The following is a 72,089-nucleotide window of genomic DNA, read 5'->3' on the forward strand; positions in this document are numbered from 1 at the left end:
CAAGTCCATTACATATATTCAAGAATACTTCAAACAATTCAACTAATATTCCAAACAACCCAACCAACATACCACTTCACCCAAAGCTTCCAAATTCAACAAGAACACTAACTACATTTCTTTTCTTCCAATTTCATAAATTCCGCCAACACTCTACATTAACAACTTCATCCATACAAACATAAGAATTCATGCTAGTGTCACATTAGCTTCCATAACAATACCACAACGATTACAACTTCATTTCAAGCCATTAAATCCTCACTTTTATTATGGAATTCACAACAACAACAATCAAGTTACTAAATAAAAACAATTCATCTTTTCTACACAAACCATCTCATTCGGCCACCACTTGCAACACACTAAATTCATGGTTTTCATTCATTTCTTCACTCTACCACATATACAAACCATCCACAACATATAAAAGGGGATGAAATCTTACCTTTTTCCTTAACTCCACAACTTGAATTGAGTTGCTCCTTGTAAGAATGAGTAGTTTTCTTGCTTCAACAACTATCCCATGTTAAAGAGGACCTTCAACTTGGTTGGAATACTAGAAGAAATAATTTTTTTGATCAACTTTCCATGGAGCTAATTTTTCATGGCCATGGCCGAATACCACTATATTTCTCTCTTCTTGAAACTTCTTCAAGTTTCTTGAAATAAAGAAGAATGAATAATACAACCATGGGTCATCTTTTATTTATATCCATTAAGCACCCATGTTGGGCTTTGGCCCAACTACTTGGACGGCCATATGGCCTTTTTTATTCAAGCCCACTACCTTTTTTTTTTTTTTTTTTTTTGTAATTCATGAATTTTTTTCTCCAAATTCCAAATTTGCCCTTCGCCTTCCTCGATTTTTTCATGAGCCATCTTGCGAATTTTCCTTTTTACCCCTAGCCTTTCTTAATATTTCCACATCAAATATTTTCATAAACCACTCATTCACTAAAATAATTTTGGAAAATAATCTTGACTTTAATTTCTCGCAATCATCTTGAATTATCCGAATGTACGAAATGCGGGATATAACACTTTAAGCCTGTTATCCGGTTTGAACCAGACCGGACCGGTAACCGGTTAACAAACCGGCCGGTTTCCAGTTTAAAAACAGGAATCGGCCACCGGTTAAAAAATTGAAACCGGACCGGTCCGATTCGAAACTGTCAAAAACCTCTTTTATTTTTCATTTTTTGTATAGTATATATATTATAGTATTTATTAGTATATTGTAGGTATATTTACATATGTTATATAAGTTTATAAGTAAAGTTTATATATTTACTGACTAACAACAATACAGCATACACACACACCTAAGTATATTGATATATATAAGTATATTCTTAGTATATTTTAGGTATATGTAGTATAACTTAAGCATATAACTTAATATATATATATATATATATATGTTTAAGTTATATGTATACTTATAACTTAAGTTATTTATAGCTTAATTTTTTTCTAAGTTTATAAATTCGTATTTTATAAATTAAGTATATTTATATTATAAGTATATTCTTAGTATATTTTAGTTATTTTTCAAGTATATATAACTTTCTAGTTTTTAATTTAAGTAGATGTATATTATAAGTATATTCTTAGTATATTTTAGGTATATTCCTAACTTAATATAAGTAAAAATATGAACACAAGTAAATAGAAGAAAGCTCAATGAGTCATATATTTTATTCATTCTTGGATAACATTTATTTGCAATGTTATAGTTTTTTTTAACTTGCAAATAATACATGAGTTGCAAAGAAATAGTAGAATAATAAAATCACCAATTGTCAATCATTTGGTTAATTTCCCCCATATCATATTCGGCCATAGAGATACCTTCAAAGTCTTCCATTTTGTCCGCTCCACTTGCTATCAAATCTTTAATCTCTTCCTTTTCGCCTTCCACCGCTTTTAAGTTTTGGTTGCGTCGCTCCAATCTAATCCAATCACGAATGCACACTAGTACTTGCAAGCTAAATCCGGATAATGAGTGTCTACGGTCTCCAATTGTTGTCTTCCTTAGCTAAATGCACTCTCCGAAGCCACGGTTGATATTTGAACCGTAAGGAAATCTCGAGCCATTCTTGAAAGTATCGGATGACTTGCCTTGTAGTTCTTCCACCATGCTAAGACGTCCAAATCATCTAATTCCTTGATATCCACATTTGGCCGCATCAAATAAAAGTGATATTCATCAAAGTTTGCATTACAAGAAGGAGTTGGATGTGAATGTAAAACTTTTAAATGTGACAAACCCGACAAGCCCTTTTTGCTACTTTGAGTAGTAGGGCGTGGAGCAATAGGTGTAGGATTTTCTTCCAAATTAGAATAATGACTAAAAACTTTTCTAAACTCGGCATCAATAGCGAGCTCGGTTTCAGCTAAAGATGGTTCAACTCCCTCTTCAATTTCTAAAAATGTATAAATTTGAGTAACCAATGCTCTAGTATAAAACATTTTTTAACGAGGATTTAAAAGAAAACCCAATATAAATAAAGTTGGGATGGGAAAAAAATACTTCTTAAATTTTGTTGTGATAATAAAAATAGCCGCTTAATAACCGGATTTATTTTTATACTCTTGTAAAACTCTGGCTATTTCCGCTAAGTAGGCTAAAATTCTGATTACCGTGGGATAGAATTGTCTAGAAAAAGCAAGAGTTGTTGTATGTAACCAACACATTCCTTAACATCTTCCCAATCCGTAAAATTTAACCAATCATCATTATTAATATTATATTTGTTGTGAACTTGTTGTATGGGAATCTTATACTCATATGCTTGTTGTAGCATAATGTAAGTGTAGTTCCACCTAGTCTCAATTTCTACTTGAATTTTCCTTGGTCTAAGGTTATTTTCCACACAAGAATTCTTAAAATCTCTCAGTCTTCCCCTATTAGCATTACAAAAAAGAAACGCAACCGCATCTCTAACTTTTTGAACAGAATCTTCAAAACACAAAAGACCATCTTTAACAATTAAGTTTAAAATGTGACAACTACATCTCACATGAAAAATATTTTTTAGCGGATGGTTTAATTCTCTTTAAAAAAAAAAAGACCAATCGCCTTTGTATTATTAGAAGCATTATCTAAAGCAATACAAAGTGTTTTTCTATAAATGTTAAAAAATCTCATAATATTAGACATTGAATCCGCTAAAATTTTTCCATCGTGACGACCTTTCCCTTCATCATATAAAAAAGCTATAATTATTTTTTGCATAACCCAATTATCATAAACCCAATGACATGTAATAGCAAAAAAATCTAACTGGTTAACACTAAGACCCAAATCAGCGGTAAGAGAAACATTACAATTTAAAGAATTAAATACATGACGCAAATAAAATATTTATTTTTTATCCAAATCTATAACATCCGCTCTACAAGTACTTCTAGGAATACCCTCAAATAACGGATTATAACAACATTAAATGTAAGTAACAAACCCCAAACCCGAGGGAAAGGAAAATGGTAAACAATCATAAGCTACCATTTTAGCTATTTCTACACGCTCTTTTTTCTTGTCATACTTAAAATTTTTACCGATTCGTGGGTCTATCGTCATTTGAATAACCCCCACATTTGAACAAGTTTGCTCTCCCCAAACATCCATATTTTTCTTTCTCATATGACTATTTAGTGTACCCGTTCCACTATCCTTACTAGTTCCTTGCCTAAAAGCAAATACTTGTCTACATATGTTACGTTTAGCTGTTTGGCTTTCCTTATCCTTAGTCATAAAATTTCAAATTTTAGCGGTTGGCTTACGAGTTCTAGGCGGTTTGTCTTGTGTATGTGATTGTGCAGGACCTGTATCTCCTATGGGATTTTCGGAGGTTTGTGTTTCATCATCATCATCATCAATTTTATTAAAAGTGTCGGTATAATGTTGTTGCATTGCCTCATGATCTAAAAGTGGATTATTTTCACTAACATCAATACCTAAATTAGGTGTTTCTTCCACAAATGTTTCCTCATTAAACCCACCCTTAACAATACCACTACTACCGGCACCACGTCTAAATCTCTTCGCCATTATTAAATAGAATTAATTTAAATCACACTCAAATAAATCACAAGAAAATAAATTGCAACAAATCAAATTGCTAGAATTAAATTGCGAAAAATAAAGATAGAGTTGGAACAAAGGTATCAAATTACCGGACTAATTTCCAACAAAGTGAAGGCGGCTAGAATTGCAAATCCACCAAAGCTACTTCGGATTGTTGCAAAATCACCAACTCCACCAACAATATTATAATTACAAAATTAATAATTGAAACTATAATAAGACTTTATAATATTTAATTGAGAGAAATTTAAAGTTGCTAATTGTTGCAAAGTAACTATAATTGAGAGATTGAGAGAAAGAGAAAAGTGAATTGGTGTGGATTAAAATGAAAATTGAGAGGGGTTTATATATGGGTGGGGGATGGGTTAAATTGTTAAAAAAAAAAAGTTTGGGGGGGCCAAAATGGGGGTTTGGAACCGTTTGGCAACGACCAATTTTGCAAATGGACCGTTGGCCAACGGTCCAGCCCACAGCCCAACGGCTACATTTTTTTTTTAATTCGACCTTTTTAACCGGTCCGGTTCGGGTTTAACTGGTTCCGGTCCCAAAAAAATCGAAACCGGACCGGTATATATTAAACGGTTGGCCCGAACCGGTAAACCGGTTCCGGTTTTACCGGTCCGGTTACCGGTTTGAACCGGTTAACCCGAACCGATTGACGGACTTATCTAACTTCCATATTCCCAAGTAAATATCGAGTGATTCTTAAATTCTTTTAGATGTCTTTTTCTTTTTCCTTTTTTCGTCATTTTTCCCCGCTTTTTTTTCTTTCTTCCTTTTCCCCCTTTTCTTTTTATTTTTTCAAATTCCATTCATTTTTTCTCTAAATCTTTTTCTTTCTCCATAATCCGTTTTCATTCAATATTTTTTGTTTTATTAAAAAATCTTTTTTAAATGAAAAAGATAAATGATATAATACATCTTTTTTTTATATAATTTTTTTGCTTTGAATACAATAAAAAAATAACTGACAACGTATACCTTTTTCTCCCTTTTCCCTCTATATTAGTTATCGGATGGGTAACTTATATAGTGTGCTTTATTATTTTATTTTTTTTAATATGTGTATTAATATAAATTTTTCTGTCATATAGTATACCAAATTAGTATAAGAAAATATTATATCCATATAATAAAATGACATCTTAGTGCTTAATATTATTGCAAAATATTTTATGGTAGTGTATCATAGTGGTGTCTAAATATATCAAATGGATATATTATTATTTTATGTGTATATGTAACGATCTGTTAGGTCATTTTGGTTGTTTTTCCCGTTTTACCTCAATTGAACCTTTCCCTAGCTTCTTTATGGCATTTTTGACTTATGTGCATGGGTGATGCGATTCCCTAGGCATTTTGGTGAGTTTTGAGTAGGAAAAGGAGTTTTTGGGAATCCTTAAGGAATGGATTGACCAAGGTCAACGTCGGAGGTAAATGAGTCTTTTTGGAAGTTTCATCGATTTCATTAGGTTCAGAATGTCGTTTATGATTTGGTTGAGTAGTTGGTTCAGTTCCCGAGGGACTTAGGGGTATTTTGGACCTTTAGTAGGAAATCTAATTTTATGGAAATTGGAGTTGATCTCGATCAACGTCGGATCAAGGAGACCCCGTATGATTGTTTTGAATGCGATATAAAGTTTGTCGCATGTTTTTGGACTGGCGTGCATATTTGATTTGTGTCCGGGAGGTCTCGAATGAGTTTCGAGTGTTCGATCGAAGTTTGGGTGTTGGCAGTTTTTTTTTTATTTTCTGGTGTCTCGCTTCTGTGAGATTTGGCTCGCACCTGCGAAGCCTCACCTGCCCAAGGTGGGTCGTAAGTACGGTGTTTTGGCTGAGTGGGCTAAGCTCACTCCTGCGAATGGTGGCCCGCATCCGCGAGGCCGATTCGATGGGAATAGGGATGCACCTGCGACTTTGGGCCAAGTAAGTGGACCTCGCATCTGCAAGGTTTGGGCCGCAGAAGGGGGCCTATAGATGCGAGGATTTGACCGCTGATGCGGAAATCGCTAGGCGGAACCTAATAGAATTTCCCATTTCTAATTTAGACCATTCATTCACATATTTGGAGCTTGAGACCTCGGATTAAGGAGATTTTTGAGTGAATTTGCAGGATTCATCAAGTGGGTAAGTTTCTCATCCTCCTATTATCATTATATCATCGATTATTAAGGAATTCCATGCTAGAAATCATGATTTAGGATTGAGATATTGGGGTTTATGAACCCTAAGTTAAAAAGGAATAATTTCTTCAATCAATCATCGATTTGATGTCAGATTTGTTCATCTTTGATATATTTTTTCTTTAAGCAAACCAGCATGAAAGTTGGGAGTTTTATTGATGAGGTTCTATACAGCAAAACCAAAAGAGAAAAAAACCAAAAAAACAAAAGAAAGTAAAACAGTCTAAACATGCCAAAAGTGCCTTAACATTGATAAAGCAGTGCTATATGTAGTAATTGTAGCTGTGCTGAATAACTTCCAAGATTTGGATTGATCCCACTTCAAGACACCTCAAAGCTCTCACCAGGTGATATGAGATCAATTACCAACATAAATGTTCTTCCATCTTAAACTATTAAGGCTCAGTCTTCATTACATGATATATTCTGCTTCTGTTATAGATGTCCTGATCAGCTAACTTAACTATATTGATGTCTTACCCATTGAACATGACTTCAATTGAGGTTCTTCTAATAAATTGTAACATCCCGTAAATCTAAGTTAGTTGTGCATGTGTAAAAACCAGTATTAAGATGATATTTTAGCTATATGAATCCATTCGGGATGAATTGGGGTGATAAACAGTTGTTTTGGAGTCAAACCAAAAAGTAAAATTCTTAAGGACTTCTAAATTTGTCTAAGTCTGGAGGACTTCTTACTATTTCTCATTTTCGGATAGATTCGTTGAGAATCTGAGAAAACTCAAAACATGAAAGTTGTAGGTCTTTGAATTATCTTTCTAATGGTAGTTTGCTCAGCTCAAACAGAGATATGTACAAAATGTTATGACTGTTTTAGTCACGTCGCAAGGGTGTCGCGATCAGAATTTTGTTCTGACCAGATCTTTGCCTTGTGCGGCAGCACTGCATCACATGGGTGTTGCAGATGTTCTCATCCATGATGCAAGGTGCCATGGCCCGTTATTTTTCTAGTTTCGAATTTTATAAGTTTCCCACTTCATTATATTCATTCCCACTTTCTTTTGGGTGACTTTTTGAGAGGAAACAACCCTAAAACTTTCCCAAAACATCTAAGGTAAGTTATTGATCAATTCCCATTATTACTTCATCAATCTAACATCAAATTAGCCCTAGTTCATCCTTCAAATCATAGATTCTTGAAAATTGAAGAAAGAGAAGTTGAAGGAGACTTTGGGAAACTTCTTAAAGATATGTTACTATGATTCTCATCGAGACTTTTGAGAGGTATGGGACTAGTGTAAGGTATTAGAAACAATAATAATCTTCATGGGGGATTCAAGAACACGTGTTAGGCATGAAAAAGCCCTAGTTTTTTTTATAAGGGTAGGAACTCTTAGAAAATGACTAAAGTTCTAAACTTTTTTATTAATAACCATTGTAGAAAAATTGTTGAACTTGGAAGAATCCGTTTTCTAGCTTTTAGCGGGAATTGAGATATGTCTACTTTTCAAAAACCTTGTTTTTGAAATATGTTATCTTGTTTGAAACGTGTAGATGATTATTCGTGACTTGAAATCTTTCTTTGGAATATGAACATGATTGAAACTCTTGTTTGGTGGAAGTTCTTTTGGAATTAAAGATTATTTATTTTAGACAAGGTCATGCGTGTGTTGGGTCAAGCCCGCATTGAACCTTATACGAACTGTGCTATTTTGTGAAACTCATTTTTCCCATTATTAATTCGATGAATGAACTCATTTTTCTAAAGGTTGGACCTTAAACTTGTTTTGCTATTGAATGGATTTCTTGAACTTGAAATTGAATAAGAGATTTGAATAAGATTTCTAAATCGGTTATGACTTGAAATACCTCTATTGTGAGAAAATGACTTGAGAAGTGAATTCGGCTATAAGCCATGATTGATGATTTGGTTATTATGCCATGACTTGTATTTTTTTATGTTTGGGCCTGTCTTGGTAAGCTATGCTAGACCATAGGACGATTAGCCGTTATGGATCCTAACGTATCGATACGAGTATTGATGTGTCAGTCCAGAGGACGATTGACCTCCGAGGCAGATAGACCGGTGCATCTATTGTTGTGTTAGTCTAAAGGATGATTAGCCTCTGTGGTTTCCTAGCCCGGAGTATCGATTGATTGATTTTCCTATGAGTGACTTGTTTTGGTATCTTGGTTGCCTGTGAGTGGCTTGTGATAATCTTGAGTTGTAAGTGACATACTTGTCATGGTAAAACGTAACGAGTTAAACTTGATGTATTCTTCATTATTGGATTCTCTATGATTTCTTCGAGTTAAGGGCTTAGTCCATTTTTGAATTTTTGAATTATTTCATTTAATATTGTTTTATTAATTATTATCGTTTTATGACTACTTTGATTTTGTTAACTAGTGTCCCTTAGATACTCACTGAGTACCCAGTACTCAGGCATACCATACCCAGTACTCAAGCATACGATGGTTGTTTTTTAAGGTATGTTAGGTAACGAAGAAGAGCAGGTACATACAGATCTAGCGGATTAGGAGTACTTGCTTCTTTTCGGATTGTTGGTGAGCCTACACACTTGTTCGTGGGTTTTCGTTGAGTCATTTATTACTTCTTAGTAGTTTCCGAGTTGCGTCCCGATGAGTTAGACATTTATGCATGATCTTAGAAGCTCCTAGATAGTTATAAGATTGTGGGTAGTGTGTTGGAGTCTCGTATGACTCGTTGAGGCATTTGGCCACGTTTTTATGACTAAGTATTCGATTAGACTTCCGCTGTGTTATTTCATAAGTGTGATAATGATTTCATTTAGAAATTTATAACTTGTTGAAATAATTGATGAAAGATTATTAAAAAGGGACTTGTTGTAATTATTAATTTATAAGGTACTTCTGGTGTCGTTCATAGTATCGGATGCCTGTTACGTTCAGGGTGGGTTTTGGGATGTGACAAGAATGAACCTAAGGTTTATACCACACATTAGATAGAACCTCATTAGAAGAAATATCAACAGTTAAACATCCTCATGATTCATCTTTGATATTTAGAGTCCTTGGACCATGGGTAAACTAATTTTCGGGTGAATGTCCCGTTTTACCCTTCGGGGCTTGAAATCCTATTTTGGATGACTTTTTGTGTCCGACACTTTTATATAGAAATATGGACATCTACAGACTCGTGTTCTAACGTCGAATATGTATTTTAATAGATTGGGATCTTTCTGGAGGCTCTACAAAAGGACAAGGTTTTGTTGTGACCGTCAGACTTCAATTCAGGCAAGTTGAAGATTTTCTTGACCTTATTAAAGCATTGTAGTTAGTTTAAAATGAACTAAATAATAGGGAGTAATGTAGTAATTAAGGGGGTCCTGATATTTGTGAGGTGACGAGCACTTGTATCGGGTACCAGTGCCATAATATGGTTATTTATGCAATTTTCATTGTGTAATCTGATCTGAATGCAATGCTTTGGGCATTACCTGATAGCATAGATCGATTTGTTTATGTGATTGGGATATGAGGTCCCTTATTTATTTCTTCTATGCTTATTACATGTCTCATTTGCGATTATGTGTTCTCATCACTCCTAAATACTCGTTTAAAAGTGGAAAAGAGCTAAAGATTGCGTCTTTATTGCTTATTGTTGTGCATATCATATTCATGCTTTATATAGTATCTCATGTGCATTTGAGGATACATGTGTAAGGTCCGAGGGAAAACGGTTCTGGATAGAGTGATATTGACGAGATGAGCCAGATTGGCTAAGTGACAGGTATTGTGAGCCTAGGCTGAGTATCATGATTTGGAAGCCTAAAGAGGCTAGGAATCCGAAACGAAATGATTTCGAGTGGTATATGGACCTCGCGAGTCCCCTATGGGTCACGATTCATAGTATTTGATCGTATGTGTACCGGTATATGGAAAGGCCTTGCATTGCATACCATACCATCTCATGAATTTCTTGTTTGAATGACTTGCTTAATCTGTTGGTTGAGTTGTACCCACTTGCTTATTTGGCTACTTAGACGGATTTGAGGATTTAGAGGCTTCTTATTTAGGCTTGTGACCTGTGATTATTGTGATTATCATTATTATGGACTAACAACGATTAAGTGCGGAAGTAGTAATCAAAGACCAACCCTCGTCTCCGTTTTAGTTAGGGTCGATTGACGATGTTGCTGGGTACACGTTGATTCCCGTACTCACTCTACACTTGTTGCACCTTTTTGTGTGCAGATTCTATTCCCAGCACGAGTGGATCTCGAGACTATGCTGGTTGTTGAGGAGGCTATCTGGAGAGTTTCGGGTGAGCTGCATGATGATCCGTAGCACCGGATTTTCCCTTTATCCTTTACTTTCTGTCTTTTCCTTTCCTAGACAGTTTTTTGGGTTGCATCCCAGACTTGTACTTCCTTTTAGTCAGTTCTTGTACTAGTGACACCAAATTTTGGGGTTGTAACACTTACTTTATGTCCTTATAATTATCAAATTTTTTAAGACTTTAAATAAGACTTGTATGATTACTTTTGTGCATTGATTTTTTCATTGAATTGTTCTAAATGGGTTGTGGATGGCTCACCGACTTGGTGGGAGTTGGTGCCTTTACGGCTCAGTAAATTGGGTCGTAACAGTATTCGTACATATATTTCTGGTGTAATGAAGAGAACCTTCAGAAAACTTCATCAGATACCTCCTTTAAAAAAAAAATCAAAAGAAAACATGAAAACTGAGTTGAAAATTTTGGTAAAAAGACCAGCTGTAAATATCAAAATTTTTAAAAATGACGTAGTTGTAAAAGTATTCCGTTATGTTATACAGTATACTATTGCATTATGCTATTGCAGTATACTAGTGTTATAAATTGTATACTGTTGAATTAGACATTGTATATTAAATTGATATATAGTATATCAAAATGGTATATAGTATTCCGTTCATCTTCTTCGCTAATTTTCAGTCTCAAATTCGAACTCATATTGGTCACTAGTTCAAAAACGGAGGATTCCGATTTTCATGCTCAATTCAGGCTAATAATAGGTGGAATCAGCTTAACAAATTTGTTTTCCGACTTATAACCCAAGGGATTCCAAATAACAGTTTCCAAATATGGGCCTTGACATCTCCAAATTCAAAGTTATTTCAATAGTGAATGGCCATCTTTTTCAAGCTCCAAATCAACAAATTACTCTCATTTTCAGCTTGAAAACAGTAGTACCCAAAAATTTGTAGAGAAGCTCAATGTTTTCATGTAATGAATAGCACAACGAGTTCGATCTCAAATACTTTAAAGAAGTTCAACATTTTATATTCGCAACATGCAATTCCATGTGAGTTCTCAAATAGTTATACTCCGTCATTTTTTTTAAAATGTGTAAATGAGATTCATTATCTGTAGCATCGATAATTCAAGGATTAAGAAGATGGATAAATCGGGTTTTTAGTTTTAGTTGGCTAACTATACATTGTAACACGTTTCAAATAAGTAAAAATCCGATAATTATCTTGATCTCTTGAGATAAATGTTGTAATTTCCCTCGTATCTACATTCCATTTTCTTTTTAGTCTATATCGGACTATCGGCAGGCCCAATTTCATAATAGAAAAGAACACAAGCTAAAAGGCAACGTTCCCAAGTTCCACTGTTGGACTGTTCTTCAAAATATAGATTCATATTATTTGTAGAGAAATTTTTTATTAAGGATAAAATAAGAGCCGTTTTGCATCAACATTTAAGGAATTATTCGGTTATAAAAAGGGACGACATAGCCTGTTCCTCCTTTCTTTTATTTATTAGTGTCATTTGGCCCGTGCTAAGCCCGGGCCCAAACTGACGTTAAAATTTTAGTTTGTAGATATTTTTTAAATTTTTTTTCTGTTTTTGTTACTTTGTTTTTGTAACAACAATTTGATACTTCGAAATTAACTTCTAAAATATTAAAGTATAAAAACGTACCTAAAAATTAAAGGAAATTATTTTTCTTAGTTTATATATTAGATTTTAAAAAAACATTTGAAAGCTCTTCTAATTTCCATTTTACTTCAATTTTTTGAGATTAAATTCCCTGATTATCCAAATTGAGTTTTCATATGTTGAATTAATTTCATTTGTTTCTTTGAACTGAATCCATATTGGCTAACTTATTTTTTACCAAAGATATTACAGTATTCAATGTATGTCAATATATTTGATGCGCAAATATCGTAGCATGATGAAATCAATAAAGCTAACTTACAAATAAATATAAAAAATTTAAAGCCTTGATATTAAAAGAATTTTTTGTAGATTCTTTCAAAGTAAATCAGAAAAAATACTGAAAAGTCAATAGAATTAATTGTTCTGACTTTAAGCTTTCTTTTACCTTCCAAAAGATGCATGTTAAAAAATAACATTTTTTTACTTTTTCTTAATTTAATAAACCATTTTATGAAATATATATTGTGATAACTTTTTCATGTTAAACCTAACTATTATATCCTAAACTATGTAAAATATTGATTATCCGATATTTTGCAAAATATTTTAATATTTAAGAAAAAAGTAAAAAATATAATTTTTGCAATTGTCTAGTATTATTAATATTTGAAAATCAAATTGTATTTTCTTTAACTACATTATTTTTTCAAACATTTTCAGAATATATAAAACTAATATTTATAGTTACTCTTTTAATATAGTAAATAAATTTTATTTTAATAGTGTGTGCACATAAAATTTATTAATTAACTACCGTACTTCGAAATTCGTTTTTTCGATTGAGACGGAGGGACAATAATTTACATTTTTGATACATTTTTGGAGTATTTGACAATGCTATAAGTTATTTATATTTATTTTCTTAATTTAAAACTTAATCCAAACTTAAGTGAAATTCTTATAAATTACTTATGTTCGCCAGCATATATAACATAAGATTGTAGGAGAAAATTAAAAAGAAATTACTACATGGACGAACAAAAAATTAAAATAGCAAATGATAAATGGTAAATAATATTAATAAATAATAAATATTATTATAAGAATAATATTTTAGTTCAATAATTAAGCCAATATTAAGATAAAATTGAATGACATGATAACTCTTTATGTATCTATAATAAATTCTTAAGGAAAAACATAATTTGAAACAAGTTTAATAATATTTCTATATAAAAGATTCAAATATGTATGAATATTCTTTGATGGGCCTCTATAACCTTTTTCATAATCATCATCATTTTTAGGGGCATGAAAAAAAATTCTTAAAGTTTTCAAAATTTATCAAAATGTATGAAGATTCACAAAGCCATTAAAATTTTAATTAGAGGTAAAAAGAGTTTAAAAGAAAATCACTTGAAGACTATAAAAAATGGGTATTCTCCCTTATATATAGTAGTAAACGTAAAGTAATGAAAAGTAGACAATAGAATTAAAAAATAAATTTGACCCTAAAAGATAAATTTAGGACCTAGAAGTATTTAATTGAAAAGTTTAACATTAAATTGGAAACATTTGCAAGGACTACAAATACCCCTTGATTGTCCTTTATATAGTAGTAACTAGATGATGAAAGCTCGTGCTAGCACAGGCCCAACACAAAAAATAGTATCAAACTTTTCTTTTTAGTCTGTCTTAAAAAGAATGATATATTTTTATGTTTAGAAATCATTTAACTTGAAACTTTCCTTTTTACCTTTAATGAAATGATTTAAATCCATATAAATATCTATGACACTTTTTAGACCACAAGTTTCAAAGATCTTTCCTTTCCTTTTTAAACTTCTTGCCTAATCAAACTATGTCACATAAATTAGGACAGAGAGAGTACCTTTTAGTAATATAATTATGGAATTTTTATTATAGCAAGTATTATAATTCAATTAATTGAAAATATCAATAAATTATTTTACTTAGTCCGCTTCTCCCATATATGACTTTCCTGGTTTGGTTCTCCAATTGAAAGATTTGAAATACACCTTCTCCTACCGAGTTTCATACCATCATCTCTTTCTACTCAACAACGCTTTCATGTGTTAGCATCTGTTGACTGTTGTAGTCTTAAATTTTTAAGTATAGACCAACTTCATCATTTTGAGAAAATATGTATATACGTTTCTTAACCGTTTATATTTCGTCTTCTTGATGTTATTCCTTATTATTTGGGTGAGACGTTAAATCTTTTGGTTTTATGACTTGTTTAACGTTTTTTGTGTTCAATTTAAATTGTTATTACTTTTTTCATGAATATCTCTTCTTTAAATTTTCTCTAAGCGTACCTTTGCCATTTTCTGAATTTATTATCATTATTTAAATGTTATTTTTTTTTTTACAATTATCTCCTACTTCTTCACGTAGAAAATTTATTATATTTCCGTTCAAAATCCTTTTCTTCCAATAATTTGTGTTAAATCCAACGTGTGGATTTCTTTATAAGGGAAAAAGAAAAGATATATGAAGAATATAAATAGAGGTGTGGAAGAAAGGAGCAAGATCCTAACTTGCTGGAATTATCGCACGCGCATGATGTACTGTAGTAACGTGGAATGGGGGACTTGACTAGTAACTAACTCACATGATTTTGGACCTCACATTTAGGTATCCTTCTCAAACTTACTTACCATTACACTAGCAAGAATTATTATTATTATTAAAATAAAATATCTTAATAAAGTGTAGTTTCTATTTTGGACAAAGTTCTCTGGTTCTCTTTTCTTTTTGGATGAAAATTAAATATCCATTTTAAGTAGAAAGTAGGAACAGCTAAGCCTTCTTTTCTCAAGTTTATCCTAACTCATGTTACAACTTACAAGTGAAAAATGTGTGGCTTTTTTCCATGGAAAATATTCTCAATGTTGTGGTGGCAAATTAGGCCAATGTCTTGTCACTCCCTCTTTTTGACATGTTGATTCTGCCAGCATGTTCTTCTCAATTTGGCTCTCAATATTTTGATCTTCACATTCTAACATCCACATCCCATGCCAGGACCAACACCTTTGGTCTCATTTCAGATGTCCCCTTCTCTTCTGGTCAATCAGCTTTAATTTTGCCTAATATTTGAAGCAAGTTGCACTGGAATAACAGGTCGTTTGATAGAGTGTATAAGAATAGTACTAATAATATTCGGTACAATTAGAAAAAAAGGAAAACTGATTAATTTTCTGTTTTTCTTACTAAGGAGCACATACTCTCTTTTTTCTTGTGTCATTTATTCGATATTGATTTAGATTTCCGTTAACGGGCTACCTTTTTCCTACTTTATTTTATTCCATAACAAGCGAAAAATCTGATGTTCGTCATATTTCATAGAGAAGGCAACTGATAGGGTTGGCAGAGAATTTTCTTTATAGTCTTTTCTTCTCCCATTTGAGACAATGGTCCCATCTCCATACACTGTTCAACCTTTCTCACGTGGACTACTTATTGATTAATTAAGGAACGCTTGTTGTCCATTAAATTTAGAGATAATGTCTAAAATTCAAATCTAAATTCACATTTTGTAAGTTTTATACTTAAACTTTATCGTGTTTTTGTTACACCTCTTATTATAACTTTCGAGGATTAAAATTCTCGAACCCAATAATTGTTAATGTGTGTATTGGGGAATTCATGCCTCTGAGTAGAAGCCACCGAACGAGCACGTGAGGATCCGAGTAGATCGTCATAGCTGTCTTCCTTCCACCAACTTGCGTCATGTCTATCAAACTTGGTTTGCGTTCCACAGGATAAGGGAACGATGGCACCGAAGAAACGTCACATCACTTGTATTTTAAGGTTGAAAGGTCTAGTTTTGGCTTGTATAAAGATAACTTCGGAGGGGCGAAAGAGAGATCTCATCTTTGAGACTTGTAATCTTAGCAATCTTTACTCTCAAGCTTGCAAAACCTACTAAGTTCTTGAATCTAAATTTGAATCTTCGCTTACATTATTCTGCATTGTTTATATCCATATTCTCATTGTTTTTAAACCTTCGATACTGAATCTTCACGTTCTTGGGAGTTTAGGATCAGATACAACTGACTTGCCTTTAAATCCTACAAAAACTACATATTTAACTGAGAATCCTAAAAGCCGATTTTTAGTGGTAAACAGTTTGCGCTATCTGTGGAGATAGGCAGTGGTGTTGTCTCGATTCGTAGCTCGAAACTCCCGCCGAAGGCCGTCCTAATTAAGTTTCTTCTCAACGAAATCCTAGCGATGGTGGTCCCAAGTAGCAACACGCCTAATTAAGTACGATCTTCCCAACAATGTGATAGACCCGCTTGGCTCTCAGCCACTAGGAGACGTACCCAAGGTCGCTAATATATTGGATGAGTAGGTTTCTGAAAAGGGGAGTGACCAAGAGCTGGGAAGGGAGGACGAACAAGAAGAGGCGGTGCACTCCCTACTAAGAACACACATTAGGCACGCTAGCAGGGAGCGTGTCTCCAGTGACTCGACAGGAAGCGGGAAAGTTTACTACGCAGAGCGTTACCTCAGGAAAAGAGCAGCGCTCAGCTTATGGGGTCTCTTCCCATATTGTGTATATGTTTCGTATCGAAAATACTAAATTTATGGAATCATAAAATTAGGTTCCACCCGCCTTTGAGCATATCCTTTTCAGTTAATGCTTCACCCGTGGCCTCACTTTACCATTTTGTAGTCTTTAGTCACCTAGAAGACTACTACACTTTTAGTCGATTTAAATCTATTTCTCTATCTCACATATCTCGCAAAATTTTACTTCGCACGCATTTTTATATTGAAATCTTAGTTATAATAGATGTAGTAAACTCATCATCTTTAACTCTTAATTATACACTAACTTTGCAATAGAGGTTATTCAACCAAGCTAGTGGGGTGATGCAAGTTCCATACATTCTATTCCGTATTACTTCCTAATCTAATCAAATAAGATAAGAAAATTCTTCATACATCTTTTTTCACTTTGAAAGCACCCTAGTGTCATTTCATATTGTATGTAACATGGGAAATTGAAGAACGAGTCTAAAAGTGATCATGGTTACATTACATCAAAGTACCTTCTAGTCTCCATGAAACATTTTCGCCAAGTGCACATGCATTTCTAGGGGTGCAAACATAAGGAGAAAGTACACAAACATTTGTGAGACTAATATCTAATCAACTAAAAGCAGATAATATAAATTGTAGAAGTGCCACGATTATTTTTTTTTTTTTTAAAGAACTTCAAAAGCAAGCTAGATTGAATGCCAGGTGGAAAGTCATAATGTCACTGCCTTTGGCGACTTTACTTAACTTGCACTCGAACTACAATTTTATTCTTATTTTTCTATTTCTAATAAAAAAGCTTATTAGATCTAGATGGACTATTGTAAGCGAGTTTTAAAAGGCGGAAGGCATGAAGAGGAACATTTTACTTAGAACAGGGCAAGGCTTAAGCCCCATAAATTTTTAATTTTTTAATTTATGTTTAACAAAATAGCATAATAACACAAAAAATGTAGAAAGTACATTAAAAGTTTGAAAAAAAAAACTGATAGTAACCAAAATATCTAGCATATTATTACGAGTATAACAATGCAATAGTATTAAAGTTAGCAACATATATAAAACAATTATATTGTCTTAACTTTCAAGAAATTAAAAGTAACAATTTCTTAAAGAATATTACCCAACTACATATGTTACCTTCCTAAAAAGGGATAATCAATCAAAAATATCAATACTATAGTTTAAAACATCACATTTTCATGATAAATAAAAAATTGCTTTCAAATTGCAGAATCATAAAAGTCTAATAATTTTGAGAGACAGAACTAAGACATGAAGACCAATAGAAAATGAAAAGATAACTTTTGGTTGTCCAACTATTTTCAGAAGGATATTCAAATAATATTATCCTCACAATGTTCTCAATCACTAAGAATGCAATATTAAGAATGCAATACTATGCCTTGGTATTTATTCTCAATCTTCATATTTCTATAGATGAATTAAACTTTTATTATTCATTTGTTAATAAATTTGAGGGTCAACAATACTAATTAGGAAATTTGACACATGATTTTGGTGAAAATCATTAAGCGAGCCCGGAGCATTGAAAATTAGGCGTTTAAAATCAGACACTTGAAGCGTAAACATCACAAAGCTAAACCCCGCGAATCTGTGTGATTTACTGTGCCTGGACCAGGGATGAGTTCTAAAAGAGCCTCTTAATACATTTTTTTGCACGGATTGCCCTTCTTTTGGGGTGGTCTTTAAATTTTGCCCCTCATATTTGAGGTCTTTAAATTATGCCCCTCATATTGCTGGTCTTTAATTTTTGCCCTTCGCATTATAACACTGAGCGTTTACGCGGAAATCATAAGGTTGTGAGTTCGAATCTCCGCTCAAGCATAAATTAAAAAAGAAAACTGGAAGGCAAGATTTGGGTCGCGTGTATGCCGGACCCGGCATAAACTTATGAAGGAATTATCAAAGTTATGCCGGACCCGGCATACTCATGCCTTATGGGCAGACTTGGCATAAGTATGCCGAATCCGACATAACTTTGATAATTTCTTTATAAGTTTATGCCGGATCCGGCATAACAACCTAATAAGCTTCGGTATTTTTTTTCCCACTGTTCACGTTTGATAAAGCTGGATATCGTGAGGTGATGTGAGATAGTTCAAACATTTAGTTCAGTTCAATCTTTTCTTAGTCGAATTGTGCTTCACTACTTGGTTATATCTCTCTTGTTGTTGCTGTAGCATATGGCCTAGATTTTGCTATATTTTTGAGGATTGATTTAAAAACTGGTCGAAATAGTTGAATAGGAGCAGGTGGATCCGGCATTAAGAGTTAGTCGGTTCAAAGGAGGTGTGTTCTAATGCATACAAACACACACACATATCTACGTGAAGATTCTGTAGTTCTATGCATTATATTGATATCAATTCATGGATGTTCGTGAGGAGTGGAATAGGAAACAATTTTTAGAACCGTTAAAAGTTTCTATTGACTCATATTTACTTCATTCTGCAGCTTTTTGTTCATGGTGAAATATTAAATCAACCAATATTCTCTTGCAAAAACATTTCTGGATATGTAAATCCTCATCCAGTGGGGGCATACTTTTAATGGGCAAACTTTTATGCCGAACCAGACATAAACTTGTGAAGGAATTACCAAAGTTATGCCGGACCAGGCATACTTATGCCAAGTCTGCCCATAAGGCATAAGTATGCCGGGACCGGCATAAGTTTGGTAATTCCTTAACAAGTTTATGCCGTTGGGGGCATACTTTTAATGGGCAAACTTTTATGCCGGATCCGGCATAAACTTGTGAAGGAATCACCAAAGTTATGCCGGACCCGACATACTTATGCCAAGTCTGCCCATAAGGCATAAGTATGCCGGGTCCAGCATAACTTTGGTAATTCCTTCACAAGTGTATGCCGGTGGGGGCATAGCGAATTTAAACTTTGCCTTGCGAATTTTTTTTAAAATTTTTGACTGTGTGGGGATTCGAACCTGGAATCCATGGGGTTTAGCCGAAGGGCAAAACTTAAAGATTTCAAATATGAGGGGCAAAATTTAAAGACCACCCCAAAAGAAGGGCAATTCTGCGAATTGCCCCTCTTAATATAGAGTTTGTGAGTAGGACTAACAAGATGTCTTTAAAAAAATAACCACCCAATTCAACCCTCAAATATGAGTTGCGTAACCAACTTTTTCAAAATGGATAAAATGTGGATATTATTCCCAAAATGTGGATATTCAAATGGATTATGAATCTCCATATCATCAATACCATTTGTCTGCCTGTTATTTTTCATGAGTTCTAGCTTTATCGGAGTTTAAAGTTTTTTTTTTTTTTTTACTTTTTTTTTCCTAAGAGCCTAAGCATATTTTAGCTTTTAACTTGTGTTCTCAAGTTAAATATTCATATTAACTGTCAGTTAACCCAATTTTTTTTTTATCCGTGTTAAATATGAGCGGATCGAATATTTATCCATTTTTTTAATCCGTCCGATATCCGACCCACCCGCCACTCCTATTTGTAAGCAACATAGAGAAACACGAGGAAGCATTTCGGATTCAGTCCTCGGAGGTGAATGCAACTTCACATACCCCTTGCCATCTTTTGGATTTCGAAATTTGTAAAGATTCCACATTCCTGGTATTTTTTGGCGTAAAGTCTGAGTTGCCACTCTGTCTTAAAACTCTTGATATATTATTGAAAGAACAAACCAACAACTTGATACCACACCAGACATACTGATATTTAGGCTTCCGTTTACATCACAGAAGGATAAAATCTGATTGGAACACCAAGTGGGGAATTCACAGTTCAAATTAATCTCGTAAAAGTAGTCCAATTACAATTTTAGGATAATATAAAATAATTTTGCCACTAACAGCGTAAAAGTTTCAACAATTTAGTCAAACCTTTTGATTAGGTAACATGATGTAGTCCATTTGCTTGAACGTGTTTACAAGACGCTCGGATATTCCTTTAATGTGCAAGAATCTGGTGTAGGGAAAGAGTTGAACAATGGTCAATTTATTTATCTATTTAAGCTTGACGCTAACAATATGCCTTTCAGGATTGGGAGGACTTCATGATGTGAAGAGAGACCAAATGATGTGGGCAATCTAATATCAGGAGACTCTTTCCACTAACAGATTTTCCTATTCTAAAGATGCTTGCTGTAAATAACAAAAATTGCGGTTTGAACGTTGATAAGAGAGATTTTGACTAATTCAGCTGTAGATTAGTGCTATATCTAGTGTGAAAAATCATGATTATGACACTAAGATCCACAAAATCTCTTTTGGCTGTTAATTTTGACTTTAATTATGTACAGTTCATTTACAAACTATAGGTTATTATTTAATCATTATGATAACAATAAACAAGAATTATTTTTCGCTGGTCAAAAGTGGGAAAAGAAAGGAGAAAGGACAAAGCATCTGCGGGATAAGGAACAAAGGCATTGGTCGAATGTCAAAACGTTTGTACAGTAGAGTTAGTTGCTTAAACTTTCAGACAGAAGCAACATAGACCCATTTGGTGGTTAGTGCTGAACATCATCCTCCTGTCAAAACATTAAGGTTTTTTCAACTATTACACGTCTCTGACAAATGAAATTGATGGAAATGTAGGGGTACTCTTATCTACCATTTTGCGCGGGGGGGGGGGGGGGGGGGTTGAATATGAAAAGATTGTCGGTTGTTTGACTTCTGTGATACAATGCTTGAAACTTTGGGACCAAAATGTGCAACATTTTAGCAGCATAACACCGTATAAGACAGTAGCAGTTGGAAATGATATTTTGATGCTAAAAGCAATTTTGTTGATACTATTAAGAAAAAATGTGCAATGATTACTGATAAGTAGTCATTTGCCAGAGGTGTAACTAAACTGCACATGGATGGTTTCACCACAATGTGACAACATTACCTTCAATTCAAGTGACTTAATTACTTTTAGTCAATATTAGCATACAGATATGGACACAAAGGAGGTTTTATTTAGACTACCTATGTGATCTGAGGAGAATAACACTATAAAGAAAACTTTGGGCGCTGGTGAAGAGCATCCATCAGATCCAGAGACAGATTTAAGGACGATAGCTTTCCTAATGCTCAGTGAGGTTTGACCTGGAAGAAAGAAACCTTGTTCTTTTTCCTCAATTCAAATGCATGTTCCTTACTAACTGCTGAGATTTGAACAAGATAGATATTAAACATAAGGTGAATGTCACTCATGTAACCTGTTGTACAGGGCAAAAATGTTGTGGATTGAACACATAAGACAGGTACAAAACAAAAGCAAGTATGCACAGTAAACCATAGAGCTACACATCCATCGGTGCACAAAAACATGTACCCCCAACTAAAGACACCAAGGAATAGAGGAAAACAACCTTACACAACAAGAGTCCAAAAATAACTAACTAAGCAAAGGGGAGGTAGGTTTTAACACTTTGTTGTACGCAGGAGATGTGGAAACCAAAGTGGGCAGCGATACTGAAAGCATGTACAGATTAGGATATGAAAATTGAAAGAAGACAGTTGTAATAACTTTTCAGGACAAGGGGTGTGCTACAATTTAAAATGGTGTTTGGATACACCAGAATAACCATAGATGTAAACATCACTAGAAGGTTTTTGTTTAGCCTAAAAACACCAACTAGCATGTGAGAAGGGCTCAATCATGGGACCACCACCACTAACATAGTTTTAGATTCCATCATTAGCATGAGCAAAGGCAATACCTAATTCTAATTATCAAAAGGAACAATAATAGTTAGGCCACTTTGTACTCCAATGTACCAAAGGTTACAACTCACAAAAAGAAAATCAGAATATTATGAGTATTCCCCCTTAACTTCAGATTTCTTTTCATAAGACATACTGTACAAATAGAACAGTAATCATTTTTATGCATCACAAATAGAATATTCCCATCATTTGACTAAGATTGAATCCTAAGTGGTTTAGAGAAGTCAATTTGAATGTCTCCTTAGTGGCGTCCTCCCAAAGTAATAATGAAAATACAGAACTTGAATGCATCTGATGAGACGCCCCAACCCAAGGTACAGTTTGAGCCCCTTGAGCAGTTCAACATACAATGCGAAAGTTGAAATACATAAAATACAAAGGTGAAAGGATAACAAGAAAGAACCTGTAGTTAACAAAACATATGTGAACTATATTTACAGTTCAATACTAAAACATCTTCAGGCCAGAATATGTCAATAACGTATCATTCGAGCATAGTTCTTTAAGAAGGAGAAGTGGATATGTTATTACATTTGCTGTGAAGTGGATATGTTCTTACTTACTTGGAAAAAGGACAAGAGACAGTTGGACCAGGAGAGCAGACCTTATTACTCAATGTAAATAATATTCACTGTGCTTCATTACATCAGTTCGAAACTTTCAATAACCAGTAACTGAGTAATCCACCACCACTTCCAGCCCCTATAAATATCCTTGCTTCTGGACACTCAAGTTAGTGTCTCTCAGTATCTCCTTCGCTCTCTTCCTCTCTCTCTCTCTCTCTCTCTCTCTCTCTCTCTCTACCGCTCCCTCTCTCTATATCTTGCATAAGTGCACGTGAGTGGGTGGTATTTGTGCATGGATACAGAAGTGCATGCAGAAAGAGGATTTATACACAGTTAAGCTCTCTCTATAACACTCCAAAACAAGCAAACAAGAGGAAACAGGAAGAAGCTTAAAGAAAGATGGCTGCAGAACAGACCAAAAGGCACTCGACATTACCAGAGGTACAAACTACAGATCTTTTTAAACAATTGAAATAACAAGAAAAATGTGTATGAATCATCCTGACAAGCACAATTTTTTTCCATAATTTCTAGGTCACGGAGGAATTGAAGAAAATAATGGACAGAGGTTTTCCTATACTTGCTATGGGCTTGGCGACCTATTTGAAAAACATGATTTTAGTTGTCTGCATGGGAAGGCTGGGTAGCTTGGAGCTTGCAGGGGGTGCACTGGCCATTGGCTTCACCAATATTACTGGTTACTCCGTATTGTCTGGCCTAGCCTTGGGGATGGAACCACTTTCTAGCCAGGCTTTTGGATCAAGAAACTTAACTGTAGTGTCTCTTGTCCTTCAAAGGACAATCTTTATGTTATTAACTGCATCTATACCTATTGCCTTTTTATGGCTTAATTTTGAGTCTCTCATGCTAAAGCTACACCAAGACTCACAAATAATACATATAGCAAGTGTATTTTGCAGATTTGCTGTCCCAGATCTTATTGCTAACAGCCTTCTTCACCCTTTACGCATCTACTTACGGTGTAAAGGGACAGCATGGCCTCTATTGTGGTGTACTTCACTTGCAACAGTGTTGCATTTCCCTATCACAGTTTACCTGACTTTTACTCTCTGTCTTGGGATCCAAGGAATTGCAATTTCAACTTTTGTCTCCAACTTTGTCACCTTATTCTTCCTTTTAGGCTATATATTCTTTACTTCTGACCAAAACGGATCTCTGTCCAAACCCCTTGCAGAAAATCTAAAACTTCTTCCTTCCACTTCTGTGGGAGAGCAATGGATAATGCTTCTTCAACTTGCTATACCTAGTTGTTTAGCAGTATGCTTAGAGTGGTGGTGGTATGAATTCATGACAGTTCTAGCCGGCTACCTTGACAGACCTGAAGTTCCGCTTGCCGCATCTGCTATTGTCATACAAACCACATCTCTCATGTACACATTGCCTTCAGCCCTAAGTGCTTCAGTCTCAAGCAGGGTAGGGAATGAACTTGGAGCGGGACGGCCAGCTAAGGCCCGCTTGGCGACAGGGATAGCCATAGGGCTGGCTTTTTTGACTTCAGCATTTGGATTCTTACTGACCACCTTAGGCAGAGAAGCATGGGGAAGAGTCTTTACAAAAGATAGAGAAGTTCTTGAGCTAACAGCGACCGTTCTTCCCATTATTGGACTTTGTGAACTAGCTAATTGTCCACAAACAACATGTTGTGGGGTGCTTCGGGGAAGTGCTAGGCCCGGTGTTGGTGCAGGTATTAACTTTTACTCGTTCTACTTGATGGGAACACCAGTGGCCATCATTTTGGCCTTTGTTTGGAAGCTAGGATTTTTGGGTCTTTGTTATGGGCTTCTAGCAGCTCAAGTAGCATGTGTAATCTCAATGTTAATAGTTACTTATAGTACTGATTGGGAAGGAGCATCCTTGAAGGCAAAAGAACTAGTCGGAAGAACTAATGAGCTCCCATATGAAGATCAACTGGTAAAATTTGAGGAGGGTAATGGATTTCTCAAAGGATTTAGCTTCTGAAGGGGGAGGAAATCTAAGGATGCAATGGATGCAAAGGAAAAGGAAAGAGATGGCACGGACAAGAAGAAGACAAAGAACGATACATTCTCAGTATTTCGAGTCATAGAATATGTAACATGTATCTTGGACTTGTGACGTTAAAGCAACTATTTTCACAAATCTAACAGTGTTGATGGGCTAATAGAAGTATAGGTCAGTAGAAGCGTGTACTATAGCTCAAAATGTGTAAATGCAAGAGGCTTTCGGTTTGCATTTTCTAGATATCAATATATGTTATCTTTGTAGCTATGACATGAAATTTGCATGAGCTTCTAGTTTCTTTTTATAGTTCTCAGCATGTTATAGTTATCAGACTAAGCAGCACAACATGCTTCAAATTCAATTCACCATCTCTCCCTTCCTTCTTAAATGTGAAGACAGAACAGGACTCATTTTATCTCTGCATTTGTGGGGCATAAGCCCTAAGAGAAGCAAAAGCCCTATGAACTTCAATTTTGGATTACCAAAATATTATTTGAATATTTTAAAGATACTTTAGGAAGAAAATAAAATTCATCGTCAGGGAAACACTCTTATAATTGGAACAATTTTGAATAGAAAACAATTCTTTTCTTGGAGAGATCAATTACAGCAATGATATATTTTTCTGAAGATGTAAAGGTTTACTACAGCACATATTTGGCTCATAACATTGATTTTGTCGTTTTCACCTTTACTCCATATCCCGCACACAGTTTATTTTGCGCAACTTGTAAGTCTCTATAATTAGACATTAGCTCAAATTAACATTTATTTTCCTTAGGTAACAAAAAATTGAGATACAAAAGGAGCACTCAGTAGAGGGATACTAACATGCAGGGACCGAAATGAGAGACCAACAACAACAACAAGCCCAGTATAATCCCACCATGTGGGGTCTGGGGAGGGTAGAGTGTACGCAGACCTAACCCCCACCTTGAAAGGTAGGGCGGTTGTTTCCGAAAGACCCTCGGCTCAAGAGAGGAGAACAAGAGAGGAAAAACAAGACAAAAGGTCAGATAGGACCAAGCATATCGAAAACAATATGAAATCAAGGAATAACAAAAGCGAGAAAGTCATGGTAGAACAGTCCGGAAAGAAAGGAGCATTAACTACTATAGATAAATAAGATAACCAAATTACAACGGCACAACAAATATAAGCAGCAATCAAATGCAGAAATCAAATGGCAATAAACAAATGAGCAAAACTACAACTACTATGGTGAAAGGATAAGCCACCTAGCCTTCTATCCTAATCTGAGTCCTCCACAACCTCCTATCTAAGGTCATGTCCTCGGTGAGCTGAAACTGTGTCATTTCCTGTCTAATCACCTCTCCCTAATACTTCTTCGGCCTCCCTTTGCCTCTCCTGAAACCGTCCATAGCCAACCTCTCACACCTCCGCACTGGGGCATCTGTGTCTCTCCTTTTCACATGCCCAAACCATCTCAGCCTCGCTTCCCGCATCTTGTCCTCCACCGATGCCACTCCCACCTTGTCTCGGATATCTTCCTTCCTAATTCTATTCCTTCTAGTGTGCCCACACATCCACCGCAGCATTCGCATTTCCGCGACTTTCATCTTCTAAACATGAAATTTCTTGACTGGCCAACACTCCGCCCCGTACAATAAAGTCGGTCTAACCACCACTTTGTAGAACTTGCCTTTAAGTTTTGGTGGCACTTTCTTATCACACAGCACTCCGGAGGCGAGCCTCCATTTCATCCACCCTGCACCAATACGATGTGAAACATCGTCGTCGATATCCCCATCTCCCTGTATAATAGATCCAAGATATTTGAAACTTCCTTTCTTTTGAATGGCCTGGGTACCAAGCCTCACTTCCTCGTCAGCCTCACGCGATAGGCCACTGAACCTGCACTCCAAGTATTCTGTCTTGGTCCTACTCAATTTAAATCCTTTAGACTCCAACGTCTGTCTCCAGCCCTCCAGCTTATCGTTAACTCCGTTGCGAGTCTCGTCAATCAGGACTATGTCATCCGCGAAAGTTTTTGAAAGCCCTGGTGCGATTTTAGATAACATTGCTCCAATGAGAGCCCACTGCTTTTTAACACGTTGGTAAGTATATGATATTTTAAAATCATAACCTATGTTGCTCGGACCCGGCACTTTTGCCGCCGTACCCGTGTCGACACGACACGGACACGGGTTTGGGTACGGAATTCGTGTCAGATCCGGTCAATACAGATCGGATACTTTGACCGAAATTCATGACCAAATTAAAGAAAAAATTTGAGATTATGATTTCTCAAGATAACAAAAAGTAGAGATTTGAAGACATGAGATGGCATACCTTCAATATTATGTAGAAAATTTAACTAGTTTCTCTATCTCTGTTTCAGATGTCTTCAACATTGTTTGCTTAGCAGAGTGGTCGACTTGCCGTTGGGGATAGGGGCGTGGTGGTGGTGAAGTGATGGAAGTGACGAGGTGGAAGGGGTGGCAGCCATGGTTTGTTGAAGAGAGAGCAGAGGGGAACCCAACGTTTAGGCCTTTAGGGTTGTTGATTTAAGAAGAAAGGGCCGTTAGTTTTAAGTGGGGTTTGGGCCGAGTCGGTTGGTTGGGCTGCTGAATTTTTTTGGGCCACAGATTTGTTGGGTTGCTGATTTAATTTGGATAAGAAGGGAATTGGCCCAATATTATGTAGATGAATTAATCATCCTAATTTCTTTTCATTTTGAACTAATTAAAATATGCTTCTTTCTCCTAATTAATTCTCAAAAATTTGTACATATGAAAATTATAATACAATTAATTTAATATACGTATTTAGTTTTAAATTATAATAATGTCCACGTGCACATTATTTACAATATTATTTCATCCAAATTTTGTCCCTTATTTTAAAAATAAAAAAAATCCACTAATGACCTGCATATACCCAATTGAACTTTTAAATTAAAAAATTATCATAAGAGTTGCCAAGAATTGGAATGCTTAGTACATTCAAATTTGTCAAATCACTGTTATAAGATTTTTTTTTTTATAGGATGAAAATTATTTATTCAACTTTGCTTTAAAAATTAAACTCTCTTTTCAATTTTGAATAATAGATATTCTCTCCCTTTATCCTAATTGACTTTTTAAATTGCTTATCTTACTCTTAACATTATCAACATTTGTAATCTTTTACTTCTTCAAAATCATGCTGTTTTTTATTTTTTAATATTTCAAAAAATTATTTAAAAACTAAATATTAATTTCGACATGAGAAGAGAAAAGTGAGAAATACTAAGTGTATATAAGCTAATGACATTTTCATAATGAAATAAATGAGCAACGTAAAAGAAAATATTTTTATTAGATAATAATAATTAAAACTCCAATATCTATTTATTCAAGTGAAAATAACAAATAATAATAACTTTTTAAGCATATAATAATGTAGGTGATACAAAAATAATTAATAAATATTTTATAATAAATTCCTAAAAGTATTATCTATTTATATTGTAAATAAAATTTAATTTATAATTTATAAAATATTAGATTAGTGTCAAGTGTCAACCATAACCTGTTCAAGAGGGGTGAGCTTAATATATACACAAACGTGTATGTGCATATATATGTTTAATGCATTTAATATTAAAATAACAATCATTAAAAAAAGTATTAAATTTGTGAAAAATTTATAAAAAAATATTATTCTACTTATAATATTAATGAACTTAAATAAAAATCTATAAATATCTAATAGCAAATGAGTATTATATATAATATAAATAAGTACTAAAGATATGCACAAATACTTCATATAAGTTTTCAACAATTGAATAGTACAATGTAATTATACATTTGATTAATTAGGACTAAAGATTATAACAAGAAATATACACGATCACAATATAATTAAATATTATAATGCTTATAACATGATCAAGTAAACTTGGTAGACTATTTGTTTATCTCCATTAGTATAAGTTTTAGGTAATTGAATAAGTAGAACGTAACTATACATTTAATTAGGACCAAACATTATAACAAGATATATACACTATTATAATATAATTAAATAATATAATGCTTATAACATTAATCAGGTAGACTTGTTGGAATATTTGTCTAATTGCGTTAGTATAAGTTTGAATTATCGAATATAGAGTGTAAACATTTGACTGGGACTAAGAATTATAACAAGAGTTGTTAACACAATATGCTCAATCTACTAGTTAGTTCTTGAGTTGGGGTTTGAAATTTGATGTTTGGGTTTGGGGTTTAGAATTTGGGGTTTGGGTTTGGGGTTTAGGGTTTGGAATTTAGGGTTTGGGGTTTGGAGTTTGGAGAATAACAAGATATATGAACTACCAAAACTTTATGTAAGTTCGATTAAGTAAAAAGTAATTATACATTTGATTAGGTCCAATGACTATAACAAGAAATATACACAATCATAATATAGTTAATCAATATAAAATCAATACCATGTTTGGTAGCTAGTTAAGAGACAAGTTATTCATATATTAAAATCTTACATAAGTACCACGCTTGGTAGCTAGTTACGATGTTCGGTCTACAGTTTAGAAACCAGCATAACTAATACATATATAAGTTATGGAGAAATTTACGCATAGTAAATGTTGGAGTAATTAATACGTGAATAACTAAACCCTCCATAACTAATACCTACATAAATAAAACATAAATTTCTTCATAACTAATTCATGTATAACAAATACCTGCATAACTCTAAACAGCTACCAAACGACCCTTAACATTACATAACTAATAATTATGATTATATAATTTTTAAATAAATCACATTAATCCTCCAAACTTAGTTAAAGAGTATTAAAGACTTGTAATGTAATTATTTATATGAATGTAAATGTCAAATCTCCATAACTTAAAGTAATAAATTAATATAATAAACACATATGACTCATCCAATCTCATTTAATGCTATAGTCCAAAAAAGATACTATACACAGTCATTTTAGTCCAAAGACAAATATCAGAGGTAGCCATAAGGCTACTATACTAGTGTACTCATTTCTGTGTACACACTTCCCCAAATTTTGTTTTCCCTCCAAAGAAAGAAGACTTCTCTTCCTCCTATTCTAAGCATTTTTCGGTGGCAACAAGAACAACCCTTCACTGTTTTTTTTTTTTTTCAATCTATTTCAAAATTCTTCATCTATGGCTGAAAAACAAAAAGGAAAAGTTTTTCTAAGACCATCAAAGACCGTAGCAAACTTTGATGATACACCCTTATGGAATCATGTGAAAGTTATTCAACTTGCTACTGGTGGTGGTGGAAATAGGACTTGGTTGTGCAACTATTGCAACAAAAAGGTTACTGGATCATATTATAAAGTCAAAGGACATCTTTTAAAGCTTTCAAATCATGGGGTTGAAGCTTGCAAACAAATAAGTAGTGATGTATACGCGGTTTTAAAATTGGAGCATGAGCAAGCTGAAAGTAAAAAATTATCCATCCAAGTAAATGCTAGAAAAAAATCAGATTACATTTCACTACCAGAAGGTTCTGATTTAGCACAACAGAAAAAAAGGAAAGGTGCAGAAGGTGGAGGTATTGAAAAAGCTTTCAACCTTCATCAAAGAAATACGGCGGGCAAATTGGCAGCCCGTATGTTCTATGCATCAGGTTTATCATTCAATCTAGCAAATTCTCCATACTTCAAAAAGTATTCAAAGTTTCTAGCAGATAATCCTTTAGCTGGTTATACTCCTCCAACGTATAATAGGCTTAGAACGAGTCTTTTATCTCAAGAAAAGATGAACATTATGACAAAATTGCAGCCAATTAAAGATTCATGGAAAAAGAAAGGGTTGTCAATTTGTTCCGATGGATGGTCGGATGTTAAGAGACGACCATTGATAAATATAATGGCGGCATCTAGCGGGGGACCAATATTTTTAAATTCCATTAATTCAAGTGGAATTGTGAAGGATGGTGACTATGTTGCTAATCTATTTGTTAAAGCAATAGAAGGAGTTGGTTCGGAGAATGTTGTTCAAGTTATAACAGATAATGCAAGTAATATGAAACTTGCCGGTAGTATCGTAGAGCAATCTTTTCCTCACATCTTTTGGACACCATGTGTAGTTCATTGTTTAAATCTAGCATTGAAAAGCATGTGTCAACCTTCGGAAAAATCAACTCACTATAAAAATTGCAAGTGGATGGTAGAGTTGATTAGTCAAATGAACAATCTGAAAAATTTCGTGGTGAATCATGACATCGCTCATTCTATCTTTAAAAAATATTCGGATTTATGTATGTTGAGAGTTGCTGAGACAAGGTTTGCTTCACATATTATCATGGCTGATCGTTTTCAAAAAGTGAAGAAGTTTTTAGAGCAAATGGTGATGGACGACGAATGGAAGCACTACAAGGGAGATAAGGTAATTGAAGCCAAAACACGTGACATTAAATCTCTTATAATGAAAGATGAATGGTGGGATAAAGTTGACTTCTTTTTAGAATTTACGAAACCAATTTTATCTATGCTTAGAAATGCCGATCTTGATTGTCCAAGTTTACACCTTATATATGATATGTGGGACACAATGACCGAGAAAGTGAAGAAAATTATTTTTGAGCATGAGGGGAAAGATCTCCTTACCGGTCAATCGGATTTCTTTGATACAATTCACGGAATTCTTGAGGCTAGATGGAATAAAAGCAATACCCCATTGCATTGCATGGCACATTCTTTGGTTCCAAAGTACTATCATGAAACATGGCTCAAAGGTGAAAATGGGATTCGAAGATTTCCACCGAATGAAGATAGTGAGATTTCTTTCAATAGGGTAGAGTGCTTCCGGAGATATTTTAGAAATTCAAATGAGTTCAAAAAAGTTTCTCTAGAATATGGAGCCTTTTGTAGCGGTAGTGGTTATTTTGGTGAGCCTCATGTTATTGAAGCTATGATGTATGAGGAACCTCTTTCTTGGTGGGCGAATCACGGCGTTTCGGCTCCTCTTTTGCAAAAGTTGGCTTTCAAATTGCTTTCACAACCGGCTTCTTCCTCTTGTTGTGAAAGAAATTGGAGCACTTATTCTATGATTCACAATATCAAGAGAAATAAGTTAACAACTACAAGAGCTGAAGATTTGGTGTTTGTACATTATAACATACGTTTGCTCTCTCGCAAGAAAGAAAAATATACGAGTGGTCCAAGCAAGTTTTGGGATTTGGGTATGTGTACAATTTCTTAAATAATTTATTGTATGATAAGTTTTATCCCTTTGAAACATTTTAATATTTCTAATTCATTTTCATGTGGTTCTAGGTGGAGATCATGTCGATATTGATATTGATGAGACTTCTAATAGTTTACTTGAGCTATCGATGAATGAACCACAATTAGAAGGGGTGATATTTGGAGAGGAATTTGAAGACTTGGAGGAAGTTGAAGACATGGAAGAAGAAAGCTGATTTGAATATGAGTTGACTCTTTATTTATGTCTTTTTGAACATGACTTGAAGTGTATATAATATAAGTGATAAGTCTTTTTGAACATGACTAGATTCTATGTATAAGTCTTTTTGAGCATGTCTCTCTGTTGATGTCTTAAACATATAAGATTTCAGATCTTACTTTGTTTAAATTGGCTTATTTTACTCCCATTTACTTTCCAAAGTTATTTTCTGCATCTTGATTACTAAAGACTGAAGAGGCAAAGCTGTGGAGCAATATCAAGAGTTATGCAACTCTTGGAAGATAAGTTTTCTTATGTTTTATGTTAATTTCTTTTAATTATCTTTGTTATACTTTAATATGTTTTTAATATTTAGTTTGCTACTTTGTTGTGTAAATTGTAGGAGAAAGGATGGAATATTGTCCATCTCGGAGCACGCAATCTAGCACCTAGTAGAATGGAAGATTGAATCACATGTCTCGTACAAACTACATGTAAGTGCTTCCACAAAAAACTCTCATAATCTAGGCATATTCTTGTAGCTATATTATTAGAATTTTGAATTATTTTTGTCGAATCCCCGCACCCGTATCCGTACCCGGATCCGTACCCACGAATCTTAAAATTTAGATCATGCCGAGTCCGACCTCTAGATCCATACCCGTATCCGACACCCGCACCCGAGTCCGAGCAACATAGATCATAACTAGCCGTGGAAAAGGAAAATTAAAAGAGACCAAGAGAAAGAACTGAACATAAGACACTAGGAATTATACAAGAGAATTAAAATAAATTTTGACGACTTTCTTCACTTGTTCCACAATGTTCACATAGAAATACCCAGATTGTGCTCTGCCACGCCCCTATAAACCCCCTGATGGCTTCTGCGATTCAGTGTCTCTATACATTAGGAGGCAAACTATGCAAGGTGGAAATGTAACTGACTTGGTGGCAGATATGGTGTAACAACTGCTTTGCTAACTAGTGAGTTATCACGACCACTGCAGTCTCTAACTCGAAGCATTACAACAATACAAACGGTGTAACCAAGAGTTATGCGTTGTAAGGGACAGATATCACATATGCAACGGGAGCTATGTCTAGAATCCAATGACACACCTCCAAGTTCATACAATATTTGGTAGGTTTTCACACTTGGACATGCTAAATTGGAATGACACATTACTAATAGTGAAGTTTACACACAACAACGGGAGAAATTCGTAAAGGCACTGCTAAAGAGCCAGGTGCGCACCGAACCAATAACATTCGGCCTTATCCATCAATAGCCATCTGCACTATATTAACCAAGAGAGTCCAACCTTAAGACAATAGTTTTACTCATTCATGTCCAAAATCCTCACTTCTTCCTAGTATTGCCACCTATTCTACATGTTGCCATAGTGATAAATAAAGGCTTCTCATTTTTAAGAATACTTCCACATGGCCCTAGATAGGAGGGTGTGGAGGGCGAGGATTAGGTAGAAGGCTAATAGTAGGATTAGTATTATTTTGCCATCCAGTAGGATCAGTTTTATTTTCGCCTTTTTATTTTAGTGTTCTCGTATTTCTTAATCTTAGTTTTCTATTAGTACTTGTTGTCGCTTCTGCTTTAGTTTCGTATTATAGTGATGTTGTTAATGCTTATGTTTTTAATTGTTGTATTTCTGCCTTACTTGAGCCGAGGGTCTATCGAAAACAACCTCTCTACCTGCCAAGGTAGGGGTAAGGTTTGCGTACACTCTACCCTCCCCAGACTTCACTTGTGGAATTACAGTAGGTATGTTGTTGTTGTTGCTGCTCCACATAAAACAATAGTGACCAAAAATTCATTTCATTTTTCAGTTGACCCTATTCATCATAGGCGGATCCAGGACTTTTATATGCAATAATACTTTTTTGTGAAAACAGTGGTTTTGCTAAGCCTGAATATATAATTTCTAAAAGAATTTAACACAAATTGTGTGCCTGAATGATCGTTCAAAAGCCCTTTCGTTTCTGTTTTGAATCCCTCTACCTGATCTCCTTCCCATATTCTTTTCACCAATGTAGAATTACATCAACTCGGAATACACTATTAGCTCTTAATTAACATGACTATCTTCTTTTACCTTCCAATTCCCAAAAGCAAATGAAACAACAATAAGTGCCTCAAAAATGTAAAAAAGAAAAGACCTTTCTCGACAACCCTCAACGACTAGGGGTATTTGGACAGAACTTCCAAACTCTAAATTTTTGGTGTGATACTTGCCATTCACATGTAAATTTTAGCTATGCATTATGCACTTTATGTTGATAGAACTTTCAACAGCATATAGAGCACATTATCAGAGATTCATTAAGTCTCATTTGTACCATCCAACCTCAAAATAGACCAAAAAAAAAAAAAAAAAAGGGTGAGCCGATTAAAGAGAAGAAATCCAGAATATACATGTGTATGTATTGACTGTGAGTCCATGCTAAGTCTTAATTTTTTTAACTGGAGTAGAAATCAAATTTGTAGAAATTTCATAATGAAAGCAATTCAACATCTTCAATACTAATTTGGTATAATTGCAATTTTCAGCTGCCAATTTATAGAAGGTCAAAGAAAGAAAACGAGCTAACCGGAGATTCCACCGGATGGAGCTAATGGCGGCGCCAAAACTCGAGATTCCACCGACAGATGGTCAACGACTTCTATTGTTATTGGGCTTATTTATGACGGCCTCTCTTACATGGGCCTCATATTTTTTTTTGTCAAACTCTTTTGGGATTTGGTATTTTATTTTAAAAGGAAGAAATTGCATGGTTTGCTCTTCAAATGGGTTGGTCTTTATTTTTTGACCTTCAAAATCACTAGACATAAGTTCTTTAAGGGCGTCAGCATAAGTTGCAAGATATTGTTATGCGAAAATATAAACTTATATCCTGCGAAAAAATTATTTGGCTTGAGGGGTGAAAATTAAAGATTAACACCAAGTAGGGAGAAAAGTGCAAATGACCCTTTTAAAAGGGAGTATATACAACATTTATTCACTTTTTTTTTGTTGTTGCCAAAGATCAGGTTTAGCAGTTGAAGTCCAAAAAAATTGATATTATATACTCATCTCCAATTATAATCATTTTCATCTCAAATCAAAGAAGATTATAATCAAAATCAAGAGCAGAAAAAGAAGACAACAAATTTCAACTTTCTTCTTGATTGAGCAGGTGTGAGTGGGTGTTTTTGGAATAGGTTTGAAACACCTTAATTAGGATGTATACAAAATTTTGATAAATATTATAAGTAATTTGGACTTGTTTCAAGCAAAAAATCAGATCTAGAAAATGCATATGTGACATGTGTATATCACTCTGTATATTGTATATCGTAGTGTATATTACGTGTAAATTTTCAGGGAGATATACAAAAGATAATCAGATATACGATGTGATATACATTTATGTACATGTGTGTATACATGAAATACAATGGTGATATACATATGGAGTCATTTTCAACCTCACGTTTCCAATTTGAAATTCATCTCAAATTCTCCACAAACCGTATCCAAACACCTCCAAAATTCATATTCAAACTCCTTAAGATGTTACCAACAAAATTCATTATCACCAAGTCGAGACAAATCACATATATGCATATAAAAATTGAATCATGCTTCAATGGTCTTTAAATGGTGTTTTTAGATCCTTATCTTCAAGAAATCGATGGAGAACTACCCAACAACGAAATCCATGAAGAACCCGAAAATTAAAGAAAACAGGCACTACAACCAACACAAAATCAATAAAGATTTTTTTTAGCCAAAAAAGAAAGTAAAGAGTTTTTGTAGAAAAAAACTAAAAGAATTTTGCTGAAAGTTAGGAGATCTTAACCGAAAAAAAAAAAAAGAAATACAAAGATTTGGGAAAAGATATTTAGAGACTCGAATAAAACAGTTTGGGGAGAGAGAGGATGCTAAATATGTTTTATTTATAAGGAAAATAATTTTGGTTATTGAGTGCCAAATCTTTTAAATAAATGAGATCATGAAACGGGTTGCCACATGAGTTGCTTACAAGTTTGGCTCGCCTCCCGAATTAGCGATGCATTCAATTTTCCATACGTCGATGCTTCAAAAGTATATCAGGTGTGACACCCACTTCATGCTAGCAGTCCAATTGGACAAGAATCTATTTCTTGAGGGCTATTTTGGACTGACAAGTTGAGGTTGAAAGAGCTTGCTTTGGTGAAAGTATTGTTGAATAACCATACATATGTGGAGGTGACTAGGGAGACTAAGGCAGACATGAGGAACAAACACTTGCACCTATTTTACACTTCAGATACGCTTTTTTACTTTGTTCGAGAATGAATGAGAGTTTAGGGGGGTGGGGGGGGGGGGAATATAACAACTAGACCATTTATTATTAATATATGTATCCCGATAGAGTTTCAGACATATGTATAAGTTCGTATAATTATTTGAGACTTTTTGGATTGGATTGGGTTAGGACCCAAGGACACTGGTGGGTTTCAACTCCAATTGGAACAACTTAAAAATTGGAAGTCATGCTATGGTGTGTGCGTCGTATGCCTATCGTGCAAGGTAAGGCTGCATGTGGTGGCTTGTGTAATGAACACCTATCAAACAAGAGGCCTGGAGTGCAATGGTTGTGCAACGCACATGGTACATCACACAGTCAGCTATTGAAATGTATAAATACGTAATGATAAATTTTAGACCTAATTTTTGCCATTCTGGGAAAGGAGGAACACATGATTAGAAATCCAATAGAGAGATCTGAGCCTAAATCATTGAGGTAATAATTCTAAAACATCATTATCTATTAGATCATGAGTTCAAATTCATATCGTGATTCTCATTTGGGTTCCAATTACGGGGTGGGGGGGGGGGAATATAACAACTAGACCATTTATTATTAATATATGTATCCCGATAGAGTTTCAGACATATGTATAAGTTCGTATAATTATTTGAGACTTTTTGGATTGGATTGGGTTAGGACCCAAGGACACTGGTGGGTTTCAACTCCAATTGGAACAACTTAAAAATTGGAAGTCATGCTATGGTGTGTGCGTCGTATGCCTATCGTGCAAGGTAAGGCTGCATGTGGTGGCTTGTGTAATGAACACCTATCAAACAAGAGGCCTGGAGTGCAATGGTTGTGCGACGCACATGGTACATCACACAGTCAGCTATTGAAATGTATAAATACGTAATGATAAATTTTAGACCTAATTTTTGCCATTCTGGGAAAGGAGGAACACATGATTAGAAATCCAATAGAGAGATCTGAGCCTAAATCATTGAGGTAATAATTCTAAAACATCATTTGATAATATACTTGATTTTAGTGAAATGTTAACCATAGAATCATGAGATTGAATGGGGAAAATTAAAAAATTTAGACCTAGCATCTTAATTGATTAATTTAAGGATTTGACTAAGTAATTGGAACCCAAATGAGAATCACGATATGAATTTGAACTCATGATCTAATAGATAATTGATTTCTAAAATTCTTTTAGGATTTGACTGGTTTAACCGAGGTTTGAGTTTTAATTGACTTTTCATTGAAATTTGATCTAAGCTTCACATAAAATATGAGATAGTCATTCGAATTAAATTTCACTATTTTCAAAGTGTTTATTAAGTATATATGTGGGATCTATTGCAATAAAAAAAATTTCCACATCCATTTGAAAAATAGTAACCTTTGTTCATAAGATCTCAATAAATTTTGAAAATCTACTAGTGAATGTGCAAACATAATTATTGCTTTGCCTTTATGTATCTTCAAATTTCTCTGATGACCAAGTAAGGGATGCTTGCATTATTACTGGCTTTAACCATCAGAACTTTCCTATGATCTACCTAGGATGTTCTATCTATATTGGCAGCAAGAAAGTTGTTTATTTCAACTCCATGGTTGCCAAGTTTTCTAACAGACTTCAAGGGTGGCAAGAGAAGCTTTTGTCTTATGGAGGAAAAGCAGTACTTGTTGAGTCTGCTCTTCACTCTCCTCTCCATCTATTATCTGTGTTTTATCCCCCAAAAGATTGTCCTTAAACAAATCGGAATGATCATTGCTAATTTTTTTGGAAAAAAGAAGATGCCAAGAACAAGAAACACTGGTTTGCATGGGATGACATATGTTTTCCAACACTGGAAGGTGGAGTGAGATTCAAATCTTTTATGAATTTCTGCAGTATTTTCTCTACTAAAGCACGGCTGAACTTCATATCCAACAAACAGTGACGGAACTTCATATCCAACAAACAGTCTTTTAAAGAAATTTTTGGAGGCCAAATATTGCAAAAGACTTCATCCGGTGCATAGGAAGTGCTCGTATGGACAATCTCATAACTAGAGAAGAATGATGGATATAAAAATTGTTGCTGAGAAGTACATACTCTGGAAGATTGAATCAGAATTTTTTTCTTTCTGGTGGGATAATTGATCAGATAAAGATGCTATTGCTAACCTTAACTAGTTCTATAATGCTCCAAAAAATGTTCTTCTCAAAAAATATATATTTGATGGAAGATGGAATATTGGCAAGCTAAGGGATTGTATCCCCATCCATCTGATCAATGATACATTGATGATTGAGACCCATTCTGGAAAGGAAGACAAACCTATCTGGATAGCGGATAACTCATGTAATTTTTCTTGTAAATCTGCCTGGCATTGCTTTATAAATAAAATAAATACTTCTTTTAATGCTAATATGAATTGGCATAACATAATGCCTTTCAAAATTTCCTTTTTCATAATGAAGGTGCTTCACAATTGCATCCCTACTGATGATGCTCTTAAGAGATTCAAATTAGTAATTCTACCAAAACGTTCTTGTTGCTCGAATCATCAAGTTGAGACCACCAGTCATCTACTTTGTCTCAGTTCTATTGCAAGACGGGTTTTGAATTTCTTTAGTTATTACTTTGGGATTTGTACTAGATATGATGATCTTAGATAGGTTTTAATGTCGTGGTGGTTAAGAAAACCAGAGAATAAGCTTCATGCTTATGTATTCCTATCCTTACTTGTTGGAAAGTTTAGAAAAGTAGATGTGCTGCTAGATTTGATAACACTCACATGTCCAACAGATTTATTATTCTGCAAGTGAGCAAGTTATTGAATATCTTGATAAATAACCAATTCCTTGGTCTTCATATTTCTTCTGGGGTGAAAGATTTATGTAATATCATTGAGAGAGTTCATCAACCTATCACTAGTTAGATAGTTGTATGGAAGAAACCTGATTTAGGTTAGGTTAGGCTTAATACTGATTATTGTTGCAAAGATAATCCTAGTGGTATTGGAGTTGGTGGGATTATCAGAGATAGTTCTGGACTATTCGTCATGGCTTATGCAGGTTATTATGATGAAGGCAGTAATAACTTGGCTGAAGCTAAGGTTCAAGCCCAAGGACTTGAATTTTGTTATAACAGGGGTCTTCTTCAGGTTATTGTGGAATTTGACTCCCTAGTGACTATCAACTTGATTAACAGCAAAATGAGGACACCTTGGCAATTATAGCAGATCATTAATCAGATCTATGACATCTCCCACAAGCTCAATTGCACTTTTGTTCATGTTTATAAGGAGTGCAATAAAGTTGCTGACTATCTTGCAAATTATGGAGAAAGATACAAGATGCTCACTATTTTTGATAGTGCCAATTCCCTTCCTAACAAGGTGAAATTCCTCATCAGGTTGGACAGAGATGGCATTTAACAAGGAAGAATCATTTTGTTATTAATGATGGTATCTCTAGATAATCTTGTTCAGAGTAATGTTGTCTTCACTGCTTGTATAACATCCTTTTGTATAGATGCTTATTTCTTTAGTATATGGGAATTATATTCTCATAACTCAAATTTCCCTTGTCCATCATCTCCCCTAAGAATGGTCTGGTATATTCTTCAATGTTGTTTGGAGGCTATGGTATGTCCTTGATAAATATACAGGTTGGAGTCTGGCCTAAACACCACAATCCACCTAGGATCGACTTTTACATACGAAAAAAAAGTTCTTGCCTTGCTCTAATTTTTGTTTTACAATCGTTTCTTTAAAAGAAGGATTTTTCCAAAGATATTAATTAATCAATTCTAATTTGGTTCAAGCAATCAATTGTGTTTTCCTCGATCTTAAATCAATGGAAACTTGAAAATGATTCGAAGCATACCAATATAGCTGGCTAAGTATAGAATCAATTTTTATAAAGATAGTGTAAAATCAGGTCCTATATCATCTAAATATAATTTTCAATATCAAGTGTGGATTGATTACTTAAAAAGATAATTTGTATTACCGGTTAAATTATACTCCTAAAACAAAAACATATACTATAAATTGCGTGAAACTTTGTTGATTATTCAAAACCAATCTAAATACACTTTAATATAATTTGATATTGTTCGTTTAGAGACATCTCACCATTAAGATTGGGGGACTTGCATGGGATGACATATGTTTTCCAACACTGGAAGGTGGAGGGAGATTCAGATCTTTTATGAATTTCTGCAGTATCTTCTCTACTAAAGCATGGCGGAACTTCATATCCAACAAACAGTCTTTTAAAGAAATTTTTGGAGGCCAAATATTGCAAAAGACTTCATCCTGTGCATAGGAAGTGCTCTTATGGACAATCTCATAACTAGAGAAGAATGATTGATATAAAAATTGTTGCTGAGAAGTACATACTTGTCACGATCCGACTAGGGGCCATGACGGGTACCCGGAACTAGCCACCGAGCACCACTCATTCTATTACTCATTGTAATCATCTTGCATTAATTCATTATTCTCATGCTTATAATCATAGGAGAACCATTTTCACTTGAAACGTATATACCTTTATATAGATAAGCCCTTCGGCTATCAAAATAATATACATACAATAAGGACATCGTGAGACCATACTACCTACACATACGTATCTACGAGCCTATACTAGACTACTAGACATATGGACGGGACAGGACCCCGTCGTGCCCAATATATATATATATATATATATATATATATATATATATATATATATACACACACACACAAAATAATAAGCAATGGCACCTCCGGAATAATGGAGTGCTATCAAAGTCTGCTGATAGCTCCTATGAATCTGGATCACCTCCCTGTCTACCTGTGGGCATGAACACAACGTCCAAAGAAAGGGACGTCAGTACGAACATTGTACCGAGTATGTAAGGCATAAACAATAACAATACATCCATGAAATAAGGAGACATCAAGTGAAGAACAACCTGTAAACGATTGTAAATTTTGACGGAAATAATGCATGATAACTTACTTCATAAATATCATCATATCATGTATGCATATCTATATAAGCTGCCCGACCATTTAGGTACAGTGTGATCATCACTAGCCCGCGTCCAGGCCTCCCGCGTCCGGGGTAACCATCTCATGCCGCCCACTAATGGTGTCTGCCCATGCCATCTAGACATAGTGTATACGCTGCCCGCCTTAGCGGTGTCTGCCCGGCCATATAGGCACGGTGTAATATCATCATCATGTACTCATCCTAATACGTGCATAGAAACTCAAAGACAACTATACTTTATCGGGGTGACATAAGGTCGTGAACCCCCGATTCCATTACAGAGCATTCATAAGCATTCTGCCTCACCTTGAAGGAATTGGCACAAAAGGTGAGTGTATACAATAAACAACATCAATGGATCATAGCTAGAATCATTAGCTTTATGATCTTTAGACTTAACTCATCATCATCACTATCATGCTTATGACATATCTCGTTTCTGTATCCCATATTAAGCTCCTTATAATCATAGGCTCATAATTGCCGGAATGTAAGAAAGTCATGGGAAAATAGGAGAATTCATACCATGGGAGTCATGCCTTAGAAGGAAGGGACTAGCCTTACATACCTTTTCGTTTAGCTATTCTATCGCTTGATCATTCTCCTTCAATGCTCACGTTTCTACCTTCAAGAGAATTCGTATTAACATTAGCTAATCGATCACATGAACATGCTCAACTAAAGCTAGAGAAAATTGGGCAACATTTTCTTTGTTTATACAACTTTTCTCATATCATATATCGACTCCCAAACGTCTATAATAACATTCACAATATTATAGCCAACAATCTTCATTCACCTATATTATCCACATTTCCGAATTTCACCTCAATTCATCCATAATCATGGTCATAGTAAACTATTACGTTTACTCACATATAATGTTTATCCCATGTTATTAATGTCATTTATAACATATTTATAATCACAACATATCAAGAATCATGACTTATTCCAAGCTACTACTCAAAATCTCATTATTCTCATCTTTGTAACCCATTTTCTATCTCCTTTCATAATCCAAGTCTTTCAACCTCTCAATACCTTAAAAAACATGGAATGATCATAAAACTTACCTTAGATAATGTGGGAATGAGCCTTGAGTGGAAATACTTCACTTGAGCCAAAATCCTAGTTCACTTTCAATGGGATTTCTTGCCTTGGATGAACCCTAATGAGTTTCTTACACTTGATTCTCTTGGTTTGATGAAGTTGATCATGAATCTCTCTTGAGTTCTTGTGGAAGGAGTGTGGAGAGCTTTCTTGAGGTGTAGAGTGAGAGAATGAAATGAATTGAATGAGGTTGGGTCCCTTATATCAATTTAAAAAAACTGTCCCGACTCAGTTCTACGGACCAGCATACGGTCCGTATCTTTTATATGGACCGTATGTCTGGCCGTAGATTAGGTCCAGAGAAAGTTCCCATTCTAGGCAGAACATACGGCCAATATATTTTATACGGTCCGTATGTTGGACCGTATAATGCCCAGCTTTCTGAAATCCGTTCTCGTCGACTCGTTTGAGCTGCAATCCTTATGGAACCTTCTTAACACTTGTTTAACACCTCATTAACAATCTAAGGGAAGTTATAACTCTTTTCCAAGACATTATTAAGTCATCATTAACTTGTTACTCGTAAATCTTTTCCGATACACAACGTATACCTTGCCTTTCTTGTATCCCTACTGATGATGCTCTTAAGAGATTTTCTATCAAAATTTTCTTGTTGCTCGAATCATCAAGTTGAGACCGCCAGTCATCTGCTTTGTCTCAGTATTATTGCAAGACTGGTTTGGAATTTCTTTAGTTATTACTTTGGGATTTGTACTAGATATGATAATCTTAGACAGGTTTTAATGTCTTGGTTGTTAACAAAACCAAAAAAATAAGCTTCATGCTTATGTCTTACAACAGATTCCTATCCTTACTTGTTGGACAGTTTAGAAAAGTAGATGTGCTGCTAGATTTGATAACACTCACATGTCCAACAGATTTATTATTCTGCAAGTGAGCAAGTTATTGAATATCTTGATAAATAACCAATTCCTTGGTCTTCATATTTCTTCTGAGGTGAAAGATCTATGTAATATCATTGAGAGAGTTCATCAACCTATGACTAGTCAGATTGTTTTATGGAAGAAACCTGATTTAGGTTAGGTTAGGCTGAATACTGATTATTGTTGCAAAGATAATCCTGGTGGTATTGGAGGTGGTGGGATTATCAGAGATAGTTCTGGACTATTCGTCATGGCTTATGCAGTTTATTATATTCAAGGCAGTAATAACTTAGCTGAAGCTAAGGTTCGAGCCCAAGGACTTGAATTTTGTCTTTTCCTCGATCTTAAATCAATGGAAACTTGAAAATGATTCGAAGCATACCAATATAGCTGGCTAAGTATAGAATCAATTTTTATAAAGATAGTGTAAAATCAGGTCCTATATCATCTAAATATAATTTTCAATATCAAGTGTGGATTGATTACTTGAAATCAAATTGTTATTCGAGAATCAGTTGTGAAGGAAATTTGAATGCGGAGATACAATAACTGGAGCTTGAGCTAAGTTAGAGAGTTGTGACTAGTAGATTGAACGATCAGGTTTTAATATTACACCCGGTAAGGGTGTCTTGCGATTTGGGAAGGAGGGAAAGCGAGCCCGAGGTGTATTGGCCGTTGAGACTGCCCGTTTCTGGATCCTTGTTTTTTGAGTTAGTTTTACACTAGATTTGTCGAATGTTCATCCGGTTTTTCATGGTTCTATGTTGGAGAAGTACTGTTCTGGTGGTTTCTGTATCATTCGTTGGGATTCAGTTTTGTTTGATGAGAATCATTCCTGTAAGGAGAAGTCTGACGTGCGTAGCCGATATCTTCAGTTATTGCCGATCAGAGAATTTTTTCCATCCTCTCTTCCTTATCGTTCGAGGGCGAGCGATTGTTTAATTGGTATCTGATATAATGACCCGTTTGGTCATTATTTCATTTCCGACCCTTTTGACCCTTTCCTAAGTTTAGTTAGCTCCCTTTTGACCGAAGGGAACCGTTGATACACTTCTCGAGGTGTTTAGATTTGATTCGGGTGACTTTTTGTGAAATTGGGCTAAAAGCGAAAAAGGGTTCACTTAAAGTTGACTTTCGGGTAAACGGACATTTATCAAAAATTTGTTAATTCCGAGTGGTCCGGATGGTCGTTTAGAACTTGTATGTATATTTGGTTCGATTCCCAATGCACTCGGTTGTATTTCGGGACTTGGGTTGGAAAGTTGGATTTGAGGTATCGAGGGTTGACTCGGTCAACGAGACCTCCAATGGGAATTCAGAGGCCACGAGTGCGTTCGTAGCGTGTTTTTATGTATATCTACATATTTGGTTTGTGTTCGGGAGGTTCCGGGATGGCTACGAGGGTCGATTTCAAGTTTGGAAGACACTAGAAAAATCTGGTGTCTGATGACCGCTTTGGCGCCAAACGGTAGTGCGGAAGCTCGCGCAAAAGCATGGCCGAACAACTGAAGCAGTATCGCGAAAGTGCTGGCCGAACTGCCAAAGCGGCAGCGCAAAAGCACCTGCCTGCTTGCGGAAGCGGCCGACGGACCAGATTTTTTTTTAAAAGGCCCTAAGTCTTTCACTCATTACCCAATCTAAACATAGAGCTTTTGGGAGCATTTCTTGGAGGAGAAACATTTTGGTAAGTTCTTCCATCTTCATTACCATTCCTTATTCCATTAATTATCATAGGAAAATCTATAAAATGTGCTAGTTTCTTTATGAACTTGTGGATTAAAAGAGAGTTTTTGTGAGTTCTTCTTTCTAGGATTTTTAATGATGAAATAGGTTGGGTTTATACTAGATTATGATGTATCTAAGGTTTTTAATCATATATACTAGTGTTGGATTTTTGAATTTAAGAGTTAGGGTTTGTACCCAAAATTGAGGGTTTTGCTTGGATTTCGAAATTGGATGAATCCTTGAGTTAATATTTGCAATTAGTTGATGGATTTTGATTACCTAGTGCTTAATTGAATAATTTACCCCCCCCCCCCCTCCCAATTTCTCATTTTTCCCTTGTGGGCCCTGGTTTCCCAAATTCTAGGGTTGGTTTTAACCCAATTTGAATGATAGCAATAAAGTTATCAATCTTCATGATTTATAATCTAGATTTCGAATATGCCTTGTCTTCTTTGATCTTCAGGCTCAGCAGAAGGGCAAGGCATAAGAGCGATTGGTTGGTGTTTGTTGTTCGGCCATCCAGGTAGGCTATGGCTTGCCCTTGGTGAGACTTCGGGTAGCGAAGCATATATTTAGACGATTTTACCGGAGAAAACATGTAAACCTTCATGTATGAAGTTGGGTTGAATACTGTCTTAGGTTGGGCCCTGTTGCGTGATTGGGGCTAGCCACCCCGTTGTGTTGTGACTTGATTGTTCTATTGTGTTGGCTTGATGCTACGTGTTGTTAGTAGATATTGGAATCTGTTGTTCCTTCTTGATTGTGATATCGTACTACGTTACAGGTTGACGTTGATACGAAGATAGAGTTTTATATGACTTATGTAGTCTTTCATGATATTGTTGGTGTACCCATGTTGGCACTTATGACCCTGATATATTGTTGGCATACCCATTGTTGGTACTTGTGATATTGATCTAATTAATAATATTCATACATGCATTGCACGCACTCTCATGACATACTGTTGATACATTGTTGGTACTTGATGAAACGTTGTGATGAGCTGGGCTCGATTTTTAAATGAGAGTGACGTGAGAGTCTGATATCTGATGTTAGTCCCGAAATCGTGGATTGAAAGAGTGCATGGACTCCGTTGGTCCCCAAGAATGGTGCCGGTGAGAACCCCCGTGGGCAAAGATTCGAGTCTCGTATGTCTGTTGGGCAAAGATCCGGAATGAGTGGAACTTAGACTTCGTGAGTCACCATAGGTTGTGCTACCGAGACGTCAATATTTCCGTCTGGAGTATATGTGTACACAACATTTGCATGGCATTGCATTGCATTCATACATTATTACATTGCATTGCATCACGACTTACATTGAGATGATTTGGTGTTTTTACTTGTGATATTGGATTTGGATTGGACATATTTAGACTTGGCACATTTAGGATTAGACGCACTACTTAGGCGATGATGTGTACTTGGTTCTGATTATGTTTGACTTATACTTATTGATTTATCTGCCTATCTTGCTTTATTGTCTGAATTATGTTGGCTATATTTAGTCAGCCTATGACACCTACCGGTACTGTGGTTTTGTACTGATCTACACTTGTTGCTTTCTTTTATGAATGCAGAGTACCAGGTTGGGTCTTTCTTCGTCTCCCGTGGTTGATAGTCGCCATCAGCTTAGTATCGAGTTTCTAAGGTGAGCACGAGTCACTCGCCGCCTTGAAGACTTTTTCTTATTATTATGTCTTACTTTTCTACTTTGAGACATAGACAGATTGATGTATTATAATATTTCAGACTTGTATGATTTCATTTAGATGCTCTTGTATGACTTAGACCAGACCCTGGGGGTATTTTCCTTATTTCTGCAGTATTTCTATTATATATTATTGTGAGACTTACGTAATTATTCTCTTCCGCTTGATTGATTTATTTATTTATGTCTTTACTTATCGTTGGGTTGAGGGTTTACTTATCGAGGTGGGAAAGGTAAGTGCCCGCGTGACTTAGTCGAAATGGGTCGTGACATTTGGCAGTTTGATATGAATGACCTTCTTGGTAGTTTGTGTGAATGTACCTTTTGGCAGTTTGTATGAATGTCCCTTTTGGCAGTTTGATATGAATAACCCTCTCGGTAGTTTGTGTGAATGACCCTTTTGGCATTTTTATACGAATGACCCTCTCGGTAATTAGTGTGAATGGACCTTTTAGTAGTTTGATATGAATGACCCTCTCGGTAGTTTGTATGAATGGCCCTTTTGGCAAATTTGAAGAAATGAATGGCCCTCTCGGCATGCAGATAACAGATATGGCCCTTGCGGCTAGATGATCTTTCTTTTATCCGTAGTGTGAGCTGTGACCATTGTGGTCGGATATGCCCCCTTTTTTTATCATGACCCTTTTGTTCGAATATGTCTTTGCACTCAGTCATTGTGATCCTTTTGGCTTGATACGTCTTTTCCATTTGCTCTTTATGTGACCCTCTCAATCGAATATGTCTTCACGCTTATTCAATCTTTGTGTGACCCTTTTGGTCGGATACGCCTTTATGCTCATTCATTCTTTGTGTGACCCTTTTGGTCAAATATGTCCTTGTCGTTCATTCTTTTCATGACCCTCGTGGTTGAATATGCTTTTGTCCATTTGTTTCGTGACCCTCGTGGTCAGATGTGTCTTTATCACCCATTTTTTGCTGTGACCTCGTGGTCCTTCGACGTCTAGCTGTGTTTACTTTCCGCCTTTGGTGGCATATCCGGTGTGTTGTTTAAAACCTGCATCCATAGAAAATTGTGAGTTTTCTAAGAGGCCGATTAGCATCGTTTTCCTCCCGTCCGGTGTCTTCTATTGATGGTCCTTTGAACCTTCTTGGGCTCGGTATTTCGAGAGATGGTTTTAGGACATACTTATGCTAATTTTGAAAATCTAAAGTAAATTTTATAAAATGCGCATTGCTTTCTTTTAAAAAATTCTTTGTTTTGTTTTGTGTGTCATTACATGTAGTCTTTCGAACGAGGTCTTCTGATCTTTCAGGAGATTTTGTTGTTGAGTCCTGAACTGGGGGGGAATTTTTGAGATCTTTCTCAAAATTCTGCCCCAGTTTCAGGTCTTGCTCTGATTAACTCTTGTATCGCCTCGTCATGCAGGAATTTTTTAGGTTCCTTCAAAAATTTTGCCCCAGTGTATGATTGGGTTCATTATCTCCTTTGTTGGTTGCTTCTAATAGGAATTTTTTAGGTTTGATATTGATGTTGGCTGACTCTCACGTCGATCCTTATATTCTGATCCTGTTGATTCCTCCTAACTTTGTGTGTCTGAGGCTTTCTAAGGGTTTCTTGGGTTTTCTTTTGTGACGACCTAGCTCAAAAGTGCCTACGTATCCTGTTGCAGTAGGAATTCAGATCAAACGTAGTGTTGAATAAAGTAGTTGAGTTTTGGTTTTTTTACTAATAATGCGATCGGGTCCGATATAGTTTTCCAACGTATCCCCTTGTGGGGAAGTCAGGTCATTGTGTATTTCATTACATGGATAATGGTTTTTACCTATTCTATTACAAAAGTACGATTACAAGCAAAAGATACGATTACAGGGAAATGATAATATGATTACAAGCAAATGGAGTCCTAAATGTAGTATCTCTTGAGTGCGTCTACATTGATAGCTTTGGGCCATTCTTGCCCATCCATCTCGGCTAGGACCACGGCTCCTCCCGAGAGCTCTTTCCTGACCATGTATGGTCCTTGCCAGTTCGGCTCAAATTTCCCTTTGTATTCTTCTTGGTGAGGGAAGATTCGCTTGAGCACGAGCTGTCTGATTTTCAAAAGATGGGCTCTGACCCTCTTGTTGAAAGCTCGAGACATCCTTTGTCTATATAGCTGCCCGTGGCGCATTGTCACCATTCGTTTTTCATCGATTATAGCCAGCTGCTCATAGCAGTTTCTGACCCATTCTGTATCGTTCAGCTCGGCTTCTTAGGTGATCCTTAATGATAGGATTTCCACTTCCGCGGGAATGACCGCTTCCGTGCCGTAGATGAGGAGATATGGAGTTGCCTCGGTAGACGTTCAGGTGGTCGTTCTGTATCCTAACAAAGCATAAGACAACTGCTTGTGCCAATTCTTGTAGTTGTCGATCATCTTTCGCAGGATCCTCTTGATGTTCTTGTGGCAGCCTCTATAGCATCATTCATTTGTGGTCGGTAAGTAGTAGAGTTCCTGTGAGGTATCTTGAATTGCTCACAGATATCATTCATTAGATGGCTATTTAAATTGGCTCCGTTATCCATGATGATGGACTCGGGCACACTGAAACGGCCTATGAGATTGTTCTTAACGAAATCAGCCACGACTTTCTTGGTTACCGACTTGTGGGAAGTTGCTTCCACCCATTTGGTGAAGTAATCGATGGCAACCAAGATGAACAGATGTCCATTGGAAGCTGATGGCTCAATGGGCCCGATGAAGTCCATTCCCCATGCCATGAATGGCCAGGGTGAGCCCATTGCATGTAGTTCTGTCGGAGGGACCTTGATCAAGTCTTCGTGGATGTGGCATTGATGGCATTTTTCCACAAATTTGCAGGAATCGTGTTCTATGGTCATCCAGTAGTACCCTGTCCTCAAAATCTTTTTGGCCAGGATGAAACCATTCATATAGGGCCCGCATGTACTTCCTTCAGCAGTCTTGTGGCCTCTTCGGCATCCACGCACCTGAGCAAACAGAGGTCGAGTGTTCTTTTGTACAACACTTCTTTACTTAAAGAAAAACCCATTAGCCACCCTCCTGATGGTTTTCTTCTAATTTGTTGAGCTTTTTAGAGGATATTCTCCTTTCTCCAGGTATGTTTTGATGTCGGCGTACCACGGCGTACCACGGCTTACCATCTAGCTCGGCCTCAATATGGGCACAGTGAGCCTGTTTTTCTTTCAGCGTGATCTCCAACGGATCAATGTGGGTACTCTCAGGATGCTGAATCATGGAGGCTATTGTAGCCAAAGAGTGAGCGAACTCATCCTGAGCCCTTAGAGTATGCCTGAAGTCGATGCTTTTAAATCTCCCACACAGCCTTTGTACCAGATTAACATATTGCAATATTTTATCATTCTTGGTGGCCCAATTTCCTTTCACCTGGTTCACGAGCAAGGTAGAATCCCTAATTACCGATAATTTTTGTAGGTGCGTGTCTAACATCATCCTGAGGCCAAGAATACACGCTTCGTATTCGGCTATGTTGTTTGTACATCTGAAGTTGAGCTTCACAACCATCGAGTAGTGCTGTCCTGTTTCTGATATTAGCACTGCTCCAATGCTCCATCCTTTGTAATTGACTGCTCCATCGAAGAACTGTCTCCATCATGAGTATGGCTCAATCAACTCTTCTTCCATATCCATCACCTCCTCTTCTGGGAAGAATGTCTGTAATGGTTCGGGTTCATCATTGACGGGACTTTCTGCTAGTAAGTCGGCTAGGGCTTGTCCTTTGATTGCCTTCTGTGCTACGTATACAATGTCGAATTCGCTCAGTAGCATCTTCCATTTAGCCAACTTTCCCATGGGTATTGGCTGCCGAAAGGTATACCTTAGTGGATCCATTTTGGATATGAGGTGAGCGGTGAACACTGACAGGTAATGCCTTAGCTTTTGGGAAATCCATGTGAAGGCGCAATATGTTTTCTCTACGAGTGTGTACGTCGACTTGCAGGATGTGAACTTCTTGCTCAGGCAGTAGATGACATGTTCTTTTTTGCTTTCTTCGTTATGTTGGGCGAGCATACACCAAAAAGCATTTTCTTATACTGACAGGCATAGTAGCAGTGGACTCCCTAGCCTGGGTGGCACTAAGACAGGAGGATTGGAAAAGTATTTCTTGATTTTGTCGAATGCTTCTTGGCATTCCTCCGTCCATTTTGTGGGAACGTCTTTTTTGAGCAATTTGAGGATTGGTTCCACAATCACAGTCGACTGAGCTATGAATCGCCTGATGTAGTTAAAACCTTCCCAAGAAGCTCATGACTTCTTTCTTGTTTTTGAGAGGTGGCAGCTCCTGGATTTCTTTGATCTTTGTAAGGTCTAATTCAATGCCTCTGCGGCTGACTATGAACCCTATTAGTTTACCTGCAGGCACTCCAAATGCGTACTTTGCCTGCTTTAGCTTCAGATTGAACTTGCGAAGACTGTCGAAGAACTTACGCAGATGCGTGGTATGTTCTGAACCTTCTCTTGACTTTATAATGAGATCGTCCACATATACTTCGATATCTTGATGTATTATAACATGGAACAGGGTAGTCATTGCTCTCATATATGTGGCGCCGACATTCTTGAGACCAAACGGCATTACCCTGTAATGATAGACTCCTTAAGGTGTGATGAAAGTTGTCTTTTCAGTGTCTTCCATGCTCATCACTAGTATCTGATGGTACCTAGCGAAATAATCCACAAATGACTGTAGCTTGTGCTTGGTGTAGTTATCGATGAGAATGTTGATGTTCGGAAGGGGAAAGTTATCTTTTAGACTGGCTCGGTTGAAATCCTGATAGTCCACACAGATTCAGATTTTTCCGTCCTTTTTGGGTACTGGCACTATGTCGGCCAACCAAGTGGGGTAGGACGTCACCTCCACTATCCCGGATTTGATCTGTTTTTCCACCTCGTCCTTAATTCTGATACTCATGTTCGTCTTAAATGTCCGGGTCTTTTGCGGCACAAAGCCTTCTTTTATGAGCAATATGTGGGCCACTATTTCAGTGCTCAATCCTAGCATATCAGTGTATGATCAGGCGAAGACGTCCACGTATTCCTTTAATAGAGCTATGAGCTCTTCTTTTTGTGATGCTTCTAAGTGAGCATTGATTCGTGTTTCTTTAACATTTTCTTCGTCACTGAGGTTGATCACCTCAGTTTTATCCATGTTTGGCTTTTCCTTATCCTCTAGCTCTTCCAGCTCTTCTACCAAGCCCTCTGGCATCATCGTCTCTTCGTCGTACTCCTCGCACTTTTGTTCGTTATTCTCCTCGTTCGTTTCACGACACACCGTGATATTTTCGGTTGTTTTATTACTGTTTTACTAAAAAGAAAAGGCGAGGTAAAGTTAGGTTTTATTATTATCCATTATGCATGATTACAGGGAAAGTTTTGTTATTATTAGTAAAAAAATATTGTTTTTGTGTAGACCGAGGCTTTCATTGATTAGAAAGTAATTGATTACAAATTGAGGTCCTGATCCGGAACAACGTCGGATCATTCTTATTTTTAGCATTACGAGTAATTTTTGAAAAAAAGGCAATCACTCGGGTCTCAATCGATGTCGCCATTTTTAGCAAAAAGGATTTAGAAGAAGTCCATCTCTCTACCGAGGAGCCAAGAGGGGAGTGGATGTCCAATTGTCCAGCCGCTCCCCCGGCCTCAGACTATGTATGGTTGGCATCTCTTGGCATTCTTCTTCTTGAAACAGCAATCCCAGACCCTCGTTGGCTCCCTTATCTCTCTGCATCGACATCCTTTTGGGAAATGACCGGTGCAACCCTGGAATTGGTTGAGGAAAATTTTGCATTCTTGGTTCTCTTCTGGTGGCTTTTGTGAGCTCGTCCTCTCTAGGAGTATATCCTAGACCGAAGTGGTAATTTTCCTTCGAAATTGGTACAACTTCTGTTATGCCTTCCAAATCTTTTTGTAGGTCTTTCCCTGTCTCAAAACCATTCCTCCGCATTGTGGAGACAATTATTTTGTAGATTGCTAGAATTGGTTTGTCAATTTTCCCCTCAGCATGGGTTGCCCTGACATATTCCACCACATGAAAGTCTACTCTATTAGGGCTTCCTTCGATCACGGGTATGATGTTTTAAGGATACTTCTGTTTATCTTTTTCAGCTGTTATTACAATATCTTGGCCATGCCACTCAAAATTCATGGCCTGGTGCAACATTGATGGTACAGCACCCGCAAAATGTATCCACGGTCTTCCCATGTTACACCTCATAGTTTTGTACGTTAAGATTCGTTAGGTGTTAGCTGTGTAATTGTGGATATTGGAGTACCTTCTATGATATATGAGATTATATGCGCCTACCTTATGATTATAAGGATTTAAGTTCATATAATAAGCTAGGGAAGGATTGGAGGGCAAGTGGATTAAGGAAATTAAGTTTGTTGGAACTTTGGAGAAAAGATGGGGGACAATTTTTGTCCAACTTGGAGGAATAATATCTTTTAGCATATGAGGAGTTTTGATATAGCTTAAAATCCTAAATTGAAGTTCAGGAAGTCTAGTTCCCAACACAACAAACCGCGCATCAATCCGACATCTGAATCAAACGTTATGAGCATTTTAAGACGAACTGTCAGGGCAGGGAGTAACCCTGCGTGAACACGCTTGGGAGTGGCATGAATGCACATAGAAGTAGGCAGCAACAGCGTGAACGCGCCCCAAGATGGCGCGAACGGGCTGAGCAAATTCTAGGCCGGTGCAACCCGACTCTAGAACATTATAAAAGAGGGTTTACCCCCTTATTTCTCATCCAAACCTCCTCCAAATATTCTGGAAATTTCCCCCAACTTCCAATCATCAAAGTTTAAAGCGAATTAAGTATAATCTCCGGATTTAGGTTTGGACAGCGTATAGTTGCGATCATAATATCGTATTGCGAGGGATCTTGGCTTGAATTCAAGGCAGATATTAAAGATATTACGGTTATTTTGGATGTAAGGTATGAATCCTTCCTTGTTGATTTTGATTTAGGTTTATTTACGGAGATAAAGCTATTAAATAATCGTATAATGAATTTGTGGATTGAGAAACTGGATAAACATCGTGTGAGATGTTTTATGGGATATTTTGGTATGGATGATGATGTTGTTAGAATTAGAGTTGTTGTTGTTGTGTTGGTTGTTGGTATTGGGATTTCGGGCTAGGGATATAAAAAGGGTAGATGCTGCCCGAATTTCGGCAGATTCTAAAAAAGTCTAATTTAAAGACTTAAGATAGGCATATGTCAATAAGCCTAATTGTAGTATGATTCTAATGTAGATTTACGAGCTTGGGAGGATAATCGTTAAGTAGTAGAAGATCAAACATGTATGTTAAGGTTGTTCCTTCTTTTCTTGGCATGATTCTATATATGGTAAGAGCGTAATGAACCTTGTGACTAGATATTTATCTAAGTAGAGCTTGCCATATTTTTCCCTGACTTCTGAGTGTTTTGACATTCTTTCTGAGGGGCCTTATCCCCTTCCTATGTCCTAGAGTTCATAAAGAGACAGAAGAGACATGTTACAGAGTCGGAGCCTGGCCACTTGGTCATGGAGTTGTTGCCTGGCCTACGGGTCATGGAGTTGTTGCCTGACCGATGGGTCACGGAGTTGCGCATACCTGACCTATGGGTCATGGAGTTGATTATACCTGACCTATGGGTCATGGAGTTAGTTAGACCTAGCCTATGAGTCATAGAGTTATCTATGCCTAACCCTCAGGTCACAGAGTTATATCGATAGAGTTATGTTATCTTGCCTCAAATGAAAGAAAACCTAGGTAGAGTACCTCCAGATGCTTTATTGAAATATCCAGAGTATAACTTGTTACTTTATTTCTGCTGTTACCTTGCCTAACATATTCAGTACATTATTCGTACTGATGTCCCTTTGTCTGAGGGAGCTGCATTCATGCCTGCGGGTACTGATCGACAGATTGATAGACCTCCCAAGTAGGTAGAATCGGAGATCAGCTGATTGGTGTTGCCAGGTCCTTGGAGTCTCTCTTTTTGATTACTGATTGTCTGGTACAATCACACTTTTCCTAGAGGCTTGTAGATGGGTCCTATATATATATATATATATATATATATATAGCGTGTCTGTGTAATAGCCTTGTCGGCTTGTATATGTATGTTTGGACACTGTTGGCTTTGTACGATCATAGCAGTCTCGTCGGCTTGCTCAGTTGTATATATACACGTTTTGTATCTGTGTGTGCAGTTCAGACGAGATAGTCAGTATCTATATATATATCCAGATCGCGGGTTGTGGGTATTTTCTGTGTGTAGGTAGGCCTCACTGGTTTAACCTGGGGATTACTCCCCCAGAGTTCCAGATTTAGAGTGGCTCGCTCGGGCCTGGTTTGGCTTCGGGTGCCGATCACGTCACTCCGGAATTGGGGCGTGACATCCCAGGAGCATATTTTAATTGGCGATGATTGCCATGACTTGGAACTCTGTTGTGAAGGAAGCAGGTATAATCTGGATGTTCAAATCTATCTCTCCTAAAGAATCACTTTAGGACCCATCAAATGCTCTAATATTCATCCCGCTCTGGTGGATTTGGCCAATGTTGTAGCCGACCTGTGTTAATGTGGTTAAAGGACAAATGTTGAGTCCTGCTTCATTATCGACGAGCACCCTTACTATTGCTTTGTCACGGCATTGCAAAGTGATGTAGAGAGCTCTGTTATAGGAGGCTGCTTCAACTGCAACTCTTCTTTGGAGAAGCAAATTTTGTGTTCTGCAATGAAGTGTGCTACTAACCCGGCTAGATCCTCACTGCTCGTACCCGCTAGCATGTGTTCATCATCTAACACTTTCATGAGAGCTTGCCTGCGTGATGGCGAGTTGGCCAGTAGAGGTAACACCGATATTTGTTCTAGTGTTTTATTCAGATGCTCAACAATTGAATAACCCTTTGGTTGCATATGCCGCCAAAAATCTTCGTCTTCTCCTTTAGTTATTACCCTCTTCTGGGTATTTTCTTTTTTCGCAGCAGTTTGGGCCAGTTCTTCAGGGGTGTAACATCTTTCTAAGCGATTCATGCCTTAGGCTATGGCTGCTTGTACAGTAACTAATTCTTTGGGAGCAGGCATTATCTGTCGTGCCACCTGAGCTACCATCGGTGCTAGACTAAGGTTCTGAACCTTCGTATAGCCTTTGAAATTTTCGGTGTTGGGATCATGACCTTGAAATTGGGATGATCCTGGAGTGTGAGGGAAGCCGTTGTTTTTTCAAGGGACTTAACTGTTCTGGGGACCAATGCCCTGCAAGCTTCCCAGTCTTCAAACTTTTGAATCATGTGGACTTTTTTTTTCAATAGTTGGGCAACGAGTTTGTGTTTACATTGGGAGCTGCGGCTTCTAGGATGATCTCTCCCTTATCAATCAGATCTTGGATTTTATGTTTGAGATTTATTCAATCTTACGTGTTGTGTCTTTTCCCCCCTGAATGATAGGCGCAAGTCTAATTGGTCTTGAAAAATGTATTCCTGGGCTGAGCCGATTTTGGAGGGACTTTCTGGATTAAGCCTGTGGTGTGTAACCTTTCAAAGAGTCGAGCCCTTGGCTCAAGTAGTATTGTAAATTCTCTCGTTAGCTTTCTCTCAAAAGCAGGACGTAAAGCATTGTATGCAAATGGCGGTGGTTGATTTTGGTAGTTCAACGTTGGATGGATTTGTGGTAGGTTGTTTTGTGGTGGGCGGCAAGCATGGGTTGATGCTTGGTAATTTTATGGTGGTGTTTGATAAGTTTGTTGTGGCGGTGCTTGGTAAACAGGAGCGGGTAGTCGGGTGTTTGGTGGAGCCACATAAGCTGGTACAGTAGTGGTAAAGCCTGGTTATGCATAAAATATGGGTGTAGGGTTGTAAGGTGCAGAAGATTGATGATCTTCCCGCCTTCTAAGGTTTGGGCTTGATATGTGGGATATGCTCACCACGTCCTCTTTCTTTTTATAGAAGACTCTTGCAGCGGCTTGTCCAGATGCCTTGTTGAAGACACTGATGATCTTACCTGACTTGAGACCATCTTTTATGGCCTCTCCTATTTTGACTAATTCAGCAAAGGGCCTTCCGGCCATGGACAACATTCTGCCGCAGAAGTCTGGTTCCTGTGATCTGATGAATACGAAGATCAGTTCTCCCTCACACATTGGTGGCTGCACACGGGCTGTTTCAGCCCTGCATCAGCTGGCAAACTCTCTATAGTTCTTAATTGTCTTTTTTGACCTTTTCAAGGTAGTATCGATCAGGCACTGTTTCGACGTTAAATCGAAATCTCTCCATGAATCTTTCTGTCATGTTTTCCTATGTAAACCATTGGCGAATGTCTTGGGTTGCGAACTATTCAGCGGCCTCACCCGTTAAACTTTGGCTGAATAGTCGCATGATCAGAGATTCGTTCTTTCCAATACCGACCAACTGGTCACAGTAGGACCGAAGATGTGCTTTGGGATTCCCTGTCCCATTGAACATTTCGAGCTTTGGGATCTTGAATCCTTTCGGTAAGTCTAAGTCTGGATGCATACACAGATCATCGTAACTTAAACCTATGGACTTTCTGGCGGTCCTGTTGGGCCTTTCCAATAGCTCCTCCATTTTCTTTCCCATATCCCTCTCATGTTTATCGTTTTCAACCCTCCAAGCCTTTTCCATTTCCTCATAGTGGTCCAGTTCTTTGTGTCCTGGAGAAGATTCGTTTAGGACGTTGGGAGTGTAGAAAGACACTATTTGGTGAGTGGGATGGTTGAGTGGGATTGACGCGATTTTCCCAGTTGGCACAGCTGCAACATATGGTTGGTTTGCAGGATTGATGAACATTGGTTAGGGGGTTTGATATGAGGGAGCCGAATAAGTATTTCCAAGAATTTGGGTGTATTTTTTTTATGGTGGAGTGCAGTAAGAAGCACCAACGTTATTTGGGTCAGTTGGATTTAATGGAGGTTGGATGGTTCCTGGTGGGTAGATGAGGAAGTGATCAGGCATTGGAGAGCTTAGTGAAGGAAAGGGAGGAGGAGGCCTTCTTCCTTCATTTGAGGCACCCTTGTCGGCATTTGGCTGCCTTATTCCTAGCCACCTTTTCTTGGAAGGTCGTGAGGTCAGTTAGTAATATCGCGATCACATCTTCTTGAGATGATACTTCCTGTGGGTCTTGGGTGTCTCCCTCACGGAGAACGAACTCATTACTACCATTATACAGTGTGCCAGTCTTTTTCTCTTTTCCTTTATCCTCGTTCGATAGGGATGCTAACTCGGCCTTTGATCTAGTGAAGTATGCCAGCTTTTGGTACTAAACTAATCAGCTCATTCTATAAGATAAGAATAACTCAACGGTAGGCAAAGTTAGTTAATTGGATATAAATAAAAACGCAAGATATCACATATCGGTATTTAGGAGCGCAAGTAGCACATAAAGTCACGTATTAAAGCCAGAATACTGATTGATCCTTTGTTCTAAAGGTTCGGAGGTTTTGGGCCTTTTTTTGGATTTGGGTGGATCTCAGTCCAATGGGTTGTGAGGTTGACATACTTTGGCAAACCCTTTTTCCTGTGACAAAAATTAAACAAATAGGGGGAGGGGGTGGGGGGGGATTATAATTTATATTATATAGGGTCTGAGTCTTATGTAGACTGCCTACGTATCCCACCTGGGAAAATTAGGCCCTATCGTAGTTCGTTTTACAAAATAAGGATATTTACTTTTCCTAGATATCCTTTGGGCTAACACTAACTAAAGACATCCCAAGACTAGGCCCGATAAGGGCTTCCCATGTATCCCTCCGACGGACATTCAGGTCAGCGCGGTTCCTTACATATTTATGGGAAGGGGTAGCTTTTATATGCAAAAGTGGGGGATACATAATATCTACCCAAAAATATAGCTCTGCGAGTCGTTGTCCTTACGACCTCGCTCTCTCATCTTTCCTTTCTTGTTAGTATTGTGGCGAGAAGATTACCAAAATCTCCCCCATCTTAATCATATGCTTGAGCTCAAGCCTGAATGCATAGCATTCTTCAACATCATGTCTCATAGCTCCAGTATGGTACAAGCAAAATTTGTTCTTGTTAGGCCCTATTGGCGCAGGCTCGTCGACAGGTTCCACGGGTCTGATTTTCCTCAAAGCAGCCAAAGTTGACAAGATACGGGCATACATCTCATCAAAGATTGTAAAATCATACCGCTAGATCTGAGTTTCCGTAGTGACTCATTTTTCTAAGACGATAGCATCGTGGACTAGTAGGGTATGTGGCCGCCATAAAGTTCCAATGATCCTACCATTATTTAAGCTAACAATCCTTCTCCTTAATCCCAAACATTCATTCAAGGAATGCCCGTTTGATGGCGGTGAAACGGGCATCTTTTGTAGGTATAAACCAACTCAGGGGCTGGTAGTCTGGCTCGAGTGGTGCAAGGTATCCCCATAGCTTGCATTTTCTCGAACACATCTTTACAACTGAAAGGTCAAGGAGAAACCTTGAACGGGAAAGATCGAGCTTTGAAGGCTACGCTCCACCAGGCGGGTGGATGAGGGTCTGCTCCACCATAATTTCTATGCCATGGTGGAGGTAGCTGGCACCGGCTCAGGTGAGGGTGCATAGAAATCAGATCCCTCATTAGTAGGGGCATAATAGTCAGACTCATCATTCGCATCATTTTCTTCTTCTTGAAACTCAAAGAACATCCCGAAAGGATCTTGGCCTTCCTCGACCTCTATGTCCATAGGTTCAGACTCCTCTTTTTCCATATCTTGGGGCTCAACTTCCTCTGGTTGTTCTTCTTCAGCTTTTTGTGGTTTGAAGGCTTCCTTTTGAGGCTCTAACTCCATCATCCATGGGTCGGATTCAGCTTCCTGATTTCCATTTTCCTCTTCTGGGGCTCCTTCTCGAGGTGTCTCTGGCCTCATTTCCAGCGATATGTAGTTCGTCACCAAATACCTCACTTCCTTGGAGACATTCTTCCCATAGTACTGTTCCTGTGGTATCCCTTCCGGTGGGTTACCGGCCAGATTCAGTAGCTTATTAACCTCTTCAATCTTCTTTCCTATTTCCTAAAGATGCTTTTCCATTTGCTGAACCTTGAGTCTTAGCATCTCGACGGTTTCTCCTGGGGTGAGCATGTTCTGATCTTCTTGATTTTCCATTTATAAGTCAACCTTTTTTAGTGGAGACCAATTAGGGTAAGTATTAAGTCAATTGGTCTTTTTTTTAGATATGTAATTTAAAACATTAGATCAATCGTATTCAAGTTTTAATACATAATAGCACATATAGCAAATAGGCACGTGAAGCATGTAGCAAGCAGTCATGTAATTTGTAAACAGTTAAACTACGCGTGTTCCTAAAGCTTTTTATGCCAAGGCTGTCCTAATCATTTGAACCATGGAAGTGCCATTTGTAAAGATGAACCATTGCCTCGAAAATCACCATTCATTCATAATAATATCTTCCCCGAAGGGATTACAAAAGATGACGAAGCCGACATCGGGCTATAATAATAAAACCGGTAAAATTAGCAAAGTTTTGCAGCGTTTAATGTCGAGACTTGACCTGTTTTGGCCTTTTTGGCACTTTGAAGGGCGGTCTGAATGTGAGGACGTGTCAGATATAGCTCCATTCTGACTATCACAGGATCCGACTCTTCCAGAATCTTAGCCAAACGCTCATCCGTACTTTCCAAACATTCTTTCAGTTGATCTTTTTCTCATACATCATAATGAAGTGTGGGCGCTGGGACAGGTGTGCGGCCAAATGACCTTGCAGCCATTCATAGTAGCCCGAGTCACATCCTGCTTCGAACCTGTTCTGGGCTAAGGTGTCTGGTCCCCACAGCACACGACTATTCCATTCCCTGAGAATTATACCAGCATTCTTGACTTTCTCTTTTGTATGTTCGATGATGAACTGCCCGAGGTTCCCTGCTTGGGCTATTACTTCTGCCTCAAAACCAGGATGGATAGTAGGGGAGGATTCCTTGGAGCCCGACTAATGGCACAAATGGGCAATTTTTGGCCCGAACTACTATGGTTTCATATGTGAAGTCGGGGAACAACCATTGAATCCGATCCTCAGTCAAGTCAGCGAAGAAATTAGCCCAACCAATTTTGGACATAAATCCGAGAGCTGGATAGTAATCTACGAAGTGGTCATCCGATTTTGTCAGCTCTAACCCTGAACATCTTTTGCCATGTTGATGTATTTGATGATCCAACATACTGCACCCCTGAAAGTATCGAAAATGACTCTAGCATTTGTTTAAAGCCCGGAAAATGTCTGCCAGAATGATGGATGCCAGGTCGAAATACTTGGTTTCCTGATCCCTGGTTATGTCGTAGAAGATAGCATGGGCCAAGTAGATTACTTGGGTGTCTATGGCCAGTGACTCATCCTTCAAGAATACCATAGTGCCTAGTAAGGCTATGGAAAATTCCAAAGCTCTAACATCTTCCCATTCTTCTCTACTCTTGAACTCCCTCTAATATAGAGTATACCCGGTGACGTCCCCGAACCTCCGATACAGATCTCTAAAGGCTACAGTGGGTCCGTGTGCCTACGGCGCCTCAGTTAAGGTAAGAAACTCCATGAATTAGCCGACGGTGGGTCTTTGTGGGAATAACACATTGTGATCTGGCTTGTGTAGGCTCCTTAGACAGGTTCCATTACTGTCTATGGCATCCCTAATTTCCTCTAGGGTCAGAGTCATCTCGATATTACCAAAATGGAATAACATTTTCTTATCGTCCCAATACCCGGCTAATACCTCTATTAGCTCTAGACAACCCTTCATTGTCATGATAGAGGGTAGATGACCTAGAGTGCCGCTAATTGTCCTTCGATGAGCATCACCTAACCATTCCCACCAAGCTCTCAATACGTCTGGAGCCTCGGTAACTATGCCGAAACGGATTCTGCATTCCATCTAAAAAACAAAACACAGTTAAGATTTCCCCTGTCCCCATAGGATCAATGGTTCATCACATAGGCACAAACATGCTTCCATATAGCACATAAATGAAATGCGGTGTTTTTCAGGTCATAGACCATTCGAACACAAGGTAGTCTTTCTTAATGAGCCGTAGGTAGGTCTGAGATACCCAGGGCTCGTCTAAGGATACATGCTTTAGCTCAGTAGGGATTTGGCTTAACTCTATCCTAGTTTTCACTAGAGTAGACTTTTCACAAAAGACTGGAAACCCGAGTGGAAGACTAGGGCTGAACCGTTAGGGCTAGTGGACGACCGCAAACCAACCCCGCCTCATAATGGTTCGAAAAGAAATATTTTGGTTTCATATTGAAGGAACGACCGCGTGCTCCGTGAAGTCGCCTTTAGAACAAAGTGTAAAATAAATGTTGGGAGTGGCGGAGTTATGATATGCATGCAATGACAGTTAATAGTTGCGGGAAAATAAATACATAAACATTTAAAGAAAATATACTCATATTATATTGGAATCCTTATGGTTAGAACCTTTAAGTTCTCCAGCGGAATCGCCATCTGTTACGATTCGCATTTCGCGGCTGAGGCTAGCGCTAGGAAAGCTACGTTGAACTTGTTGGTGCACTTTCAAACTTTGTTTTAAAAGAGTTGCCACCTAATTTTTAGGAAAGTAGGAAAACTAGTTTCGAAGGATTTATTCATGTATAGTGAAAAAGCCTTCATAATCCAAAGTTTTAGGTAAGGGTTCTGGTGATCCCCTAGGGAAGGTGTTAGGCACCCTAGTATTAAGGATCTTTACTATACGGTTGACCTTCAAATTTTAATTAATGAGTATTTGCATGAACTGTTTATTTAGTGTTTATGTCACAACCCAGCCAGAGGGCCATAACGGGTACCTAGAGCTGGGCTACCGAGCACCACCTAGCATGCTTCTTCAAATCTTATCTCAGTGGACCACATATCTAACTCACAATTATCATAGTCTGTACAAGCATGAATTCTCAAATAAAAGCTCATCTATATGATTATCATCAACTTCGCCCCATATATACATATAAACAAGCCAAGAAGGCTACAAAAATGATATACAAGATATGAACCGGTGAGGTTCTGAAACGTCTATCTATACACACATGTCTACGAGCCTCTACATGGAGTGTAAGAAATCAAAAAGACGGGACAGGACCCCGCCGTTCCCAAACATGTACACATTTCAATTTTTCATGATTCTTTGGCATATCAAAAATTGAAATCATCATCATAATCGTCATAATTATCATCACAAAGAGCATTATCAACCATGTCATAAGAATCATGAAAATTATGGGCTTCCAGCGTTTCTAGGAATAAGAATATGGTGAATATCATGGGTAGGTTCACAACTAGGGAATCATGCCTTTAGAAAGAAAAGGATTATCCTTACAGGCTATCCTTACATACCTTCACGTCTTCTTAATTACTAAACATTTTCCTCCAAAGCCCGTAAAATCTACATTCAAGAGGATTCATAACAAGGTTAAGTCTGGAAAACATGCTTAAGTCCAAACTAACATAATTAACGAGCTAACGAAATTTGGGCAGCACTTCCCCTATTTTATCGACTTCCACCATATTACAAAACAGCCCCCAAACAACAATAACAATATCCATAATATCAAAATCAAGAAGTTACATTCAATTTAGTCTCAAATTTAACCAAAATCCCCTTTTCAAGTTCACCTCATAGTCATGTTCTTCACTACAATACTTATAGCTTCTCCACTGTAATTCTTTTCCTTTCTAGGAGTTACTAAACCTTTACATCAACTCAAACATATGAATAGGATGAAGAACATACATTATAATAGAAGAACGTTACTTTACTCAACTTCCTTCCAAGATCAGGTTCACTACAACTTTGAATGGAAGCGAGAACCATCACCCCCCATGGATTTATCTTGAGGTTTTAATGTTTGATCTTCCCTCTTGATGATATAGAGGTGTGAAGTGGTAGGGAACCTTCAATAACCCTTAAGACTCCTCTATAAATGTGGGGAAATAAGTGTGGGGAGTTGGAACGAAAATGAGGTCTTTGGGGATTTAAAAAGGTGGCAAAAATCGCACCCCGCTCCAATTTGCGGTGAGTATGCGGCCGCATACTCCCTCCACCACTTTGGGGTGATGTTGGCCAGTAATTTCACCCAAAATGGGGAGTTTGTGGCAGGTATCCGACCCAGCATACTGAGTATGCGGCCGCATACTTCCCTAACTTCGCCGATTTCGCGAAATTGCGTTCTTTTCGATTTGTTTGACCTCCAATCCTTATGGAGCCTTCTTGGGACTTGTATAAAACTTCATTAAACATATAAGGGGCCCTATAGCTCCCCCTCAAGGTAATATTAAGCAATGTATAACTCAAATGCTACGTAATCTTCCCGAAACATGACTCCAACTCCAATTTCTCCAACAACTTTCTTCTACCGCTTCATATAACTCCGAAACCGTAAGGTATACACTTAACATTAGAAAATATCCTTCCTAACCTTATGAGGGCTTCATGTCCACTTTAGGCTTCCGTTAGTTCACTCATAAGGCAAACGTCACGAAATTTCCAAGGTGTAACAGTTTATTTCCCGCATTTATAAAAGATTGTCATTGCTTTCATATTATTTGGCTTTTCGAAAAAAATTGAATATATCCCCTTTCTATATAGGGTATTTTAGGTTTGAATTTATTATATCCGGGTAAGAATAGGCTCCTTTTATGTATACGGGTAAGAATAGGATCCTTTTATGTATAAGGATAGTATATCTTGTTTATGAAATGGTCAAAAATGCTTTTGGTTTATATATATATATACATACATATATATATAAGTCCCTTTTTTCAGTTCATGCTTAATCCAACACCTTGTCTCGGGTCAACTCATATAATACGTTGGAACGCCTTAGTCCAAAACTTTTTTCTCACAAATGTGTTTCACCTATTTTTTGAAATAGTCCGGTTTATAGAAAATGATTTAGTTTTGACTTGTGAGTTTATATATATTAACAAAATTGAATTGTTGTTTTAAAACTGGACTTGGGTCCAAAACATGTCTTTTACCAAAGTGGTATTTTAGTGAGCTTAGCCCAAATTCTTGTTACACTATTTCTAAAATGAGAGGTCAATGGGACTTGGCCCAGAAATCTTTGTTTTTCTGTTGGGATTGGCCCAAAAATCACTCGTTTGTTCAAATCTAGCTTTTAACCCAGAAAAACGTTTTTTCAGTCCAGAACTATTGTAATTTATGGAAAAAAAGAAGCCTTTATCCCTCATTTGCAAAAAATTCGATTGCGTATTTTTGAGTAGTTTGTTAACACGTAGATATGCGAAATCATTTGCCCTTCATTAAAGTTATATTATGAAAAGAATCATTTGTTGTCACCTCGTTTTAAAATCATTATATTTAATCCGGGTTTTGAAAATCATTTGGGGACCTAAAGTCTACTAAACGGCGTAGGCACTGTTGTCCTAAGACGGCTAGTTCAAAACATAAAGATTCTACTATAATAGAGTTTTTACAAGTTTATAAATACAATTAAAACAAAATTAAAAATAAAAGGAAGGCATAAATAATTAAATAAAGGCAGAGGGAGACTAGGGGCGTACCAAGTTCCTAGTTGGCCATTTCACCCATGGTTGGACCTTCTACGCATATAATACATATTTTAGCTTCCCTTTCTTTACTGGACTCGATCAAAAATGCGAAGGATTGCCTGTTGGGCCTCGGCCCAATAGGTTGGCTTTGTACTCGGCCCAAATGGCCATGCGGTGAAGAAGAGGAAAAAGAAAAGGGACCCGGTTAGTTTATATTTACTGAACTTATCACATATATAACAATACACATGTATGTACATCAAATTCATTCACAAGTCATGCAATTAAAAGTATTTGTATATATGTTATTGGTCTCCACTGGTAGGGATTTAGACAGTAAAAAGGTGGGGAAGGTCATCACCATCCATATTCTTGATGCTGCACAAGATCTAAGAGGTTTCATGAACCTCAATCATAGCAAGACATCAGGGGAAGGCTAAGAACCGACCCCAAAATTACCTCATCCTCCCAACCAGTACAGCCCTAGGAGAAATAATAGTAAAATAGAATTCCACAGTCATATACAAGGACATATTACAACCGGAGGAAAACTGGAAGAAATAGGCAATGTATGCTAGGAGGGAATTGACATACACAAATGTAGTATAGCCGAGGGCAAAACTGAAACAAGTGGGCATAGTATGGACAGAAGTAGATTGCAACATGGATGTAGCATAACTAAAGGAAAAACTGAAGCAAATAGGCATGATATGAACATAAGCATATTGCAGCATAGATGTAGTATAACCAAGGCAAAACTGAAGCAAATAGGCATGGTATGATCCTAAGAAAATTGACTTGCACATATGTAGCATAATCAAAACAAAACTAAAACAAATAGGCATGGTATGATTATAAGCAAATTGACTTGCACAGATGTAGTATAATGAAAACTGAACTGAAACAAATAGGCATAGTGTGGAAAGAGGTAAATTAACATGCACATATATAGTATAACCAGAAAGCAATACAAAAAAAAATAGACATAGTTTGGAAAGAAGCAAATCCAAAGTACATGAGCATGGGGGATCAAGAGTAAATTTCAGCATACATGTAACACCCCGTACCTTTAAACTAAGCCTTGACCATGATTCTAGACTTAGAAGACCAGATAAAGAATATGGGAATTGGAATTTCCTCTTCAGTTGTAAGATGGGGGTTTAAGCCCATAAATAGTGACAGTTTTTCAGTATACGGGCCATATTTCAAGTCGTAAATTGGTACCAAAGATTTCTGAGCATTCTGGAATTTAGCATTTTGAGGTTACATTATTAAATACGGATCGTATTTTGAAATACGGCCCATATTTCAAAACTTATTTGGAATTTGGAAAAACTTCCTTGATGAAAGTTGTAGATCTTTGAAATACCTTTTTAACGGTATATTATGGGTGTCAATCGGACATCTGTGCAAAGAGTTATGGTCATTTTACTGAAGAGTCATAATGCAGTCCACACAGAATACGGACCGTATTTCAAAATACGGCCAGTATTTTACTGGGCATAAAATTTAATTTTTCAGAACAGTATATATTCGTCCATATCAGTTCAAATCATTATTTTTCATTCCTTCAAGCCCTAGAACGACCTCCTACCCTCTCTCATCATCAAGAACACCAAGGTAAGCCTACTCTAATTATTCTAAGTCAATTTTAATACATACCCTTGTAATCTAAATAAGAAATCATCATTCCTAACCTAGGGTTTTCAAGAAAACCCATCTCAAGGTTCAAGATTCAAGATTTTGGAAATCTTCTTCAAAGTTCAAGTCTTTAATTCAAGTTTTGGAGCATTACCAGGTATATGGGGTTGCTATCTACGTGTGTGAATATTATTGTTCTTTCCCACGCCTCTTCTTCCATAAAAGTATGAATCTTTACGAAAACTAGAGTTTTTAACCATGTTCATGATAACCCTAGGTCTATGTCCCATGATTATATTATGTATTGAATTATTATTAATTCTTCATTGAGTTCTTGATATTTCATTATGATTATTGAGAATCCGTCCGAAATCTATGAAAACCCATACTTTGCATCCCATGGGTTCCTACATGCAAGTTATGAATCATTACGTTATTTTTAAGAAAACACTCTACATGATTTACACGTTTTCATGCAAGTATATTATGTAACTATATGGTTCAAACCCATGTTTTATAAGCTATTTGATATGAAATCGTGTTTATGTTATATCACTTCAGAACATGCTTACAAGTTATTTCATTACACCATGTTACAAGTCATTTCATGAAACCATGTTACAAGTTAATTTCGTGAAATCATGATTACAAGTTAGTTACAAGTTATTTCATGAAAATCATGGGCTTCTTAGCCAACTTTATCATGTTCATATTTTTGGGAGTTACTTAGTTAACCGAGAAGGCTCAGTAAAGCCTGAAACTACGTAGCCACCGTAGGATAAGGGTTGTCAGCAAGGAGGCAACACCTTCATTATGCAGTTTGGATCCTTACATGCTTATTATTATTTAAATCTCAGATCCCTGGCAAGGTGTGAGTGTTCTGCTGATAGGACGCACGTACCAAATCATGCTTTCAGTTATATTATAGCACTCTCCACGTTACAAGCAGTTATATATACATGTATTTCCATTGATTTACTGTTTTCAGACTTTACTCACGCTTCATGCTCATGTTGAGGTTATATTCAGTTTTAGTTCATGTCTTATACCTATATTATATATATCTATATGTAATTATGTCCATGTCAGATACTCATGTTCATGACCAGGTTTCAGTTTCAGTTTCAACCCTTATCATGTTATTTCATTCAGTTGTTGTACTGGTAAGTACATTCAATGTGTTGACGTCCCCTTTTATTTCCCGGGTGCCTGCATTTCACAATGCAAGTACTAATTTACAGGACGACGCATCTGTTCAGTAGGACAGCATTCGTATCAGCTTATTGGTGAGCCCCATCTCATTCGGGGTTTAGTTAACTCTTTATTTTATGATTAACTATGCATCTAAGGTATGCTGGGGCCTTGTCCCAGCAAGTATTTTTCCATGTTAAGACTTATGTTAGAGGTTTCATAGACTAGGCAAGTCAGTTATGTCATGTCACACTTTCGGAGTCGTATAACCATTTTGGCTCATTCATGTTATTTCCGCACTCATGTTTAAACAAGTATTTTGATTAAGTATTATGACTTATTGCATTTTATAAAGGCTCATCATGCATTCACATTATATTTCGCTCATGTTATGCCTCATGATGATTCAGTAAGCCATGTGGTTCGCTCGGTCACATGCAGTAAGGCACCGAGTGCCGTGTTTCGCCCAGGCCATGGTTCGGGGCTTGACAAAGCTTGGTATCAGAGCCCTAGGTTCAAGTGTCTTAAGGAGTCTATGAAACCGTGTCCAGTGGGGGAACTTTTATATGTGTGTGGCGCCTACATATATAAACAGTTGACCACCAAGACATTTAAGATTGTCTCACTTCTTTCAACTCTAGATCGTCCATAAAGCTATGTTCTCAGAAATCACTCAGAGTCATGTGTTGTTTCCCGTTCTACTGACTACGCCTCGTCTCAATGAATGAGGAGATGTAAATATGATCATTATCAATGTGTTGCTTTCAGATGGAGTCATCAGGAATTATTCTAACTCGTGCCATGAAGGTTAGAGCAGTAAGTAACATTCTTTTTTCATCGAATTATGAGCGTATCAAATGCGTAAGCGGCGAGAAGGAAATTCGAGGCTCAAAACTTGCTAAATAGTGCATGGTGTGTTTATCAGGTGATAGTACCATTTGAAAGGCAAGTTTCAATATGGTCGTACACGTAGGTTATATACGCTACAGAATAAGTTTATTTGGACTCTTTGACCATAGAGCTATAATATAAGGATGATGGTTCAGATTTAAGATCCCACGAGGTAACATGTTATGAAGTTAACCGCAGCAGGCATAAACTTCCACGGTAGTTTTGAGCAGGAAATAGCCTAAGAGCCAACCACCTGTAATACTAGAAAGTCTCAACTTTTTCAAGGATATATATATTTTTCCATATGATCTATGTACATGACTAGGAAGGGACTGATGCGATAAGAAAACCACGAGCAGATGATATTGATTTTTTTTGTAGGGTTAGTTTTAAATTATTTAAGCTTATTCCGATCAGACCTAGAGAGTATGACATTAGTAAGTTACTACAAGAAACAGATATTACTATGAGATAAAAGATATGACAATTCCCTCTAAGGTTATGTGATTAAGTATTTATCCCTGATGTGTATAGTATGATATAATTTTGAAAGTGTATAGGGAGTTTGGGGTTAGTTGTTACAATAGTATGATATAATTTTGAAAGCGTATAGGGAGTTTGGGGTTAGTTGTTCCAATTCCTTGTTTGAGACAGATGAAATTTCCCTAAGTGTGATCCATGTCTATAGTTCAGAAAGATAGTATACAACCCTACAATAGAGTCAAATAAGGAGGAAGAGTTATAAATAACCTTATGCTTCACTTTAGTACTCAAAGAAGAATTAGAGAATATGATGCTAGCAAGTGGTTAACAGAAGCATAGTGAGTAAGTTTGAATAGATACAGTGAATTAGAAATTTTCAGCAGAGTTAGTAGAAGTACGATTTGAGTTCCTTAGTCAAGTTAGCACTACTAAGTGGATACCTGTCTGAATACACCGAAGGCATATTAGAACCCAAAGGGTTTAAGTTAGATTTGAGGTATAGAAATTGGTGTAAGAAGAAAACCATCTAAGCAGTAAGAGAGCAAGCTACAGAAGAAAAGCCTTTAAGAGTTATCAGAAAAGAGTTTTCCCCAAGACTGACAAAGCTAGTATGCCAGTTATGTACATTAGAAACCCGTTTATTTAAGTAATCCAGTTTTCCCAGTAAGTAATACTTTCTTGAAGTAAGCCAAAGAAATGAGTCGTCAGTATTTTAGAGGAAATTAGCGGAACCACTAGATGACCACTTATCGCTAACTCGAGAGATCCACATGCTTTAAATGTCAGCTTTTGAACTAAGGGGAAGATCCTCCGATAAGGTGCTGATATAGATTATGTGTTTTGTAAGTTGATAGGTGTTAAGGAGATTATGTCAGAGGATCAAAATTTTTTGTAGCCAAGATAAGGTGTGTAGAATGCGATTTTTGTCATGCCCATTGAGATCAAGTACTAGGTAATTATGTTATGAGATAAAGTTCTAGATCGAATAGCGGGTTTTAAGGGTATAACGGTTCCAACTCCAGAGTAATTCATGTACTATGTCATACTAATGCCCAGACGTACTCTACTCGTGCCTTCCATACCCATATCATGCCCATGTTAGAGATTTACACTCCACGTTTAAGATACAAGAATTAAGACTCCATACGATAGTAAGCTATGCAAGGGAATGTCCTTTCATGTTTCGCACATCAGGTGTGCTTATGTCTAAAGTTAAAAAACCGCATTCAGGTCTCACATATCTATCATGCTTTTATACTCATGTCTATGTTCTAGCATCTAAGTACTTTTCAAATCTGATGATGATCTTGACACCTATGATTATGTTGTCCATGTTACCACATACTCGTGCTCCAATCCATTTCGCTATGCATCCCACTTATAGCGGCATTGTAACAATGATTTTGTTAGATAATAATGAAGGTGAACCAAGATGGATGTCCTACCCACGATTCTATGTAATTCGTGTTTATGTTTCTTTGGCTAATGTTTTAAAACATCTCATAGCTTGGCACAAAGTATGCCCTTATCTTTTCCGAAGTACCTATGCCATTTTTATGTTCAAAGTGACTTTCTACCCATATATTAGATGCTCGAGGAACGAATTATACATGTCTATAATTCATTCTTTCATGAGCCTTATTTATAACAAGGGCGTTTACTCACGGTGATCAGAGTATGCTATGTTGAACCATGTCCTATTCTTTCGATATATATAAATTCTAAAGGTAATGTTTTATCCATGCCCTATGTCTCTGACCCAAGAGTGATCCTATAATTGTACTCCACGCAAATCACACTTATGTCTTATTATTAGCTCAATACTCAAGAAATCAGGTCCAGATGCCACGATATACATCTATGATGTACTCATGTAAATGTCAGGTTACTCATGGTCCCATGCCCCATGTCATGCTATTCATGTTTCACGCCATATGAATCACTTTCCCATGTACGCATGTTCCACATTACGTCCTCCATGTACAATGCACCATGTCATGTCTGTTCTCTAAAGCAAAGTATCTCATGTGAACAGTACCAATAATTCCTTTTCTCTCAGTCCTCTATAATTCGCTCACGAGAATGAGCAAGATGAGCTAAGGTATTCATAATCATGATTAACAGCTAACAAGATAATCAGAAGTAAGG

At 36.8% G+C, this 72,089-nt stretch overlaps 1 protein-coding gene and 1 long non-coding RNA gene across 2 annotated transcripts; one reads left to right on the forward strand and one right to left on the reverse strand.

The window, feature by feature from the left end:
• Positions 1-21,493: 21,493 nt before the first annotated feature.
• On the reverse strand, positions 21,494-28,466 carry LOC132626777 (uncharacterized). The gene is made up of 2 exons (XR_009577618.1): positions 27,328-28,466; positions 21,494-21,882 (listed from the first exon to the last, which is right to left on the reverse strand). It is a non-coding gene; the product is annotated as an uncharacterized LOC132626777 (long non-coding RNA).
• Positions 23,316-33,121, forward strand: LOC132626776 (uncharacterized). Its single transcript, XM_060341769.1, has 3 exons — positions 23,316-23,454; positions 23,548-24,923; positions 30,146-33,121. Exons 1-3 carry the CDS (start codon positions 23,413-23,415, stop codon positions 32,214-32,216), a joined length of 3,489 nt encoding a protein of 1,162 aa, XP_060197752.1. The 5' UTR covers positions 23,316-23,412; the 3' UTR covers positions 32,217-33,121.
• The last annotated feature ends 38,968 nt before the right edge of the window (positions 33,122-72,089 follow it).

Source organism: Lycium barbarum, chromosome 2 (assembly GCF_019175385.1).
Source record: "Lycium barbarum isolate Lr01 chromosome 2, ASM1917538v2, whole genome shotgun sequence".
Classification (NCBI taxonomy): Eukaryota; Viridiplantae; Streptophyta; class Magnoliopsida; order Solanales; family Solanaceae; genus Lycium; species Lycium barbarum.

Coding starts and splice junctions, on each gene's coding strand:
- LOC132626776 (XM_060341769.1), top strand. CDS start 23,413: ATGGCTGCAGAACAGACCAAAAGGCACTCGACATTACCAGAG. Junction 23,455..23,547: donor GGCACTCGACATTACCAGAG/GTACAAACTACA, acceptor CATAATTTCTAG/GTCACGGAGGAATTGAAGAA. Junction 24,924..30,145: donor CTAGTCGGAAGAACTAATGA/GCTCCCATATGA, acceptor TTTTTTTTTTTT/CAATCTATTTCAAAATTCTT.